This window comes from Typha latifolia, chromosome 14, assembly GCF_019914945.1.
Source record: "Typha latifolia isolate L0001 chromosome 14, TyphaL0001v2, whole genome shotgun sequence".
In the NCBI taxonomy this organism is placed as follows: Eukaryota; Viridiplantae; Streptophyta; class Magnoliopsida; order Poales; family Typhaceae; genus Typha; species Typha latifolia.
The window spans coordinates 7,842,501-7,899,611 of record NC_133099.1 but is presented as its reverse complement, the minus strand read 5'-3'; the positions used below and the strand labels follow the sequence as shown (position 1 = coordinate 7,899,611).

At 36.1% G+C, this 57,111-nt stretch overlaps 3 protein-coding genes across 15 annotated transcripts in view; 2 read left to right on the top strand and 1 right to left on the bottom strand.

The window, feature by feature from the left end:
• Window positions 1-15,644: 15,644 nt before the first annotated feature.
• Window positions 15,645-38,206, top strand: LOC140801399 (uncharacterized). Of its 12 annotated transcripts, none has more exons than XR_012111431.1 (11): window positions 15,645-15,915; window positions 17,151-17,218; window positions 17,342-17,435; window positions 24,862-25,724; window positions 25,895-26,009; window positions 27,716-27,811; window positions 27,897-28,013; window positions 36,300-36,543; window positions 36,754-36,914; window positions 37,414-37,520; window positions 37,759-38,206. XR_012111431.1 is itself a non-coding variant. In XM_073156504.1 (8 exons), exons 2-7 carry the CDS (start codon window positions 17,160-17,162, stop codon window positions 27,978-27,980), a joined length of 1,311 nt encoding a protein of 436 aa, XP_073012605.1. In that variant the 5' UTR covers window positions 15,645-15,915; window positions 17,151-17,159; the 3' UTR covers window positions 27,981-28,013; window positions 30,552-36,293. The 12 variants fall into 12 exon arrangements, 1 of the variants encoding a protein (XP_073012605.1); XR_012111428.1 differs by having other exon boundaries at window positions 36,300-36,675; XR_012111432.1 differs by lacking the exon at window positions 36,300-36,543.
• LOC140801172 (ABC transporter B family member 10-like) lies at window positions 32,274-40,663 on the bottom strand. Its single transcript, XM_073156175.1, has 10 exons — window positions 40,415-40,663; window positions 39,499-39,553; window positions 38,056-38,231; window positions 37,683-37,883; window positions 37,222-37,481; window positions 36,745-37,135; window positions 36,318-36,560; window positions 34,911-35,263; window positions 34,379-34,812; window positions 32,274-33,748 (listed from the first exon to the last, which is right to left on the bottom strand). The coding sequence occupies exons 1-10, from the start codon at window positions 40,661-40,663 to the stop codon at window positions 32,274-32,276; spliced, it is 3,837 nt and encodes a 1,278-aa protein (XP_073012276.1).
• Window positions 40,664-41,864: 1,201 nt separating this feature from the next.
• Window positions 41,865-57,111, top strand: part of LOC140801035 (uncharacterized) — a 39,936-nt gene continuing 24,689 nt past the window's right edge. For both annotated transcript variants that reach the window (XM_073156025.1, XM_073156024.1), the window contains exons 1-10: window positions 41,865-42,124; window positions 42,203-42,295; window positions 42,573-42,745; window positions 43,450-43,723; window positions 43,791-43,858; window positions 43,939-44,008; window positions 44,099-44,449; window positions 51,202-51,281; window positions 51,360-51,411; window positions 51,901-52,054. In XM_073156025.1, the coding sequence (XP_073012126.1) occupies window positions 41,951-42,124; window positions 42,203-42,295; window positions 42,573-42,745; window positions 43,450-43,723; window positions 43,791-43,858; window positions 43,939-44,008; window positions 44,099-44,449; window positions 51,202-51,281; window positions 51,360-51,411; window positions 51,901-52,054 (1,489 nt within the window). In that variant the 5' untranslated portion in view covers window positions 41,865-41,950. The remainder of the gene's footprint in view (window positions 42,125-42,202; window positions 42,296-42,572; window positions 42,746-43,449; window positions 43,724-43,790; window positions 43,859-43,938; window positions 44,009-44,098; window positions 44,450-51,201; window positions 51,282-51,359; window positions 51,412-51,900; window positions 52,055-57,111) is intronic.

Genomic DNA, 57,111 nt, shown 5'->3' with positions numbered 1-57,111 from the left:
TTTCTTTTACAAAGAGTATTTGAAGTAGTTGTTCGAATTCCTTATGATATGTAACTAAAACATCAATTGAAAGTTATTAAGGTTTGTCACCATAATGTCCGTTTGTCAAGTTGGATTTCAACATCTTTTACCATACTTAAGACAGAGCAAGACTTAGAGTTTATAATCTTCACACAACTATCATCTTTTTTTAGTTTAAGGCCAAGCCATTTGGCATCCATAAGCAACATAAAGTTGTGGGTTGCGCCGGTGTCAACCATTGCACGAGTGGCTTCACCGTTTACCTTCATGTCAATATATATAAATTAGGGCGACTATTAATAACTGCATTATTACAATTAAAGGGGATGACAGCAGTAATAAAATGTACAACAAGCCACTATTAAAATCCTAGGGAACAAACTAACAACATAAAGCATATTATGTAAAGTATGTGCACTCATTGGGGACCACAATAATTAGGGGTATCCTTTAAAGTTATATTCATTATGAAATCTATTATTATAATATTGTAGAAAATCCAACTGTGCGCACAAAGATTGGATGTCAAGATGTACAACAGTAGGGACCACACAACTCAAACAAGTATATTTTAGAAGAATCCGTTACGGAGTTAAAATCTGTAATACATATTTTAGGAAAAATACCTATTTTATCAAAGAACTTGAATGCTAAATCTGTAGAGGATGAAATATAAGTAGTAAAAGAGAAAAAAAAAATTGGAAAGAGAACTTTTCACAACCCATGACTTAAAATATAGGGAGAATTTGGTCAATTTAGCATTCTGTCAACGAGAGAGTGAACGGCATTAAATTCAAACAATTGGAGGGCATCGTGAAATTTAGCCTAACAGTAGGGGGTTAAACTGTAATTTCCCCCCCAAATAAATAAGAATATAAATGTATAAATTCGACAATAATTTAAAGGTCCTAAATCGTCCTATGGCAAAGATTTACTTCCCATCCGCGCAACAACCCGACTTCTCCAATCATCAAAGGCGTATTTCAGTTGTATAAACATCCTCAACTATTACGATTATTTATTGTCATAAATTCATGGGCCCACTCTATTTGGGCGCGAATTCACGTAGAACCCGCGCATTTTTCGATTTTCGAAGGCGATCAAATTAAAATCAAAGAATCAAAAATATATGAAGGAAAAGTTTTCGATGCCAAATTAAAGTATCATACTCTTTTAATTTCTTTCTCTCCCAATTCACTTTAACATCAGTCCGTAACAAAAAGTATCATCTTCCAATCCATTCCTCTCCGATCGAGATCTCGCCGGCATCGCAGCCAAGCATCCTCCTCGCCCTGGCGAGCTCCTCCACGAGCGCCTTGACTTGGATCCTGTACTCCCTCGCCTGGACCACCGCCTCCGCCTCGAAATCGCCGAGCTGCGCGGAGAGCCGCTCCTCCGCCTCCTCCACCGCTCGAAGCCTCTCCCTCGTCTTCTCCAACTCCACCCTCGTCGCCTCCTCCCTCGCCGTCGCCTCCCTCACCTCCTTCTCCAACTCCTCGTTCCTCCGCCTCAGCTCCTCCGCCGCTGCCAATGGCCGCCGCTTCCCGGCGACCGGATCGGCGGAGAAGAAGGCGATCGACATGCTCGGAGCCATGGATAAAGATCTCGGATTGGTAAGAATTGCTTTTAAATTATAAATATTTCGTTGCGTTGTGTGGATTGGAGGATCGGCGTAGCTCCGCTTTTTATGGGATTTTGATGGAGTTAAAAAACGATCGTATGCAAGGTCGATTGTCGGAAACTCAGTAAATCGTAGGCTGTAGTAGTAACCGATTGTGTGAAACCTTGGAGGCGATCGGCATTCATTTGGAGAGAGGAGCGACGGAAAGGCGTCTAGGTTCGATGTACCTGAGAGGGTACCCTCAAGAGGTTGAGATCTTGACACGTATGCAGAATGGGTCGTGGCCTGACGCCTGGAATGTACCAAGAGACGTCTACGGCCGTTGGATTAGTGTATTTGTCCCGGAACTTATTATATGGATTGGACGGTGAGATGGTGTTTGGGCATATCCCAGATCTTGTTTTAAGATCCGATGGGGCCCACTTCGTTAATCGTCATTCGTGGATAATTTGAGAGTCACATAATTTGATTCGTAGATTTTGTTTATAGAGAAGTTTGCATTTTAACACCCTATTTAGTGCATTTCCAATGGCTCCAAAGATCCAAATACTGAGCGTATTCCCTTTAAGAGCTTGATGCATTAGTTTTAGAGTGCGATGCAGTTTTTCTATTTTGATTTTTTATTTATTAAATAATATGATATTTTTATACTATATTAAAATAACTAGTAAAAGTTTGTAATATTAATTTATCTTTAATAAAAAATTATATGGTTGGTAACCCGTTTGGTTTGAGTTCAGAGAAGGGTCTCCTAATTTTGTTCAAGGACTAATCTAGTTCAATAACTAAATTTTTTTTTAATACCTGACTAAGTTTACTCTTCTAAAAATTAAGACTAAAATGAGACTAACTAATCAAGTTCGGATCTTAACCTCAAACCAACTAAGCCAAAATAACATTAAGATTAAATAGTTTTAGAATTAAAACTAAAATATATTTATTGCTTAATTTAAAAATTAAAAATTCAATATAACTCTAAAATAATTTAAAATTAGATTAGTTTTAAAGGTCTTGACCAATTAACATTAGTCTTTTTGTTAAAAACTTATTAACGAAGCTAATTAACATTAGATGTTAATTATTAGAAAAATTAGCTGCTAGCCAATTAGAGGGTGTGAAAAAAGAGAAAAATCATAATAACATTTATTCTCTTGGCGCTGAAAGAACGACCATATTTGTGGACTAGATTTGAGGCTCAGCTTTAAGGATGTAACACGAAGTGTACCTTCACCTTGATATATTGTAGAAAAAGCTATAGAAGAAAGTCATACACTATGAGAAAGAGTGGATTTTCTTGAATGTGAGTTGATTGAAATAAAAACATTAATGAAGATGTCCGCTTATATTGACCAAATTGATAATATACTATTTGAATTTGATAATGAGATACATATTTTTACTTTACATATGTTGTTTGCTTCAAAGAGTGAGTTGTAAAATTATGACATATTCTTTTTAAACATAGGATATTTCTCAACACAAATCTTGACGAATCAAATTTGGCTGATGTTGAACATCCTAATCCTGACGAACCAAATGAGGAGGGTGCATATTCTTCCTCGTCTAGTGGTTCAATTCGCTTAATTCAAGTAATATATGATATCTTACATACTTATTTTTAATAAATTATTATATTTTAAAAAAAAAATTGGCTGACAACACATTGTACTATAGTTTTGTCTATATAAATCAAGGAAAGCATGTCATTATGTAAACCTTTTTTTTCTTCTTATGTGTACAACATTTTGCATATATTATTTATGATTTTCATTTTATTCATGAGTGTAGTATATTCCAATATTTTTATAAAGTAGAAAAGAAGTACACTTGTTGCCTATTAGAAAATTTCATCATCTAGTAGAGCTTTTCAAAATAAATTAGCAACTTGAGCTCGGCTCAACTACAACTCGACTCGGGCTTGGCTCGTATATAAATGAGCCGAGCCTAATACACAATTGTTGGCTCAAAATAAATCTCGAGCTGAGCCCAAACACATGCTGGCACTTAGGTTAGGCTCAAAAAGCTCAAAGTTATTAATATATATATATATATATATATATATATATATATTAATTTATAAGAGTTATAGTAGTTGGACTTTGATGACTATAATTTTAGTCAGCTTTATTTTAATAGTTTATGCTTATCTATTTATTTTTATCCCCAACCATTTTAGGTACTTCCTTCTTTTCACAATGAGGCTATGACTTATCCCAAATCTTCTTCTCTCATTCCATCTCATTTTGCTAGCCACTCAAGTATGAAGTACTTATATTTTTCTCTTCTTATTTTATTTATCTTCTCTTTTCCCCCTCTGATAAACTCATAGTATTCTCCTTCCCATCTCGTTTCACTCTTCTTCAACTCAAAATCCAAAATGCAGACCACCATGGCAGCATCGTCGCCGACAGCCACCAAACCCTCCTCTCATCACTATTCCCCTAGTAACTCTTCTCTTTCTCCCTCCCTCTCTCAATTTCTTACCCTCTCATCTCTCCTCATACTCTTGCTTCACTTCTCCTTTCATCTCCCGTCATTCTCCCACCTTCCTTCTCTCTCACTTTGGATTAGGATGATGCCAACGAGAGCAAATAGGCCAACGCTAACCTCTCTCTTCTCTTTTCTCTTTCGTCTCTTCTCTTTTCTTGGCTCGTTTCTAGCTCAAGCTTGGCTTGGGCTCAAATTTATTCGGCTCAAGCTCGGCTTGAGATCAAGTGAGCCAAGTCTAAACAAATAATTTTGACTCGAAATTATTTTCAAGCTGATTTTGTCTAAACTTTTCTTTAATTGGTGAATTATTAATAGTGGTGCATCAAACCACATAATATCATCTCTGGAATTAACATTACATGAAGCTAGAGAATGCTCAATGCCTCCTGTATTGTTACCCAGTAGAGAAAAGGATGATATTATTGCAAAAGGGTCGATACATTTAAATTCCGCCTTCTATTTATATGATGTACTTTGTGTGCCCAAGTTCAAGGTCGATTTGATGTCTGTTAGTCGACTAATAAGAGGACTAAATTGTTGTGTAACTTTTTTCCTTATTGGTGTGTTTTGTAGGATCTGGACACGAAGAAGATTATTGGTTTGGGTAAGGAGCGCAACAGTCTATACTATTTGGTGGTACTAGCAACGAAGAAACTATTAATTAAGTCCACTTCCACCTCTAACAACCAAGTAACTTGTAATCACATCTCTTCTACCACTAACCTTTAGCATAATAGTTCAGGTCATATTTCACCATCTCGTCTTGCCCTCATTGCTAAATTTTTTTTGAATATTTCCGTTAATTTGAGTAAAGATTGTCAAATATGTCTTTTGGCAAAACAAAGCTGTCTACCTTTTGGTATTAATTCACTTTCAACAAAATTTGGTTTTGATCTTATTCATTGTGACATATGAGGTCCTTATAAACAATTTTAATTTTTGGCGATTTTTATTTTCTTGCAGTTGTTGACGACTACACACGCTTTACTTGGGATGAGACAAGAAGGTGAAACTCAATCACTTTTAAAACAATTTTTTAATTTTGTTGTCACACAATTTTGCTCTCACATCAAATAATTTCGTAGTGACAATGGTGTTGAGTTTCTTTCTCTTCAACCCTTTTTTTAAAGAAAAAAGTATTATTTTTCAACATTCTTATGTTTATACGCCCCAACAAAATAGGGCTGCGGAACGAAAACACCATCATATTTTACAAGTTGCATGTGCCTTAATGTTTTATGCTAATCTTCTTACTCATTTTTGGGGCAAATGCGTATTATCTACTGTTTAATCGTCTTCCATCTCCAATTCTTTCCTTCCAAACTCTATTTGAACGCCTTTATAATACATCTCATTTTTTCTCCCATCTTCAAACTATTGATTGTTTGGCATACGCTACGAATCCTCGTATCATACATAAATTCTCTCATCGCGTTATTAAATGTGTTTTTATTGGTTACCCTCTTGGTTAAAATGCCTATAAATTATTTGATCTTGCGAATCAACGATATTTTACTAGGAGAGATGTTGTTTTTTATGAAAATATTTTTCCATATGCTTCTAACAATTCTACTCACTCCATTCCTCCATTGGATCACAATTTTGGCCCAATTCCATTACCAATCTTAGATCCAAGCCAAAGCCCATTATCATCAAACAACCAAAACCTGAACCCTTAACCAACAATCCAAGCCCAAGCCCTATCTCCTCTAACCCTTCTTCTCCACCCTTACGAGTCTATACCCACAACCCCAATCGCTATCTCCATCCCTTAGTCGAAATCCCTATTGCATCTTCACCACCCAACCCTAATTCCTCACCACCAAACTCTGATTCCTTCTTCATCAAGCCTGCCTCGACATCGTCGTCTCCACTGCAGGCACCACTACAGATCGATACTAACACCACCACTCTTCGTCGCTTATCCTGTGTTCGGGCTCCACCACTTCGGCTACAAGACTACCAATGCAATCAGATCTTGCTCTCTCTATCCCAACCATCATTCTTTCTCCATTCAAGTCCGACCAAAGGCACAAGGTATCCTCTTTCAAACCATCTTTCCAACCATAGATATTTACCACACCATCAAGCTTTTATTGCTCAAATTAGTGCCACTATAGAGCCTCGATCCTACATCAAGGCTACGACTTCACCTAAATGGTAGGAAGCAATGCAAAATGAATTATAGACTCTTGAAGAAAATGGCACATGGACTGCACTGCCGGTAAAAAAACCTATTGATTATCGTTGGGTCTACAAAATCAAACACAAGGTTGATGGCCCAAATGACCAATACAAAGCACAACTAGTTATGAAAGGCTTCACACAACAAGAAGGTGTCGACTATCAAGAAACTTTTTCTCCCACTACCATGATAGTCTCTATCAGATGTCTTCTAGCTTTAGTAGTAGCAAGAGGTTGGTCCCTTCACCAACCTGATGTCAAAAATGCCTTTCTCCATGGTACACTTGAAGAAGAGATTTATATGTCTCCTTCGCTGGGCTTTATAGACAAGGGGAGGACAACATGGTATACAATCTACACAAATCACTATATGGTCTAAAACAAGCATCTCGGTAGTGGTTTGCAAGATTTTCAGAAGCTATTCAATTAGCTAGGTATATGTACAATCCAAAGTTGTTTATTCTTTATTTACTAAGAAATATGGTAATTCTTTCACTGCCCTATTGATCTATGTTCATGACATACTAATTATTGAAAATAATCCTCTGAATAATGCTACACTTAAGGAATCTCTTCGTTCTCATTTTCGCATTAAAGACTTGGGAGATTTGAAATATTTTTTGGGTATTGAAGTGTCTACTTCTAGCAATAGTATCTTTATCTGCCAACGCAAGTATACCTTAGGGATTGTTAAGGAAGCAAGATTAATTAGGGTTGCTCTCACTAATATTCCCATGGAAAAATGTCTTAAACTCTCAAATAAAAGTGACGTGTTGAAAGATGCAGCCCGCTATAGAAGATTGGTTGGAAAGTTAATTTATCTCATTGTTTCCAGACCAGATATCACTTATGTAGTTTATATATTGAGCAGGTTTATGCATCAATCCAAAAAGTCACATATAGAGGCGGTCTTACGTATAGTTCAATATATTAAAAATGCTCCCGATCAAGGATTATCTTTTCCTCTAAAAATGATCTCAAATTATGAGCTTTTTGTAATTCTGATTGGGCAGGTTGTCTCGGTCCTTCATTAATTTTATGGAAGTCGAAGCGCTAGAAAATTGTTTCTCTATCATCAACTGAAGCATAATATCGAGCCATGACTAGAACTTGTTGACTTTCTTGGCTTAAGTATCATCTTAAAGATTTGGGATTGCTACATTCAGAACTTGCCCTACTTTATTGTGACAATAAAGCGACGCTACATATTAACAGCTAATCCGGTCTTCCATGAGCGCACTCGGCATATTGAAATTGATTGTCATTATGTAAGGAACAAATACTTGATGGTTCCATCGTCACTAGATTCGTGAACTCTATAAATTAATTGGCAGATATTTTTACCAAAGCTCTTGGAAAAGAAACTTTCATTCTCATGGTTCACAAGTTGGGAGTTAGAGACATTCACTCTCCAACTTGAGGGGGAGTGTTAGGAAAAAAATACTCTATAATTAGAATGAACATTGATTCAAGAAATCAAATCCTCCATGGATAAAATGTCTATAAGCTATATTAGGAAGATGCTAATCATTAGGATTTATTTCACCATGTATAACATAATCAATAGCTATATTATAGATAGTTGTATTATAGGTAGACTTTCCTTATAGAAGAAATTCTTGCGTGTATAAATAGTGGCAATGCTAATATGTAATGCAAGCCTCGTAGCATATACTTCTCTATTCTCCTTCTTGCTTTTTAGTAAACGAGCCAAGCTTGAGCAAGCTTGGAGTTGCTCATGCTTGATAATGTAGATAGCAGATTCTCCTTAGATACAGCCACAGAGACCATGTTAGCTGTAGAGTTTTGATTGGGCTTCATATTGCTCTTAGGCCGAAATTATTTTGGGCGCCCAGGTGGATATCCTATTAATTCAAAACAGGTTTGGGCTCAATGGCCCATTTCTTCATAGTGAGTGCACTCGGGTCTACCTCTCCCAATGCCCAAATAGCACTGCCCTTGGTCACTTTGGGGAAGGGGCGGTCAATCTACCAACTGTGATTAGTTTGCCAACTGTGATCACTTTGAGAGAGAGGCTGATTGGTTCGCCAGCCTCGACATTCACCGCGATTGTTTTGCGAGAGGGATCAATGCTGATCTGCTAGCCACCATAAGAGGAGCGATCGTCGTGCCAACCTAGTTTCCTTTGTTGGAAAGCTAATTTGGTCTTCCCCCATGTCTCACAATCATAGTCGTAGATGAGCTTGATTCTAAGATGTCGTGCGAAGTACTGAGAAGTCGCTGCTTCTCCTCTTGGGCAACTATCGCATAGGCTTAGTGGATGGTAGGAAGTGGATTCATCAGCAAGATTTGCCCACGGATGGCATTATAAGTTTGTCTAATACACTTACTTAGAGTCTTTTCTTATTGCATTAGTGATTTATTTTTCTTAAAATAAATTTTCTATAGATCGCGTTTGAACGCGGCTGGGGGCGAGTTCGAACGCATTTGTGAACGCTTGTATCAGGTTTGCAAAAATAGAGAACGTGAAATATGCGTTCGAACGCCTATATTGCGTTCGCATCGACAGAGAACGCTTTTTGTGCGTTCGAACGCGATCGGCGGGAATTTTCTAGAATTAGGGTTAATTATTATTATTTTGGCTTGTTGGCTAGCCTTTATAAAGGTGTTGATGGCAATCAAAATTATTATGCTATTGGATTATTAGTTTCTTACCTCCCTATCTTCTCTCTACCCTAATCTCCCTCCTCCCTCCTCACCAATCTATCACCTCTACCGTTGGTAAGATCTCTCTTAATTTCTAATCTCCCTCGTCTATCTAGTTCTCCCTCTTCTTTGGGATCTCGATCACTTCTTCCCTTTCATTTTTATCCCTTAAACCACATCGACAATCCACCCTCATCTCCATTAAGAACCATAACCCTAACATCCACTTCACCCGTCACCACCACCATCATCCGTAGTAAATCGTAATTTCATCCCAGGTGCAGTTCGAATCTGCGAAGGGTATAAGTACAAAATCATAGATTAGGGAGTTACAGATTGATTCCACTTAGTTTCATAATTTTTTAACTATGAGAGAATATTTGCTAAATATTTGCCCTCAGTTGTGTGGACTACTTCCTGCAATAAATTCAGATCATAAAGGAATCATTCCATAGCCAATCCGTGTCGTTCAATCCCATCAAGAATTGCATTAATTTTTGTTGATTTGCTTGTGCTCCTTGGATTAAGTCAAAATAGGTAGCTAACTCATCCCATAGACTTTTCGATTTTGTGTAATATGCATAGACAGAGAGCTGTTCTTGTCAAAGATTGGTTATGTCTCGTTGGATCTCAAAGATGCAGGGTGCATTGCTTTGAGAGAATTGCTCATGAAGATCCTCCCATACCTCATGAGCAGTAGAAATAGATGACGCTATCTACAATCTCCAGATTGAGGGTGTTGATGAGCAAGGAATGGACCATGTAGTTGTAGTGTGACCAAGTTGCATATCCTTCAGGGTCAACTTCTTTTGGAGGAGCTTTGATTGATCTGTCGACGAATTTAAGTTTGTTCTTGGAGATCAGAGCTAGAGTCATAGTCCTCTTCCAACCAGAGTAGTTATCTCTGTTCAAGGACTTAGAGACCAAAACTATTCTCAGATGATCCAAGTGATGGGTGAAATAGGGATTTGAGATATCAGATCTTGAAGGATCTAACCAACTAGAAATGGTAGATGATTTGTTGACATTAGCATGTAGTGGATTTTTGATGTGATTCGGACCATCTGAGTCATCACGTGCATGGATACAACCTATGGGCCATATTTCTTATTTTATTTTAGTTATTTTCTTTAGAAAGTTAAAGATTCTGGATGACACATTCGAACACGGTGAGGTTGCGTTCAAACACCCCTTGTGAATGCCTGCATACGTTCGCATCGATAGATAACGTGAATTATGCATTCGAATGCACTCGACCCCCTTCAAACCCGATCGACGAGAATGCAATATTTCTAGGGTTACTACTTGTTAGTTTAGCTTGTTAGATTAGCCTATGAAGATGTGGATGGCAACCTAAGGAATTATGAATGAATATTAAAAAAATTTCCCTTCCTCCTCTACCCTAACTTTTTTTCTTTCCTCATTCAAGCCCTAGCCGTGTGTCATCTCGACGTCGGTTACCTCTAATCTCTCTCGACTGTCGAGTCATTCCTCCTCCTTGGGATCTCGACCAATTTCTCTCTCATCATCCTTATCCTTTCAACACCACATGCCACAAAATCTATCATTATTATTATCACCTTTATTACTATTATCACCATCACTCGTCATCTCCACCATCACCGCAATATTGTATATTTTCTCCCTAAGTGTAGCCAGAATCTTTGAAGGGCGTGAATATCAGAAAAATAGATCAATAAGATATGGAACGTCACCATTGGTTTCATAATTTTCTGACTACGGAGGAATATTTAGAGAATATTCTTCTTTGACTGCGCAGATTGCTTCCCTACATCTGAGCTTGATCGGGAATGGACGACCAATTCATATCAAATATCTTGGTTGCTAGGCATGGAGATTGAATGACTGGGAAGATGCTACATGAGAGCTTAGAGTGTAGCAATAGGCTGGATTTAACCTTGCTTTGATACCATTGAAAGCAGCAAGAAGAAGAATGGAGAAGTATATGTCAAGAGGCTTGGATTACACATCGGCATTGCCACTATTTATACACGCAGGAATTTCTTCTATAAGGAAAATCTACCTATGATACAACTATCTATAATACAACTATAGATGGAGGATTTTATTTCTTGATTATTAGCATCTTCCCAATATAGTTGATAGACATTCTATCCTCGGAGGATTTGATTTCCTGAATCAATGTTCATTCCAATTGTAGAGTATTTCTTTCCCAACATTTACATCCCTTATCATCTAGTAGAAAAATGATTTTTATTTAGCACGAACCAGATACGATTATAGGTGGAAGGTTAGGATAATAATTTTGAGAGATTTATATTGAAGTGAAAATCATGGTTAATAAAAATTTAATTTGCACTATGGGTGATGTTGCAGGACAAATAAATGCTTGGCCATTATATTTAGTATATGTAGTTACTTGTTTTATCTATTCTTTAATATTATAAGTTCTTTTATTTATAAATTTGCAATTGATTATATGTCATATTTTTGCCTGTAGATTAAACAAGCGGGTCAATAAAGTAAAGTAATGTGTGGATCTCAAGCTTTTAGCTTTCTATTATAATTGGATATATATGTTTTCTTTGTGAAGACAATTTTGTTATATTATCTATTTATATATGAAATATTAACTGTTTAAGGGGATACATTTTTTCAATATTGAACATATATATTTTCTTTTGAAAACAAACTTTGTTGTGATTTGTTGAATTGTGGAAATTATAATGAAAAGATTTACTAGTTATTTGTCATTCTTTTATATATTTTGTTGATCTAGCAAGTTACTTGAAGTATAAGTTCCGATGTCTTTATTTTTATAATGTAAAAAAGTTTCACATGGCATTCATTTATATGCTAGTAAAACTTTTACCTGGTATTAAACAGTTTGTTCGAGTGCATAAAAACACTAGCAAAAATCTATTTTGCCGTAGTGTTGTCATATGCCACGCCAATAGTCATTGACAAATCCATATTTCTCTACTCATATGTTTGCTCTCTAAAATTTCTTTCGTCGTCTAAAGATGAGCTATCATTATAAAAACTGGCTTATGATATACTATCATCTCTTATATTAGAGGAAGAATATGAGTGAGTAACTAGCAAAAAAATTCATATCATCACCAAACATATCATGTACATATGTCTCAATTGGTGGATTATCATCTTGATCATAAAAAGTTTGTACTTCACATTTATCACCGTACTCATTATTGCAGCAATTCTCACATATATCAGCATACATATCAGAGTACACTAATAAAAGATTATTATTATTATTATTCAAAGTGATAAAGGACTGATACAATATAGGTGACTTATAGTATAGATGGTTAATCACATGTTCCTCAATGTTTAGCTTTGATTATTATATAATGGAAGAGTTTAGTAAATTCACATAATCTCGGTTTATCGTAAATATATGTTGACTTCCTCCATTATATTCTCTAAGTAGATTTGTCTCATTTACTTTCCATATGCCTCCACAATTTAATTTGATTTTCACTATGAACTTCCTCCATCAAAATGCATATGCAATAACATTATACATATCGTGCTAAATGGTAATAGAGTTAATAAATATAATAACAAGAATTTAATGAGGTATAGTAAATAACAAGCTCAATAGCTTGTAAATATATAAGCAATTGAGTGATGTACAATTTTCTTAAGTATGCAACTCTTATTCGCTTAATAATTAGATAAGCAAGCAAGGAATAAGAGTTCAATTAATTCTGGCATTCATATGACATATTTGTAACTATATACATAACAATATATGACCTCAATATATAAAACATTCTTCTTAGAATTAATTTGTTTCCTTAACCAATCATGCACTGTTAAGAAAATTATATGCAAGCATGCTTGGAGAAAACAACTTTATTTGTAATATTTCTACAAATATATGACATGCACATAACAAGACTATAAATGTGTGATATATTAACCAACCATTTAAGTCTACTCCCGGTATATTACTACATTCTTCATTCTAATTATTATTATCTGTTGTAAAGTACAAAGCAGAGACTCATAATAGATCCCATCGCAAAACAAAATATCCTTTCTTTTTTAATTTTTCAAGATATTTAAATAAAAAATATCAAAAAAATAAAAACCAACACACTCTTGAAAATCAATGATGATTAATCAATTATAAAGAGATTTTAAGTAAAATCAATACAAGATATATATACAAATATATACATATGCTGAGGCATATAAGTAAACAAGTAAGCCCCTAGAGCAAAAATATCCTAATAAGGCATTATTTAGTAACATCACTCTTCGTGTCAATCAATCTTTTTTTCTAACTCAAACTTGTCTAATTTTAACTTCATACAATATAGCATGTTTAGGTTTTTGTAATAAATCATAATGATGCCTAATATGTCCCAATAAACCATAGTGAAAGCAAATAGGCACTAGAAGAATCTCAAAAGGAAACATAGTCTGAATATATTTCTGAACTTTTCTTCTTAGTTTTGGTTGAGCGGTTCAAATTGATCCATGTTCGGTTCGCATCGAACTTATATCCCTTAAGTGAACTAGGATAATTTCTTTGCATGAGTTTGAATCAAACATGATTCAAATCGAGATCTAAATAATGCTAAAACATTTCTTTCTTTCTTTCTTTCAATCATGCTAGAATTATTAGTATTTCTACGGTGTTATTTTAAAATAAATAATTTTGTGAGTAGATATTTAGATTAGACACATTTTCATGATTACAACTATTTGTTAGTTATTTAATTAGCATTTTTTTTATCTTTTAATTACCATAACTACTTTTTAGTTATGTAACTACTTTTTAGTTATATAATTAATTTTTAGTTATTCAACTACTAGCACCTTTTAGTTGGTGTTCTTTTATTTTTTATAAATAGAAGACGTTGCTATCGTTTTGAATCATTTAAATACATTAGTGTTTGCTGTTACAATTAACTCTTGTTCAGATTAAGGTTCAATTTTATAAGTTACACCTTCATTCGTGGCGATCTTGTATTCCGAGAACATATTACCTTTAAAATTTTTAATCGCAACAAATAGACGACAAATTTGTTCAAGAGATTAATTTATCTTACTATTGCAAGAATCTAGTAATTTGATTTCATTCATCTCCACTTTTCAATTTTTTTTCCAACAAATCAAACTTGGATTCTTTCGCACATATCAATCTTCTACAAAAAGTGTGAGTTGATTATATATATTTTTTAGATTGTACATCACATTTTATAAGTGCATTGTGTCTACGAATTTAACTTTACATAAAATTGCACTTACAAATACATAATATACTATTAAAAAAATTCAATAAGTACTAACAACGAGTTCCATAAATATTAATATTAGAATCCGTAAATACTTACTCTTGAGTCTAGGAATGTTAATCTAAAATTCTATATATGAACCGATCAAATTCTATAACTCAAAATTACATGGATAAACTTATAGAACCATAGATAAATCGACAAAAACATATACAATTCTATATATCCCAATAATATTATAGATATTAATACAAGATTCAATAAGTACTAACAACATATTACATAAATACTAATATCAGAATTCATTAATACTAATATTATATTTCAGGGATAATAATATAAGATTCTATACATAAACTTATCAAAATCTATATAATTCTATAAGTCACAATTAATAATACAATCCATATATAAACTTGCAAAAGTCGACAAAAGTCTATAGACCACAATTACATGGATAAGTTTTTATAAAATATATAGATAAACGGATAGACATCATATATATATATATATATGAGCTAATTACATAATTCATAGATAAACTGATAAAATTAAATAGTAAGTTACATAAATTATCTTATTACTCTTAGTGGGGTTGAAAGATTTGAGGATGAAGAAAAAGACGGGCACAGAGAATTCAACTTAGGATCCGATAATCTTAGACTACTTTAAAAAAAATTGACATGATCAATTTGGTTGCAAGTAGATATGCATATTCTTCTCGAAAAGTCATAGTAACACGATAGTTGCGATGTGGTGCGATTAGTGGAACTAGGCCTTCGGATTAGGTCTAAACATACAATATTGGTGTGCAAGCTCTTCACTTATACTCTATGAAGCAAGTGTCTTGATTTAGGACGAGGGTGTGTGGTATTAATACACAGGCTCATATGAGGGGGTTCGCGGTAACTCCTGATAAGCGATTAATGATATTGAAGAGCTAGACTCTCTTTGGTGGGTGATTGAAAGAGAAATTGGCCACAAAGCTTAATAATGAGTAGTAGGTTGGACAAAGTGAGAGGAATTAATCTTGACTACGTCTGAAGGGTGATATATATATATATATATTGGAGAAATGTGTGAAAAATGAATATTGTTGAATATCAAAACGAGAGTTTAGTCTCGTATAAGAAAGAAACTGAAAGAAAATAAAAATAAAATACTTTATATAAACTATTGGACTCTCACCTAAGAACTCAAGCTTTTAGGTGAGTTAAATTTCAAGATTCATGTCAAACTTTGTTTCACTTGGGTTATGACTCTCCTCCCTCTCCTCAAATGAGTTAAAACTTGATTCATGAGTTTAGGTTTGAAATTGATTTCTCTCTCTCTCTCTCTCTCTCTCTCTTTTCAAAAAAAGTCCTCAGACCCATTCATTTAATCAGAGAACATCTTACAGTGAATTCACGGAGGGGATTGATGTAAACTATTAGCAAACATTTAGACATAAAATCTCATTTGGGCTCCACTAAAGATTATGTTTGTTGAGCGGAGCTTGCCTGCAAGGCTTAAGCTCGAATTGAAACAATACGAGCAATTAGTGCCCGACTTCCAATCTTCTAATATATTCTAGCCTGTTAGACCGATTCCAATTTCTTGATTCATTTTGCGCCAAGCCCCACCTCTCCTCCCGCCTCCAATTTCTTCATTCATCCCACCGGGCTTTGACCATCAAAGGTAACTTCTCTCCTCCTTTCTTCCTCCTCTTTTTGGCTTCTTTTTTTGCTCTTTGTCGAGTGTTTCCTGCGCTCCGAAGTATTCAATGGTCAATAGGGCCTTCATGGTGATGAATTCCACCAACATAGAGCAGCGCAACCCTTACTTTCTAAACCAAACACAAGCACCTCAAATCCGAGGAAAAGCTCGTAGTTTTAGTTGCCATGAAAACTCACATTCAAATGCTTTTGTTGGAGAAGGGTAGAAACAAATAGATGTTCCCTAGGTCATGTATGGAAAAATATACTTGATATTTGAGGTAAAATTTGGGAAACAATAATTATTCAAAGTTTCCCTAAGAAAACTAAGAATTTGAAATAGTTCTTGCTAGGTAAGCGAAGTTTGCAGCCCTTTTGTTTTTCATCATCGAAGCCAGTATGTCAACCCTCTGCAAAAGCTTGCAGGCCCACTAGAGAACATACCATTACATCTCCATAAGGAGGCAACACTAGGGATCAGTGACCTAGCATATACATCGCTTACACAATACCACTGTGGTATGACGCCAGCCACAAATTGTCAGTCGTTGAATGCTAGAATGCCTTGAGCTATCCTTTAGTGGGTCATTTAGTTCATACAAAATGCCTTACTTTAGTGCTTCATCTTAATCTCTCATAAAACTCTTGTTAATTTAGATGTAGAATTTGGTTAAAGTTGGGAGAAAAATGAAATTTTCCCTATGGCTACGATACCAACCTAAATATTGTTGTAAGTCAGATGAAAAAATTAGCAAGAATGTTAAGTGATAGTTCCTTTATTTCTAAATGCATTTTGAGTTTGTGTCATAATTTGTACCAGAAAGAGCATTATAAATGTCAAATTATGCTAGTCAAGGCTGTCACTACAGAACCAGAAAACATTCAATAATATCAATGGATAGCATAAAATTATGGTAAATGAGTACTCTTTTTGGTTTCACAGTACAAATTATAAAGTATTGCATCATGGGACAATGCTCCCATATTCTATTGTATTTGTTGACCGGTAGCCAACAGTGTGAAAATACAGCATAGAGATTGCTGAAATCACTGCAATATTCCTCACCCTCATATATCTCTAATTGAGTTTTAGACTTTTCATTGTGCACATTATCGATTTTCTTTTATAAATTCCTTCAGTATTCTAGATAATTGTGTTTGAAAGAAAATATGTTTACTTTAAATTATTACATAAACCTTGTCTTGTTGTTTTTGCAGAAATTGACTATGATGTTTTCCTCTTGCCCATTTTGTCATGCCAGCGTTCTCTCTAGTGAGTTGGAATGGTAATTCTCATATTTTTTCTTTGCCTTTTGCATTTAACATGCATTAGTTGTTCTTATGCATTTTTTTAATATAATTAATAGACTAGCTTCACATTTATATATTAATTTGTTTTACATGTTCAGGCATGCAAACAATCATTTTGCGGAGGATGAACTTGAAAAAGATATGGAATTTGCACAACAAATTGCATTGGCTCCACCTAGCCCTAGAAATATGGTATGTAGACACTTGTTGAGTTTTTGTAGTGCTGGACAGCATGAATAGATATGTATTGTGCTAGTGAATTATCAACATTGATACAGGGGAATATTGCGATATTCTGTCATAGCCAATGATGCTGATATGTCCACTAAGAATTTAGCATATTTTACTTTGAATAAATCTAATTTGGGGTATCTTTCTCAACTTTTTAGTATCCTGTGCCTTTTGGTGCTTAATCTATATAAATTATATGTCAAATTTTAGAAATTAAAGGGAATTTCAGTTTTCCTCAAGTTGTTTGCTCCGACTTAGAAAATCAAAGGAAAATCATGATTTTAGAAATAGGGGTGCTAAAAATAAAACTTGTGGGTCTGAAACTCATCCATGTCCAACCTAATAAAATTGAGCCAATATACAACTTGGGACCGCTTTGGGCCTGACCTAACCTGACCTAACATGATGTGACGTGAAAATCTATTGGATTTGCTTGGATTAAAAGGGGTCTAAGGCCCTACTTGGCCCATCCATTAGAGTCCATTGATAAGGACCCATCCATTGAGGCTTAGTTTGTCTGCCCGCAATTAGCCCGACCCATGTCTATTAGATTTAAACTCCTTAAATCTCGTTTGAACTTAATTTCCTTAGTCCTAACTTCCTTAATTTCCTTAAATCTCTGTTAGAGGCTGTCAATAAGGAAAACAAACAACGATATACATTTTTAATTAGAAAGTGTGATTGATTCATTTATGCAAAAAAAGAAAGAATTATACAAAGGGTTGAGGGCTCAATAAGGAAAGCAATCCTCCTCTTCTTTTCTTTTCTTTTCTTTATGAAATGGGATGCCTAACCCGACCATAAAGTCTATTGGACTCGCTCGGGCTAAAGGGGTCTAAAGCCCACAACCCATCTATTAGAGCCCGTACATAATGGCTTGTCCATTAACACTTGACTCGTCTGCCTACAATTAGCCCGACCCATGTTTTTTAAATTTAATTCCTTAACTCATCTTTGAATTCTCTTAGATCTCTATTAAAAGTCCTCAACCAAGAAACCAAACAATGGTGAAAAATTTAAATTGGTAAGTGTGGTTCGTCATGTTAGAGGGGCTCAATAAGGAAAGTAATCCTTCTTTTCCTTTTTTATAAAATAGGACCTAATGGGTTTTGCGCTGGTGGCCTAACCTACCAGCCTGCTCCATAGCATAGACATGGATTTGGATTGGGTCAAAAAGTTTAAACCAAAACTAATTTGGGAATGGATTGGCTCAAACCTTGTCCAAGCCCAAGCCCAATTTTATTTTGGTTTAGCCAAGCTCGGTCATATAGTTTTAACGGAATTTAATTTAGCGCATAAAATCTATTTTAAGGCTCTAAAATTTAAAAAAAAATGGCATGTCAAGGCCATTGGGTGTGTCGTTGGCACATTTGCTTGACATGGCACGTGCCAACGATACTTACCAGCCAAGGTCTATAAGCACCATGCTTTTGGCATGACAATAGTCTATAATTGTAGGTAGCATAATATTTGTTCCTTCAGTTCTGTTGCAATATTGTACCTTTTGTATTTAGTTATCTAAAATGATTATAAAGGACATAATAGAAGGCATTTTTATGTTCTTGCATGTTGATTTTGAGAATAATGAAATTTGAAAACTGAATTTTAATTGCATGCAATTTCTCTACCACCAAGATATATATTTTTCATGCATGTTTTCTTTGTGCTAAAGAAATACAATCTCAATTATTAGGGGTGTCAAAATAAACAAGCGGCTTGAGTTTGGCTCGACTGAAGCTCAGGCTCGACTCGGCTCGGTTTGAGCTGAGCCGAGCCTAAGCCTAAACTCAAGACTCAATTTAAATTTCGAGCCGAGCCTAAGCCGAAGCCGACTTGCTCAGGCTCGGTATATAAACTCATCAAACTGTAAATCTTAAAAATTCCTAAAGCTCAACAATCCTAACAGCCTCCATCTCTCATATCCTAAATTTTTAAAGCCACCAAAACAAATCCTCCTCCTTCCCTACCGTCGACCCAAATCCTTCTCCTTTGCCACCGTCGACACTCCTCCTGCCCCTCGTCCTCCTTCACCATTCGGTGCCCCGATCTCTAGCATCACGAGGTCAAGGAAGCTGAGGTCTTGGAGAGTGGAATGGGCGATAGCGGCAAGACGGGGAGCCTCCTAACCGCAGAGATGGGTGCAAAACTCCTCACGCTCTAACGGCCTTCTCGGTTCGAACTTGGGCAACTCCCACGTCCACCGGTTCTTCTGCTCTGCCATTGCTGGCTGTGGGTTGGGTAGTAACCTGAGTTGCGAGAAGCGAGAGAGGGAGGAGAGACGGAGGCTTGATACTAGGCTCGAGCTCGGCTGGAGTTGAGCTAAGCCGAGCTTGAGCAGGATTATAAGGCTCAAAAGTCATTTATAGCCGAGCTTGAGTCAGAGCCGGCTCGCTCAGGCTCGACTCGTTTACACCCCTATCAATTATTCAAAATGGTGGCTTCGGCAAGAAGTGGCATTTTGAAGAGTGAACAATCATAATTATTAGTATTATCACTGTGTTTGATGTCAATCCAATTTGATGTACATTGTCATACTCATAAGCCAAAGGTTGTGTGAGAGTATTATCATTGACCAATACGAAAGTCTTGCCATAGGGAATGCGTTTGTATCTGTCACGCAATATATGTCACTGATCTATATCTTGTTTGGATTGAATTAGGCAAATACTATTAGTTTCAGGCCCCTAGATCCTTTTGGAGAATTAACTCAGTTTTGAGGTCAGACATGAAACTAGAGCTCATATTTTTTTACTTTTTCATGTTTAAAGTCTCATTTATTTTTTGTGGGCTTCAGTTTTTTTTTTTTAGCTGCCTTACTGCCTTTAGTCTTTCAGCTGAGACTATAGAATGCTTTGAAAAGTTTAGAAGATGTTATTTCAAGTATAGAAAATAAATTTATCTCTTTTTTTATGAATCTTTATTTTTTGGTGCTGGTTCTTAAGTCAATTTTATGTATTTTCCTAAATTTGATATTTAGTCTGGCCTAGGCTTGATTTTAAGCATTTTGTGACAACCTGTATGCAATTAGTTATGTTTATTGTATCTATGACTGTGGATAATATCAACGATGGCCGTGCCACAAGCACAGACCGTGCCGAGGCACTTGCCGGCCGTGCCATAAGAGGAGAAGAAAAAAAAAACAAGCAACTCACCTTCGTCGTCGCCGACTGCCGCTTGCCGCTCACTTGCCTTCGCCATCGCTCGGGCAAGGGCACCGATGCGCTCGGGTGATGGCGACGGCGAGCGGCGAGCGGTGACGGCGATCAGCAACTGGTAGCTCGACGGCGAGCGGCGGAACTATTAGGAGGGGTGCCGTGCGGCACCCCTCGTGCTATGTGCCGGTACGCTGCCGGCACAGGACATGCCGGTCGGCACGGCCATCCATGGATAATATCTCTTTTGGCCTATTAAACTGATAGAACTGATGATTTGAGATTATTATGGAATTCCCATCAACTTTCATAATAGAATGTATGATGACTTCTATTAACAATGTTTTTGCTGATTAGCGAATAAGGCATACTTTCTTCTTTTCTTTCTCAATATCCTAGTCACAACTCTCTTCGTCTGATCAAAGCAACATTATTAATAACTTAATATCTAAATTTAAGATCAGGTCTGATCTTATCAAGTCATGCCACCCATCCTTTTCTTTGTCTTCTTTTTGAGCCAGTTGTTGTCTACTTGTCTTTACTACAGTAACAGCAGATAGAACCCTGTCATAACTTCTTTTGAAGTGGTTCTTGCAACCAAAACTTCATTTACCACCAAAGCATAGGCTATCTACTACTCTATGCGCTGAAACATCACTAATCTATAAAATAATTATTATTTTGTTTCTTATTTGCTTTCTTTGCTGTCTCTAAATATCAAAGGTGAAGAAGATCTGATATAGCTTATGATTGGAACATCTACTTCATGAGAATCTTGCTTTTATGGCTGGAAGTCAGGTTAGATCTAACTATCTAAGGAGAAAATTAGGAGAGGTTGCAAACTTAATTTTTGTTGTCTTTTAACCTAGAAAGCAGAATACTCCAAAATAGGTGGAGAATCCGTATCCAATACATATCGGATATGGATATGGGGATACACCTAGATACTTATCTAATATATATCGAAAATATTTGGATTAAAATAAATATTTTTAATTGCTAAATATGGCTTGGATACGCTTGGATACGCAATATATATGGTTTGTATTTTGTTATTGGTTATATCGGGTGAGAAGAAGCTATTGACCTGTAAAACTATTGATCCGTTAAGCTTTAGCGAGAGGAAAGAGCTATCAAACCCTACTGTCCTCATTCCTTACTTGACAATACGCCTTAGTGTTGCACCGGCCTTCCTCTGTCGACGACGGAACATGCTCTCTTCTCTCTGGTATAACAATGTCGCGTCGGTCTTCTTGTGTTGACAGCAATGCCCTTTTTCGACATCTGGTGTCTTCCTCTCTCCATTGATGATAGCATCGACGATGACACCACTCTTTCCTCTCTCTAACGATGTTGACGGGTGACAACAACCCTTGTTTCCTTCTCGAGGAAAGAAATATGTTTTCCATTCTTCTTTTTTGCTTTCACTTTGGCAGACATAAAAGCTTTTGTTTCTTTTCTTCTTTTTTTCCTTGAAGGCTGTTATAAGAGAAATATGTTAGATAGGCTAGGGTTTCTATAAAATGTTTTGATGTTAGGAATATGTTATTATAAGCCATAGAGTTGGTATAAAATGTTTTGATGTTAGAAGTATATTATTATAGGATAGTAGGAGAATTATTTTAGTCTACAGTGCTTTGATATTGTCATATCGGTATCCTTTTTTTTTTTAAGAATTTGCCATATTTGTGTACCTGTATCATCGTATTCCATATCCATGATTCATAGTTCCAGCTCTTTATAAATTGAGTTTGCATACATATAAGTTCTATTTCAAATTTGTCTCAGGTTATGTTTGGTATTAGGTAAGGGGTGTAAATTAGTCGAGCTTGAGTGGACCTGGACTAGCTAGGCTTGGCTCAAAATTAAATTCGAGCTTGAACTATTGTACAAGCTCCACTCATTTACTCTCAAGCTCAAGCTGTAAACAAGCTTGTCGGTGATAAAGAGTGAGAGAGAAGAGAGGAGAGGAAAGAGGAACAAAAGGAGAGAGAGGGAGGTGGCGGCCGGTTTGATTGTTTTGACAACCTTACGCACTAGTTCAAATGAACACACTAACACAGTACTAGGAATAAGATCTCCCATAGTTGCAATTCACACAAGCACCATCAGCTTGCCAAATTCTTTAATCAAGAATTTGAAGATTGGCCACCTCCTTGCCACCATCCCTCCATAACCCTAAGAAAAGGAACTGAAAAGAGAAAAAAACAATTTTCTCATCTCCCATCTACTCTCTATTGTCTCTCTCATGGCATTGCTCTACACTACCCCAACTACTTTCACAGTATCCTTCCTCGAGACCAACTCCTACCTATAGTCAGTTGCAATCTCTACAATAGTCTTAAAAACAAGAGCCTTTTTAGTAAAAATAGGAAACAGAGGAGGAGATGGGCCGTCGCTTTTGCCCCCGATCAACATTCTTAAGTGATTCTTCTCCAAAGATGGAGTCCACCATGGCTAAAAAGCCTAAGCTTTGGATTCTCATCGTAAGTTCTATACTACTATCATAGTATTAGAGCATCTCCAACCGGGCTCCAAAACTCCAAATTTGGAGCCTGGTAGAGCTCCAACCGGGCTCCAAATGGAGCTCCAAATTTGGATCCAACTACAATGGAGCTCCAAATTTAGAGCCCTATCTAAAAATTTTGAGCTCAGCTCCAATACTATTTAACTTTTAAAAATGCCAATTTTGCCCTATTAAATTTGAAAATTTAAATTATGTCTGTATCCTTTATTAAATAATAAACTGAATATATAATTAGTTTTGTCAATCAATTTTTAACAAAAATAGTACTATTAGAATGCTCTCATCGAGATTTTTAAAATGAGTCTAATATTAAATTATTGAAGTTATTTTAAATATTTTATTTTTATTTTGTGTAATATAATTTTGATACTTTTAATTAAAAAAATAGTAATTTAAAATTATTTCTGAAACTATTGAATATTAGTCTTATTATAAAGATATCGATTAGAGTTTTCTAACCATATAATTTTTATTAAAAAGTAATAACATTAAGAGGACTTATTAAGTGATTTAAATATAATATATAAATATATATATTATATTAATTAAATAATAAATATAGAGCCCGATGCACTCTAATGCACCGGGCTATCTATATTTGGGCTTTAAATATAGAGCCCTCCCTTGGAGATGTTCTAAGGGGGAAGAACAGTACAGTGGACCAGTCCAGATACAGAGAGGGAGGGAGAGATCAAGAACAAACTTTGCATTTAATGTGGTAGGACACGTGTAGAGAAGTGGATGTGAGTTTGCAATTGCATTTGATGTGGTGGATCCTATTTAAAGATTTGCATTTAAGGCGGTCGATGGGTGGGGAGAGAGACAAGCTCTTAAATCAAATTTAAGAATTATAAACTACACATTCGAGCTTATCAAATTGAGCCTGAGCGAGCCGACGCTGACTCAATCTCGGCTCATAATTAACTTTGTGCCTTATTTTTTGTCCAAGTAGGCTCGCTTAGACTCGGCTCAAAATTAATTTCATGTCTTATTTTTTTTGGATATGGCTTTAGTCAACTCAATTCAAGCTGAGCTTGAGCCAAATCATACCTGAGCTGAGCCTAAGTTGCTCATTTATTTTGATAGCTCTAGTATTAGGTTAATTTAGGAATAGTTGGATGTAATAAGATTGCCTTTTGGTGCTATTTTTGTGGTAAATATATAACAGTGGAAATTTGAAAACTTTAGTTTGGAATTTATTCAGTAAAAGTGCTCTCTTTTAGAGTCTATCCTCACTCTCTCTACATCCTGATTCAACAAGATTTGCTCCATTAAATGCTTCCATGGAATGGATAGAGATAGGTCAAAACCTGTCACAAGACGTTGTAATGGGCATCATCTTGAACATTAATAAAAATATCTAAGAGTTCTGACTTTTGACAAATAAAAAGAACATGATGAATCATAGTTAAATGCTTGTACCATGTAAGGAAAATGTCTGCATCATTGACCGTTGGTCTGATGGAACACTCGACTGGATACATAGACCATACATGTTTTGTTTGTTTGATATTCTCGTGTATGACTGGCAAAATGTCATGTGCTTACTGGTCTTGATTTGCTTTCATTGGACAAACTACATCTTGTAAGTCATGTTATTATGTTACTACTGCTGTCAGTATTGAATTTCTCTTTATGCTTGCATTTCAAATTACCCATGTAGTGCAAAAATATCACTCTTATTTTTTCTTGGTATGCTCATTTGTAGGATATATCCAAGGATTATGGGGAACCAGTAAATGCTGGATGGACTCTGGAAGCCTCTAATTCAAGCACCAATAAAGGTTTGCCTAGTTATCGACTGATCTTGGATCAAGAAGTATCCTGTTTAGTTGGATTACAAATTAGAAGCACCTTCCACAAAGTAGAAGGTGGTCTTATGACCTTGTTGAGGAGCTGCTTGAATGTAGAAGGTGAATACTCGAGAAGTATAATATCACGCCATGTTGATCATTATCAGAGTATTGAATCAGAAGATTCTGGCTGGGGCTGTGGATGGAGAAACATTCAGATGTTGAGTTCTTATTTATTGAGTGAAAGAGAAGAAGCAAGACATGTTATGTTTGGCGGATCAGGATTTGTTCCTGATATTCCTTCACTTCAGAGGTGGCTTGAGATTGCTTGGAGAAAAGGTTTTGATATTATCGGCTCGAATTCATTTCATCATAAAATTTATGGCTGCAAGAAATGGATTGGGACCACTGAATGTGCTTCACTTTTTCGTTCTTTTGGGCTTCGAGCAAGGATTGTAGATTTTGATAGTACAGGATTGTCAGAGGGATCAAAAATAGGGAAGAGTAGAGGAAAAGGAATAACTAAACAGCTCTATGGGCCATTGGATAAGTTTTTGCAGCATTATGATGATCTTCAAGTCGGTCCTTCATCACATGATGTACTTTGTTCCAAGGATCATGATTCATCTTGTTTTTCCAAGTGTACAATGACAAGCAGTGACAATTCTAATAGTGCAAGTGGTCACCAGGTCCTTATTGATTGGATCTGGAACTACTTTATGAATAAATCTTCTGGTAGACAGGGTAGTTCTCAGCGTGTTATTATAAGTGAGAAGATGTGAGTTCACTTTGTTCATCTATGATCTCTTATGATTTAACCTGTGCTAATCATGTGAATTTTTTTTTTTTCTGATGTAGACTGGTTTAAGTATTGAATATCTTAACAATCCCTTCAAAGTTTATTTTACTTTAATGATGTAAGACTTCGTTATTCTTCTCCATATATAGGCCTTTATATTTTCAACATGATGGTCATTCAAGAACCATTGTGGGAATTCAGATGCAAAAGGGACAGCCAGGATCACTGGAGCGATACTTTCTTCTGGTTTTAGACCCTGCTCATGTAAGCTACAATTAACCTTTCTTATTTGAGTTGCATTTCATGGTATTCATACTTATATATTGGCGGTTTCCCTCCCTTTGGTTGTATGAAGCTTAATATGCTATTCAAACCACTGCAACTTATTTTTATATTTGAAGGTTTCTGTGGTTAAAAGATGTGTCTGTCTACTGTGCAAAATCAGGACCAAACCAGGGTAGTCAAATACCAGGTATTATTATGGTTCAACAGTGCAACTGAAACCGTTAACCTAACACTACTAGAGTTTACACATAATACTATCCATTTCAAGCTAAAAGCTTCATTCTGTAAGATGTGAAGCTGTGATCTATCAACCATTTCCCATCTTGTTTCTTAGACCAGTTTATACTAAAGGTCAGATTGCCCTTCAAGGTTATTGATTCCACCAGGTCAATTTCCAATTTACCAAAATGTACCTCCCTCTTGCATACACAGATAAATTGAACTATTTGTTTGTGTCAGTATGTAGGACATTGACTAAGTGGAAATAGAGAATTTGAAGGTATGGTAAATAATGAGAAAGAACAAAATATAATTAGCATATAGTGAGAAAAGATATGGTCACCCTCTTATTGTTGAATGATATTACTTAATATAGCTAATCAGAGAAAAAGGGTTTCAAGTACTACCCCAGTGAAATAGGACTTTTCTTATTGTTGCTATGACACTTTTTGTTAAGTAAGCTACATGAATTGTCTTGCTCCATTCTGCTTTATATTGCGAAATTCTCTCTTAAGAAAAAGGCTGTTAATTCTATTTCTAGCCAACTCTTTTTTGGTATTCTGCCTCTCACTTGAACTTAGTGGCTTCCTTACTAGGACATTATATGGTCTGAAGGATTTTTCTGAATCATCTTATCGTCAATGTCACAAGTATAACCACTTGTCCTATCTTTCTTAGTGAAACGACTTATCCTTTTCAATATTCTCCTCTCTTCTACATTTACTTCATGCATATGACTGCTATCTGAAGGTGTTGCAAGAACTGAATACTGCAACATGTCACACCAAGGTGAGAAGCAGGATTCTGAATCATTTGACTTTATCCTTATAATTAGATTCATATGTCGTAAAAGTATAACACCAGAATTTAGAGCATTTATCTCCATTGTAAGAAGCTGAATCAAAGATTTTCTTGCCCATGACACCACATTGCACATGCTCCTGAGGCATCCGAGAAGTGTGCCACAGCCCCTGAAGGCTGCCTGTCATAAAGCAATGAGTGTATCATGAGGTTAAGTCACAATCTAGTTGAAGTGGATTGTGACTTGAGCAGTAAACTATGAATCAAACATGTAATAGAGTGAAATCCCTTTCATTAGTATGTGCAAAGATGTCCATGGATTTGTGAATAATTGCATGAAAGCCATGAATATAAAGCTTGGAAGATGAATTACATTTTCTGTTGAATATAGCTGTATTCATTCTATCCAGTTCACCAGAGACATGTCATTCAGTCCTCAGTGCATTTTCGTTCTCTATAGCTCTTTTGTCATGGTAAATGATCTGTTACTTCCAAACTCAGAAGAACTCTTCGCCATCTTATGATAGGAACTGAAAAGAAAGAATCTGTTAATGATAGATTTTAAGTTCTACATTTTGTGGGATAACACAGTGAACACTGGTTATTTCTTCGTCTGTGACTGTTGCTTCTACTTACAGTTACTATGATTTCTTCCATGTGTACAGAGAACAACAGCTTTGGAAAGGTCCCTTGGGGACAACAAAGGATGGCAGAAGATGATAAAAAGAGGTGTTCACACACTGAAAAAGCCCCAATATCAGGTCACATTGATGTTGCTCTGCAGCATTCTAGCAAGAAAAGTTATCTTATTTTATACAGTATCTGACATATTCTTTTTGGTTCTAGTTATGTTATGTGGATCCTGGGATTGCAGATGCAGAAGAGATGGAGCAGCTCAAGACTATTGATAGTATACTAGTGAAGTTCTAAGTCTTCTAAAAGAGTAGATGAAATTCATATGAGGTTTGCAAAGTTCTCTGAGCTGAAATAATACATTTGTCATTATGAGGATTAACTCTTTTTTTCTACTATGATTTAGAACTATTTGATAGTTACTTCTAGTATCTGACCAAGTAAAATTACACTAGAAATACACTTTGTCCATGTACATGATCCTTCAGTATTTTCCATATGTCAGGAGAATAAAGTAAAAATAGAAAAGTAAAGTTCATGAAATTGCAATACATACCTCATTTTCTGGAAAAAGGACTGGTGCTAAACTTTAGAATCAGGAGGCATTCTAAATATATAAGTATATATACTTTAGTAAATCATGCATTGCAAATGCATTTGCAAAAGAAAACTTTACATACTGTGACGAATGGAGAAAACTCTGATCTTTTCTCATTGAGAATAAGTATAAATACATGTATGGTTAGGGTAGGTTATCCCTCAGGTACAACATAAGAGTATATATTGCTCAATAGATTTATCAGATTGCCTCTTGATTTTGTAAACCTATTTATAGCCGATAGGTCCAATGCCACTTGGTAGAGGAACAATATCCCATCTCTGAGTGCATGCAAAAGCTTACAACTCTTTATTCATTGCATGTTGCTACTCAGGATGGACAACAATCTCCTTGCAAGAACTAGGCTCATGATCTACGGGGAGAGCTATCAGAAATGTGTGAAACTCAAAAGAATAGTATCCGACATTAATAAACTCGTATCACTGAGGAGAACCAATACTCACACTGAGATAGATAAGGACCCATAGGACTTGCAAGAGGAGGTGCAGGAGGTGGCTCTGAAGATGAAACAAGAGGATTAGGAGGAGAAGAAGATGAAGGAGGTATATGAATAACCCGTTGAGAGTACACTTGAGTGATAGGACAACAAATGAGAGAATCAGTAGGACATCTAACAAGAGGATCCTCAAGAAAATATGAAGTGGGCACCGTATTAAGAGGTTTTCGAGGAAAGGATGTAGAAGATGGAAGCTCAAGAAAAGTGAGGTCATTATACTCATGAGTAATAATGAATATCCTTTAGAAAAGAGACATGACGAATAATCCACATTCGATGAGTCAAAGGATCATAGCATCAATAACCTATGTTTAGAACTATAAAAACTATAACCAAGAAGAACACATCACACATATCAAGCTCACAACTTGTCATACACTTGAGCAGGTAGCACAACAAAGCAAATACATCCAAAAACACAACCAAAAGAAAAAAAAAACTATAATATGGTTTAACGGAAAAAAGAATATCATGAGGAGAACAATCTCGTAGGAGAGAAGGCATGAGATGATATTGTTAATAAGGCATGAGATCGATAAGATTAACAAAAGTCAAAAGCTTCTGCCCAGAATGAGATCACACGTAGTCTCTAAGATATGAAGATATTTTCATTTTGCTACATTATTTTGCTCGTGAGTGTAGGGACAAGACTATTGAAAAATGGTGCTGTGAGAATGGAGAACGGAAAGCATAGCAATTGAGGTGTACTCTTGAACACAATCAAATATGAAACCTTAATATGTTTGTGAAACTGAGTGTGAATCAAAAGTTTAAAAATTTGATAAACTTGAGGAAATTTCATTGCGATGACGAATGAGATAAACCCAAGTATATCTAAAGAAGTCATGAATGAAACTTGCATAATACAAATATATACATCTGGAAGATAAAGGTGTGGAACCCCATATATCAAAATGAACAAAATCAAAAGATAAACTGCTTTTAATCTTTTACTATTACTTGAAGAAAAAGGAAGAGCTGATGGTTTGGCTAACTTATAACTTACATAATCAGCATAGAACTAAAACCAAAAGAATCTTGTCCTAAGGCTCTAGAATGGAAAAGACCTTTAAGACAAGATCCTAACCTACGATGCCACAAATCAGTAGGAGAGAGAGTATTACCAACAATATAGGAAATAAGTGAGATAGGTAGATGAAGAACAGAGATATGATAAAGGCTACCAGCTCTACAACCAATTCCAATCTCCTAGCTAGTACTAGATCATGTATCACACAAAAGGTCGCTGTAAATAAGACATGATAACCAAAATCACAAATGCTACTAATCGAGAGAAGATTCATGCTTAGATCAAACATGCAAGACATGAGGTAAAGTAGACGACCAAAATGCTTAAGGTAGTGGTAAAAGATCCAGACTGACAAATGGGAAGAAGAGATCCATTTGCAGTCTGAAGAGGTAGCAAATGTGACATGAACGAGCAAATTTTCCACACTGTTCACAATAGTTTTCTTATCCAAAAATATTGACATATCAAAATGAAATTAATTGTTTTAACAATATTGCAAAAAATGCTCTTTTGTTTATATTAGGATTATTGATCACTTGAGGGATATGGCTTAGTTTTTATCTGCTAATTTGATAGGGTTATGGCTTAGTTTCTTTTCTGGTTTGTTGGGTAAATATGACAATGTTATCTTTTATATGCTCTGTACCTCAGCTAGTTATCTTTGGTTTTGTAATGGGAGCTTAGGGTTATAGCTAATATGGTGATTTTGTATGAACATTCTAGGTAATCTCTTCAGTGAGTGTTTGTTAGCGTTTTTAATGGCGGATGTGGCGGGGTGGCGCATCAGCCACCTTGCTAAGTAAATTGCCTCCGGCAAAAGGGGGCCGGAGCTTTGGATGGGACGTGGATGACGACAAACCCTAAAGTGGATTGGGATGAGGACAACGGGGTGGAGGGGGAGGAATAGGAGATCGAACTTGATGGGGGAGCGAAAACGAGACAAACGGCATGGAGGAAAGCATGGAGTTTTGGGGGAGAAATTGGAGGAGAAGGAAGAATGGAGAGGAGAATCCTGACTAGGATCGTGTGAAGATGGAAGGGAAAACAAGGGGTAACTAGGGTAATATAGAGGTTAAGGGTTGACAAAGCGAGCTTGGATTAGAGGACGTGTTAGTGGGGAGGTGATTTTACTGCCCCAAGTACAAGGGCTGTCCACATGCCAAATGTTCTCTACTTGTCATTGTCTTTTCTTTCTCCATTTTCTCCTTTCTTACATATGAATTTACTAAGAAGCCCCTCAATATTTGCTCATACAATTAGATGAGTGTGGTGCACTATTGAATCTTTTGTATATACGATATTAATTATAACTAAATGTTAAATATATTTTTCTCCCCTATATTTGTGCCCAAAATTATTTCTCTCATGTGCTTCAAAAAATTTTAAACCAGTCCCTATACTTACGATTAAAGTGAAATCATCAATTTTTCTGTCAAAGTTAATAGGGTGCGCCCAAATGACCAAAATGCCCCTTCGTGTTTATTAGGCAAAATAGATAGGTTTTTTATCTGATTTTTTTCTAATCCATATTTGTCTTATTTATAACTATTAAACTTCATAAAAACCCAGGTTTAATAAAATTTACTATATATTTGGTATGATCTAGAAAGTAAGAGAAAAAGTATGTGGGTATTTTTGAAGAGAAAGAAATGCTTATATATGAGAAGAGCATTTTTGTCTATAGAAAATTAAAAATGGAAGGAATTCAGCCCTCCATTCAATTTTTAAAATTTTTTGGGCGTGCTACATTAATTTGGATGAAAAATCAACAGTCTAACTATAGTTGTAAGTACAAAGACTTGTATGAGACTTTTTAAAGTACGGGGGTAAAGTGATTTTGAGCATAAGTACAAAGGGGTAAAATATATTTAACTATATAACTAAATATAAATGTATATTATATAATATATATATTTGTATTTTATTTATTTATTATTTTTTAATATTAAAATGTTAGACAGCCTTGTCACTCACCTTCTACCTAGGTACTAAGCTGTGGGGTGACCGCATGTTAGCCGAGGCCGCCTTTCAAAATATTGGTGTTTGTATGGTTTTTTGTTTGTTTTATAACGTTAGAGTCTCACTAGTTAAACAGAAAGGAAAAAAGAATATATTATGAAAATAGATGCATTGTGAAAGTGAAATACTTTTATAACACTTTGACATTGATGTTGGGCAGTTAGATTGTGGCGCATGCAATTAATATTGTTGACCATTATATATATCCAATAAGAAGGTATTCATGTTAGGAACAACCAAGCTAGGAACATTAAGCAATTTGCCATAAATATTTGGATAGAAATTGTGTATATGTAGTAAATTTTGCAAAAAAAAAAAGAAAAGTTACTTAATACACTTATACTCTTGTGTAATTTATGATACTTCTAATCAGATAGCGAGATATTTTCTCCTATTTTCTAAATACAGTGTGACTTTGTGCATCAGTTAATCTTTCATCTTGGTTTGACTATGGAACAATTTGGAGTAAGCACCTTCATTTTCCTTAATTAAGGTTGCATGGATACCCATCTCAACCACCTTACCTTTGTCCATAACCACAATCATATCTGAATTGGCAACTGTAGAAAGCCTATGGGCAACTATAATTTTGGTGGTTTTGCTCAATGGCCCACCTTGCCTCCATTCATTAGACCCCAAAGTATTCATGACCACTCTTTCAGATTCCCCATCCAGTGCACTAGTTGCTTCATCTAGAAGCAAAATTACAGGCCTCTTCAGTAAAGTCCTTGCAATGGCTATTCTCTGCTTTTGTCCTCCAGAAAGTTGGCATCCCTTCTCGCCCACCATAGTGTCATAACCTTTTGGTAAGTTGCTGATGAATTCATGGATGTTTGCTTTCATCGAGGCTTCGACTATTTCTGTTTCTGATGCTCTCTCTTTGCCATAGCAGATATTGTCTCTAATCGAGGAAGTAAAAAGGATCGGTTCTTGCTGGACCAATCCTATCTGCTTTCTTAACCATCTAAGATTGTATTCCCTTATGTTTTTCCCGTCAATTAAGATCCTTCCTTTATATGGATCATAAAACCTTAACAGAAGCGCCAAAATAGAGGATTTCCCTGCACCACTAGGGCCAACAAGTGCCACCCTTTGTCCATCTTCAATAGATAAATTCAAACTTTCCAATATAGTCACTTGTGGCCTTGATGGATAGTTGAAACTGACTTCTTCGAATTCAATTCTTCCTGAAATTCTGTCTAGCATCATAGATTCTGGTACATCTGGCACAATTAGTGTTTCCCTATCTAGTATCTGGAAGGCTGGGGTCAGTATGCTGATGGCAGAAATAACTGTTGGAATCAAAGTCCATAATTCTGTAATTGAGGGAACAGTGAGTGAGAATATCTGATATGATCGTATTCCGTTCTCAAAGGTTGCTTGATTCTTATCAACCAAAACAGTAGTGTACCACAATGCGACAGCATGTGCAATATTCCACAAGCAAAGAGATACCCCTTGAATCATTCCATATTTGATACTCTCCGTCCTGCTAATCCTCATCGGTGCTCTTAAGGATAGCTTGGCTTTGTTGAGTAACTGCTCTTCGTAAACGAAAGAATGCACAGTTCTGATATTACTTGATGCTTCTGATGCAAGCGAAACAAGTTCTTGGTGAGCAACAGTAGAGTCACGTGAGAATCCTTTGGCTGATTTGGCTTGTATTAGACCGCCAATGAAGTGGCATGGCATAACTGCCCATGCTACTAGACCCATTCTCCAGTTAACAATCATACTCACAGTGGTTGCTATTAGAATGGAAGAAACACACTGGACGATAACAGACATTCTATCAGATATAATTATCTTGACCATTGAAGTATCACCGACTATATGTGACGTAAGGAAGCCCACGCCATTCTTAGGTTTTTCAAACCAACCAACTTCATTTTGAAGAACCACTGAAATTTGACAAGTAAAATTATTCTAGTCATGCACATTTTTTTGGTAGCGGATTTTTTCTATATAAATGTCTTGTAGCATGCTTGTTTTCTTGTTCCATAGGATAATAAATAATAAAATCTCAGAAATGCTAGTGAAAGGAAATAGAGATGAGAATAATGAGATGCCTGACGGTAATTTAAATGAAGAGCTATTTTTTCAGCATAATATATGAAAATATTGTCAAGTTTCCCTTACAGCAGCAGCTCAATGATCGCCCTTAAAAATAATTATTAATTTCTCAATTTTCAAGGGGAGCTATCTGCTATTTTGACACCTTGGAAAGAATGCAAAAATTGACTTTAGCATGATACCTAGGCTGTTAGCCTGCTTAAGCTAACTAGCCACACTTTGTGTGAGACTGTGAGGCACCAGGTACTTACTGGTGGATGAGGAATAATTGTGAATCATATCAATGAAAGCCAGATCAATAAGCAACTAATTTTCTAAAACTCGGTAAAGCAGGCATACAATTTGTTTTAGTTAGGTTAAATCTTATATAGTTGTGTCATAAAGGTTTATTTAGATTGGCTGCTAGAAGTTATTGCGAACAGTCAAAGAAGTGACATTTATTGAAGGTCAGATATTACCTGAAAAGAGAGCCTCCCGTAGGCTTTTCATGGCCATTTCACCGACCAGACCATAGAGATAATGTTGCAAGGTGTGACTGACTAACATAATCAGTCCAACTAGGCAAAAGATCATAGAATACCTCCCTACTCTGCTCCTTGCATCTTGCCTGTAGTATGATACTCCAATAGTCATGATGAAGAAACCAAATAGGGGCTTTGAAATGCCAGATACAGCAGCTGCAACAGAGCCCACAGCAGTCTTTGCAACCTCGAGGTTGTGCAATTTGAACCAGATTCTGAAGAAAGGAATTGTTTTTCTTTGGACTTCTCTTCCATGAGTCGGAACTTTTGTCGGTTCTTCATCTGGTTTCTTGCAATGTTCATGGATCTTGAAAGCTTGCATTTGAGACCTTTCAATGGTTTGTTCTGCTTCTTTTGAATGATCTCTAGCTCTGTTTAAAATTAAAACAGAAGATAAGATTTCAATTGTTGAGAAAGTTTTTCCAGAACTGTAGAATTTGTGTAGCAAGAGGCCTAGATGCCTGCCTACCTTGTTTCTGTCTGTCCAGCTTCTATCTCTACATTTTGCATGTTAAATACATTGCTATAGTATTTGCTGGTCTCCAACAGTTCCTTGTGTGTTCCACTCTGTGCTACTCGTCCATTCTCCACCACAACAATGATATCTGAATTTACGACTGTTGACATTCTGTGAGCTATAAGGATAACAGTTCTTCCCTGCATGGCTTTCTCAAGAGCATCTTGGACCAGTTTTTCAGACTCTGAGTCGAGTGCACTTGTTGCCTCATCAAGAAGCAGAATTGGTGGGTCCTTCAGCACCGCCCTTGCAATAGCTACTCTCTGTTTCTGCCCACCTGATAATTGCATGCCCCTCTCACCTAGCTGGGCCAATTATATCAACCATGAGGAAAATAAGTGAATGAAATAGAGTAAGAAAAGAGAACTACATCTACATAATGTAGTCTCTCAAGAGTAGCTGGTGTATATTCAAGTGAAAGGCACTTTCTGAACAAATGACAATTAAAATTACCAAAATAATACAAGTGGTATCAGCTATGAGGCATTGTTTGGCTAGTTCAATAAAAGGAAATTTACTACTTTGGTGACTACTAACAGAGATTTCTAACATCAAACACTTTACGGAGTTTTTGATTACTGTTCAATTTAACTATTTGATACAGGCTTCACTATCTGTCGCATAACATACATCTGAATTTCTTTTTATCTATCTTATTTATTTTTATACTAGACATTTCTGTTAAAAATTATGAATGATCATGTTTTTATTTGAAGTTAAAGCCTAAAGTAATGATGAAAAATAACTAAATGAATCAGATGAATAAGTTGATTCCAGCCGTCTGTCATTTTACACTTTTCTAAATCATTAGACCTCAAGCCAAGACTCCTCGAGTGTTGCTATCTTTAGATTGTCTTTCTACTAATGTGTATTCATTCGATCACTATTAATTATTACTCAAATCAGTCATGTAGGCAAACTGTAAGTTTGTAGTATTTTCCATTCAAATTCCATATTTAATCTCAGAAACACTTTATCAAGTGACTTTCGGCCAAAGGATTTGTTTGGCCTTTTATCCCCCATAATATGATCCATCCAACTTCCATCCGGTTCCCCCATGTAAAAGGCATGCCCACCTTGACAACCCTGACAGAGCATGGTTAAACCATCTCATTTCAAGCAGCTTATTAGTTATCACAGATGTAATCATAATTCAAATATTTAATAACTATGTCGTAATTTGTGATTCTCAACAAACAGGTGCATGTTGCCAAATGCCAATTCTGTACATATTTTGGTGTGTGCAATTTTCAGAAGCTTTAGATTAGATCTCTAGGGTATGTGATACTTCAGTCAATATAAGAGACAGTCTTGGTCATTATAATTATTCTTTGGTTGCAGCGCCACCTGGAATCTTACCTCAGTTGAGTATTCATATGGAAGTTGGGATATGAACGAATGTGCATTGGCTGCTGAAGCTGCGTTAACTATGTCTTCATCACTTGCTTCCATTTTACCAATCTTCAGATTATCCTTAATATTGCCTGCAAAGAGTGATGGCTCCTGTGAAACTGCAGCAATATTTCTCCGTAGGAACTTCAGATCCAGATCCTTAACGTTGTAGCCGTCAACAAATATGCCACCTGTAATCTTAGACCTAACCTATTAGTAATACAGAATGCATACTTCTGCAGATTTGTCATTCAGGCATATGCATCTGTATAGTCAAGGCACATTTCTTATCAGCTAGTATCACTTATTTTAACTTTAATATAAGGTATCAGAATTCTGTTTCGCGCTTTCCGAAATTTAGTTTATGTGAGCATAAAGCTTAAAATTAGACTACTTGTGTCAGATTGGTTAAAGTAATAGGCAATTGAGGACTACACTTCAGAACACATGAAGAGGGAGGCATGATGGAACCTGAGGTTGGATTGTAGAACCTCTGAACTAAGGAGATGACTGTGCTCTTCCCACATCCACTACTACCCACAAGAGCAACTATTTTGCCTGCTGGTACGAACAATGAGAAGTTTTGGAGAATAGGCTTATTCTGACGTGATGGATAAGCAAAATGCACCTCTTTAATGTCTATCTCTCCAGCAACCTTTTCTAAGATCTCTCCTTTTGTTTCATAATTTATACCTGGTTTTTGTTTTATCACCTTGAAAACTTCACTTCCTGCAGCTTTTGCCTGATTAAATATCTGAAAATCAGGTGCAGCATATGTAATTGATCTGCAATTTATGAAGAAAAATGAATTATTTATACTTCAGAAACTTAATTTATGTCAAAAACTGAAAGTCTCTTTTCGGATAATTACATTGCTCCAAATAGGATACTCATTACAGCAGCTATTACATCACCTCCCTTGGCTCTATTTGCAGTAACTACTACTGCTCCCACCCAAACAATTAAAGCCCATGAACAGAATGTTACTGCTTGAAATGAGCCCAATCCCAGCCCTTTTATCACTGCCTCTTTCTTACTCATTACATACTGCTTCTCCATGCAGGAAGAGAAGTACTTAACAGACGAGCTCTCTCCAACAAAGGAAAAAACAGTCTTGATATGGGATAATGTCTGCGGATATACATTGTCAGTATTTTGTCAAATAACAAGGTTAGTAGTGGTTGTTTCTAAATTCTCATAACAGTTTAAAGTTCTAGTTTAGCAAATTTATAGAACTAGATATGTAAAAATGGCCCTTGAAACATTTCCGTTCTTTTTTATGTCTGAAAGTTTTCATAACTCTTTCCTTCTGCATTATACTAAATTTGGTACCTGTTCTACTATAGCTGTTGCTTCAGATGTATAGGTCATCCTCAAGGATGATAGAGTATTCATCTTCTTAGTGTAGGTTGCTCCAATAGCAAGAATCAAAGGGACAACGAGCAGAGCAAGCAAAGCCACTTCCCAGCAGCAAAAGAAAGCAATGAGGATACCAACTAAGAAAGTGGAGAAGCTTGATATGGAACGCCCCAACTGCAGAGGAGTTAGAATATCAATGAGAATTATATTGCATGAAGGAGATGGTCAAGTGATAACTACCAGAACTCTTACTGCATATAATTTAACTTTCTTTATAATGCTCCATTTATATTTCTTACAATGTGTTATTGTAATGGATAATTTGTAAGTCTTTTTTATCCCATACCTTCTCACCAATTGCATCTTGTATGACACTCATATGGGTCGTCATTCCAGAGATGACCTGAGCTGTAGTTAAATCAGTGTCAAAAGCTTCAATATCTTGATTGAGAACTGCTTTCAGAAATGCCAGTCGCAAGTGCGCTAGTTGTCTCTCACTTGAATACATCCAGCATGAGATTTCTGTAGCTCATTTGCAATCAGTGGAATAGAGAACAGAGCATCTTGAGATAGATGTGCAGCAAAATAGAAATTTTCCTACTGAATTTGAGAGGAAAGCTGTGGAAATCTAATTTGCGTCTAGGATTTTCTATTGATTTGTTAATTCCTTTGAGGTAATTACTTAAATGTTTCAGAGAATGGTACAAGTATGGTTGTTTGGCCCTTTAAGCTGGAATGATAATTTCCTAGAAGTAAGAACTAAACTCTACGGACAGGAAAAAAGAAAAAGGAAAATTTGTATACTTGCATGATGTGTTAGTTTTGTATTGATTGTAACAACTGCCTACTAGTTTTTCAAAAGTTACAATAGAATAAGTATGAAATCTGAAACTAAACTATGGTTAGTTCCAAATTCTAAATGGAATTCAATTGATTTCATTTGAAAATGAATTCCGTTGTTCAGAAGTAATGAAATAAAATTAAAAGATAGGAAACAGATTTTGTTGGTTGGAACGAGATAAGAGTTCATTTAATTTGCTTACCTTGTGTTTGATCTCTTAATTAAATTGCTTGTCTTCTATGGTTTTACTCTTTTGTTCTAAGGTCCATTTTAGAGAGTTTGACCAAATTAGCCCTCCCAAGATTCTTTTTCATACATCTAATACACTTTAAAAATTAAATATAAAATTATGTGAGTTGAGAAATCATTGACTTTGATAACAATTTTTAAATATAAATTGTTGATTGATATAATTTGATAAGTGTGATAAAAAGCATTTTCATATAAATTATTTTCTAATTTAATAACTTCTAAATATAAATCGCTGAGCGTTTTAGATGAAAACTTTTTCTCTAATATTTAGCAATTCTTTTAGCTATTTCACTCTAATCTAATCAGAGACTTATATTTAGAAATCGTCGCCTCAAACCGACTTTCCAACTTAACTAGTCATATATTAAAATTTCAAGATGAATTAGACATGTGAAAAGAAAAAATATTTTGATAGACTTCAAAAAGTCAAAAACTCTATTTTAGGGACCAAAACATGTCATAGTATCTAATCAGATACTATATATCTCATGTATAAATCAGTCCTCATTTCCATACTACTATGCTCCAATTATTTTGGATCTGCATCGGATCATGTATATTATATATTCTACACAATTAAAGACCACTAGGGGATAACAAAAGTATAAGAGAGAACTGAAACATAAAGCTTTACATGATGTTGCAAATGAAACAATGCACTACTGTTAGCACTTATAAGAAGATCACTTCACTCACCCAGCATTCCAGCAGGGAGAGTAGCAATTGCCATGTACCACACAAACGGAACCACCTACAATCCACACCCAGAAAGAAACCAAAAGAAAAAAAAAAAATATATATATATATCAATCAAAATACACTAATCACAAAATTATAATGGCTTGAGGAATTTTTGGCCAATCTGCTACACCAAGCAAAACTTATTACCGTTCTAGAATAATTTTCAAACTAGTTAATTATTAAACTTTTTGTCAACTAGACTATAGTAACTCGCTGTCTTCAAATTTGACTTTTTTAATGCTAAATTACTATGTAAAATTTTGTCTCAGAATCAGCTATTTACATGGACTTCAATTTATTGGCATAATGTTACATGACAATACTAGAATATTTTTCATGACATTCCCTCCGCTACTAAAATTAAAATCACTGCAATATTCTAAAGAGATTAAATAGGAATTATTATTATCAAAATAAGAGATTTCTTTTATAAATAATTACTTGTATTCTAAAATAAATATGTAATAGTTATGTTTGATGTGATATAAAGTGAATGTAAGAATTTTTTTTTACTAAAATACTCTTTAATTGGATGTAAATTTGATTAATAGTATTTATATTTTATAATAGATTATTTTTTTATCTATTATTCTAGAATAAGAGATTGTATTCTGAAATTTAAGATTATGTGAATGCTTCTTGATTAATTTTAGATCTTCTGGGACCATTTTACTCTTAATTTAGAGAAGAAAATGACAGAAAAGTTAAAGGTAATATAGCTTTAAATATTTTCTGTTAACATTGTTGTGGGGTTAAGAGGATTTCATAGTTAAGAGTACTTAACGTAATTATCCCTAGTTTTGAAGCAAATTGGCCAAAAAGCTACTACTAACAAAGCCTTGAATATAGTATGATAATCCAAAGTACGTACCTTATAGAGCGCCCTAACCATGGCTCTTTCATCGCTTATGTTGTTCCCGAACGCGTCCAGGGCTCGGCCGAGGAGGAGATATCCGACGGGCTGCGCCATGCCGTGCACCACCGACCCCAAGGTTCCCAACCCCATCAAGACCCAATCGGCGGCGTCGGCGTAGCTAAGCAGCCTCATAAACGGCAGCGGCTTTGCGTCGCCGCCGACTACGGATCCCACCGCCGGCTCGTCATAGGGAACGGATGCCATGGTTACAGTGGCTTGAGGTTGATGCATGAAGCTAGAGAAGATGGTGGATTCATATACGTACAACGGTCAATTTTTTTTAAAATTTTTTGTCTGCTGAAGTACGCTTACTATGGGTTACGAGAACGAGGGAGGGGTGGAATATTAGGAAGAGGATATGCTTGGCGTCAATTTTTGCTTACGATATTTGGAGTTTTGGATTGCAGGCCGCGAATAAACGACGCAGGAGAAGGAACATTGAGGTTAGATCACGTCGGTCCAAGAAGGACAGAGGATGGAATTATGCTCTCAGTTTCTTCATAATCTTATTCAAGAACTGAGTTGAAACTTAGATTCCTGTGAAACAAGGATTATACTGAACAATATCAACAAGAGCAAGCTTACTTATAAGGCAGTAGCTGACGACCGATAATGTTTAGAAGAGACCAAGGATGGTGTATGTAGGCACAGGAGCTTATTAAGGCGTAGTTTGCTTTAGGAACAAACGCCATTTTAGAATAAGTATATATTTTATTATTCTCAACATGTTGCCTTTATTATAGGAATAATATATATTCTTTTGTATTTTAAAATAAGGATGTAATAATTTATTTTGGTATGATATAAAGTAAAAAAATAATAAGAAAAATTATTTTATTTTTAGATATATGCTGCACTTTCTCCCCATTTTATATTTTGCTTGCAAATTTTTTATATTTTACACCTTATTTTTTAAAAGTTTCAATTCTACCTTTTATTTAATGAAGTACAATAAAATAATGTAATATGTTCTTAATTCATATGTAAAATATAGATTAATTTATTAGATGATACTGAGTGTGAGAAAAGAGCTACGAACATCTTTTAAACTCATTCTCCTCCTCGTTATTTTAAAAACTTTTTTGAAGTGCTTCAAAGTCTTCGTTCATTTCTTTACTACGGTAGCGCTAAGATCTTTTTAACATGAACTCCGATCAATATATTATTTTACATGCATTGGAAAGCTTATATAATTATTTAAATAATTATTTTGCGAAAGCCGAATACTTCTATAATAGCGTATGATAAATTGATAATTGAGTTTGGGTGGTATGAGGCATAATTTTTGATAAAAAATAATTATTATTCTAAAATAAAAAATTATAGTTTGAAATTAAAAAAAAGATATTTTGAAAGTAATATAAAGGAAACCAAACGGCCACTTTATCAATTGGGCCAGCATTAGAGTTGGGTCCAAATCCACAACGTTTATTAGTAGTCTCTCCTCCAAAAGCATCTCTTGCAGCGCTGGAACAGCCCACTTCGGCGTCGATGGCGTCGTCCTCACCCGGCGTCAGATCATGGCGGACGGCGTTCCTCACCCTGAGAGACGAAACCCTAGCATGTCCTTCTCCCCCAACTCTCCTCTCTCTCCTCCGCGACCTCGTCCTCTCCCACCCCTCCGATGCCCTCGCTGCCGCCGCAGCTCACCTCCCTCCCCACGAGGTACTTCGCCAATCCGAGTCCCTTCTTCCCGTACCGTATTCTCGTATGAGATGGGGAATCTTCTGCTTTTGGTCTCAGGTCACTTCGGATGTGATGCTTCTCGCGGAGTTGGCGGTGGCTGTTTCGAAGTGCCCAGATGTGGACGATGCATTGGTTCGCATATGCCATTTGGTAATAATTTTGATCTCCTTGGTCAATATTTCCTCACTGGATACGTATGATTGGAACACATGATTGCTCAGAATTTTCCAAATTGGCAAATGAACTCATAACAAGCAACATTTCTGATTTCCCGTCATCTCGCATTTATACTTAAGTTGGCAGCCTCACTCATAGTAACTAAAATTTATCTTTTTTCTCCTCTTTGAGCTGCTCATAACATTGAAGTGTCGATTTCATGCAATGTACTGATATATTTTTCTGGTGCATTTGGGCCGTTCCTGTACAGATTTATGATGTTTGCTGTAGAGTGCACCTGGAGATAAATTCTTCTTCGTGGGTCATTTTGCTGAACTTTCTTCAAGAGATTCTGGAGTGCTTACCTGAAAAAGCCTGTAGTAACAACTTAACTTCTCAGACTGCTGTAGTGAATGCGACAACTGAATGTTTGGAGATTCTCAGGTTAAATGCTATACTTTCATCGCATTGTATCAACATGAATTCTTTGTTGACTTGAGGAACGGAAGCATACATAGGAATTGTATTTGAGGTTGGAACTGATGCATAAATAAATAACATAAATAGAAAATAGGTAAGAGATAATAGTTTTGGAGATGTCCGTCCATGTCATTGTACAGAGAACCTCATTTGGAGGAGGGATTATTTTGAACTCGATACAATTGCATATATGAAGTTGTTTCATTATATGATATTAATTCTCTTCTTCTGTTAACTTATAATAATGAGCCGCTCCAATTCCTTCATGAAAATGGAGTTAAGAAACTTGAATTTGACTAAACAAGTAACACACACTATGTATAATCTGTGGTATCGCTTCAACCTCTTCAATTCCTATGTACTTATGTTCCCTTGAAATTTCTCTATGAGTTCAAGTGGACTTTTTTAGATTTTATGGGAAGATATTTAGAAAGTAGCTGTACTTAGAGCTTCTCGACCTGGATCTATTTGGCACTACTGATAGATATTTCCTCTTGATACTTTCAATTCATTTTGTGGCATCTATGAGAGGCATATAATTTTAGGATAGGAAAGTAAAATAATTCTGTATAGATTTCATCCTCTCTCTTTGTTAGTACTTACGAGTTACCACTTCTTATTTATCATTATGATCTCTGATCCTTAATTGTATTTACAATTCTTCTCAGGTTTATGGTCAAGGCTTATCGAAGAAGTAATTCATTGTCAGAGAGTGTGCAGTTAGTCCGAGTTCTCCTTTCTGTTGTTTCATGCTTGCATGCTGAACTTCTTTACTTACACCAGTCCAATGGATCTGATATTTCTGGTCATAGTACTGGAATTAGAAATATGAAGTATTCGAACCTCTGGGATATGCAGACCTTCGCATTTACTCTGATAGGAGATGTCTTATCCAGGACTGGGTCTTCCATCCCAGGAGATTTGTGGCAGTCGATTACTGATGTGAGAATATTTCTCAAATGCAGTTATTTTCTTATGAGTAGTTTCCATAATACCTTTTTCATTTTAGGTTCTGCGGAAAGTAATGGACTTTTTGTCATCAAAGAACCTTTTTATAGAGAATAATGTTATGTCAAGGTACTAATTTAATTTGTTGTCCTTTAGAATTCCTGAATGGATACTCTCAAGAATTTAAGATTTCTCCTAATTGTTCCCAGGTTCTATACCAAACTTCTTCATTGTCTCCATTTGGTTCTTTCAGATCCTAAGGGTTCTCTTTCTGGGCATGTAAGTTATGGAGTTTGGTAGTTGAACCTACTGTATCAGCATACTTTGCTGTTTTCCTTTTGACTGTTAACATTGTCTTTAAAATATAAGGTGGCAGGTTTTGTAGCAACTCTGCAAATGTTTTTTATGTTTGGGCTTCCAAGTAGGTCTTCTTTACCACCTGCAACCGGTAACTCAAAGGAGAAGGCATTTCGTTCTTTAGAACTGAATTCTGGTCTGACTACAAAAAGTGATCGTGGTCCATATAGACCCCCACACTTACGGAAAAGGGAAGGAAATAAGAGTAATCTATTGGATGCCCAGGTGTCTTCAGATTGTGAATCTTCAAGATATGATTTTACATCGTCTGATTCAGATCATAGTGATAGTGATGGATATGCAAATATTGAAGATCCTTTTCGAAGCTCAAAGGCTAGATTAGCTGCGGTTGCTTGCATACAGGTATCCATTATGCATCAACCTTATTTTATATGTATTTTTGTGTTGCGGTTTTCCACTTTGACTCGGTCCTTCGCTTTGGCTTATCATTTTCCCTTTTGATTCCAAACTTAGATCAACAGGCCTTCTTTACTTTGTGGCATGAATTATCGTGTCGGCATTGTGCCAATTGGTGGCACCTAGGGTGTCTGGACGCCCCCCTTTGCTTCCTAGCTAATGAATCTCCTTTGAGAGACGATTCATAGTTATAGTATAAACAAAATATGGAGACATATTGCTTTTGAGGGGTGAAAGGATTATTTTGAGATGAAAATTGCATTTGGATATTCTGATTGAATTTCTAAAATAATTTTGGGGAGCTTTTCTTCCTTTTGATTTGCTTGACAGTCATAAGTGGTAATGTAATAAAATTTAAATGATATAGCATTCTCCTAAATGGGGATTACAAGCTTTAATTGTATGTTGTTTTTTTTCCATACTTAACCGTCAATTTGGAAAGGTGGTATGTTTTTTTTTTTAATTCTTGGAAATACCCACGTATGCGTGTTTATGGAATATATGAGGGTTCAAGTATCAATATTAGTTGCTAGAAAACCTATATGCATCAGTTATATTGGCTATCTCGTTGTATCAACAGTTCAGTTTTAGACTATCTCTTTTAATAGTTTAAATTCTAAAAACTATATAAATGTAGGAAAGAAACTCAAAATTTTAATAAAATGGCATGGAAACAAGAAAATTTAGATAACTCAGTTAAGATAATAGCAACATAATTAAAATAGTCAAAGCCATGCCAACTCTATGATAAATTCAAAAATGCCCTTAGTCATCATTGCCATCACTTTTGTGATAGAGGTGTATAATAGCCACCTCCGCTAGAGGAGGCTGATGACCATATCTGCAACAAAAACTGTCAGAAGGAGAGAGAATATTGGGGATTACTTCACTGGGCAGTGGGCACCACCTCGTGGAGCATCAACATGCTGAATCTGCCTGGATTAGTTGGATCTATCTTGAATGGTTGAAGGAGATGCACAGAGGGAGAACAAAAAGAAAGAAAACACAAATGGAGGTGCCTTGGAGATCACTAATTGTGTTGTCCTGAGTTAAAACTCTTGTGAGTTTATTTTTTATCATCATTTTAGGTATCTTAAATGGGTTTAGAAAAATTAGATGTTTGGTTGTAACTAGGTTTACTGGTGTCATTATTACTTTTGATTCGTCATGAAATTAAAAATAAGGTGTTCCTTATCTTAGTTTAAGTAGTAGAGATTGAGGATATCTCGTGTATGATGACCAAATATCATTTAACGCTGATAGATGTCTTATATCGAAATAATATTATTAACATTAGCCTTTACAAAATTGTCTCAGAAGATGTGTCCATTTTATGAGCTTTGTTATGTAATGAGGCTTCTATGTAAGCGATACCTGCTTACTGGTAAGCAATCCGTGCTTGTATGTATGCAGTGTCCATTTGCATGCATTGCAGCTTTGTAAGTAGGGAATTCGTTCTTGTATGTACGCAGTGCTTGCTTGTAGGTACACAATGCATGCCTGCAAGTATGCAGTCTAGGCTTTTAGGTACGACAAATTTCTAGGTATGAAATGGAGGTTTCTAGGCATGAAATGCAGGTTTCTAGGAATGAATTAACAGGCTTTGCCATTTGGTCCTGTCAAGGGTAAAATGGTAAATTCACTTTGGTATTAAATTCATTTTAAATGGGGAGGAAAACCAAGCCAGCTCACATTTCTGCTCAATTTTTAATATTCCTGCTCAATTTCAATTATGTTTTCGGAAAAACTGGTGTTTGGTTACAAAATCAGGTTAGTGTCTACTAACCTAGTTTAAGGAACTCCCTATTCTTATTCCAAACAAAGCTTTATTTTCTCTAGTTGTCAAATCCGAAACCAAAACTCCAAACCATGGCCAAAGTGGCCCTGTGTTTGATGAAATGGCCTTGTATTAGCTGAGACGCCTATTTATTGACCAACTATTGGTATCAACCTACAATTCAAACTTCAAATTGAGATGTCCCTAATGACTAGCGAGAGCTAACAAATTGCAATGTAGACTTTGTGTAGAAATATAACAAACACTTGACGTGCAACTGTGCAAGCAAAACTAGAGATCTGTCATACAAGGCATGACCTAAAGTAAGTAATAAAGAAACTAGATCATGCTCAATCAATTATAACAACATGTCAATTTTTGCATGGAAAACATTGAAAAGACGATCCGATCAACTCAGACCAATCTGTTGCAAAGTAAAATCATATCTATGAGACAACACGTACAAACCCCACTGCTATGGCTATTGGTTGAAGGCACTCTTGCCTGCTAGTCACCATGGTAACCTACTCCATCTTACAATAGATTGCCCTTCAATTGATGTTCTTCGACAAAAGTCACATCTCCAATATGGTGAAGATGAACATGGTGTAGCTGCATTGAGGTCTCTTAAGAAAGCTCTAATGAATAAATGAGCTTGGTTGTGAAATGGATCTCTCTGATATCTTTGGCTCCTATGGTTTTCTTTGTGAAGAAAAGCTCAACAATATCATCCAAGAAGACCCCTTTTATAGTTGGAGAAGATCCACAAAGAAATGGGTGGCCGAATAGACAATAAAGCTGATATGACTTGATCTTGGAGGATAGGTTGGATGGGATTACAGGAATGTAGTCTGCGTAGTTTATGGAGAATATTTGCCAAATATTTATCCGATGCCAAAAAATTATGAAACTAGATGAGTTCATTCTGTAACCTCCCGATCTAAGTTTTATATTCATGTCCTCAGATTCGGAACTTACCTGGATCTAATATCGATGAAATTCTGATGGTGGTGTTGGTGGCGTGTGAAGATGATTTCGTGTTAGAAGACAACAATGGTGGATTGACTTGTAGATGGTGATGATGGCGTGGATGGAGATAGTGGTAGGGTTAGATATGATATTTAGAGAGGAAGAGCAAGAGAGAGAAGGTGGTCGGTCCTAAAAAGGGAGGGAGATCGACGAATGAGGAGGGAGGAGATTGACTCAACTAAAATTGAAACAACTTAAGTGACAATAAGTTGAAATAGATATTGACTCAACTAAAATTGATATTGCTAAGCTAAGATAATTTTCTTAACTAGACTAGTCCAATGCCATATGATATGATTCGATCTGACCCGGTTCACATCAATCCACTACGCTTCCACTGACTTGTCCTTAAAGTGATGGCTTAGGTGGGTTTTAGTAGATTGGATGGAAATCGTCTCTGTTGAAAAATGTGGCTCGATCCTCCTTTTTGGACTTGAGTTGACTATCTCTGGATCCTCCAAGCAAGCTTCTCATAGTTCTGAATTGGAAGGAAAGAGATAACTGAAACCAAAACCTAAAAATAGACCAAGTCAATCGAGTAGGTTTGATGCGAAATCAACTTGGACTAATCTTAGGTCAGCTGAATGTGTGCGCACCAGGAGCCCTATGAAGGGTCTGGCGAAGGCTCGGATCAGTTGTGGATTTAGGCAAGGTTCGAACGTATGGATGACTCGATGGGTTGATAGGTGTGTGTGCAGCCTTGGCTGGACCAATTATATTAGAGGCGTGTCCAAAGCTTGGAGAAGCACATCTGAGGTGAGTATATAGTTGATCTAGGTGAGTGATAACTTAAAAAGGATTGGACCAAGTTCCGGCTTTAGTCTCAACTCTCAAGCTCACCAAGGCCCCGTTGCAAGAAAACTGGCTTGGTTGGTTGGAGCTCATGCATGAAGATCTTGACATGGATCTCTTTCTTGGTCTCTTTCATAATTTCATCCATTTCACCCTTTGGTAATCCTCCAGGCCCTATAGCCTCAGCTCACTCATGTTCTTCCATAAGAGTCACGGTAGCTAGCTTCACGTATTCTTGCACCGAGACATTTTTTTCATCACTATAGATGCTCAGCCCCTTGTCTCTTTTTCCCGCAACATAGCTGTTGTGAGGCCTTGAACCCTTTTGTCTTGATGATCTTCTTGCCTCTGGTCTGCTTGAGCATGGTGAGGGGTAGCCACAACCCTAGGGTAGGGCTGCAAGGCATTAGATCCTCAAACAGTCAAACTATTACATACGTTGTTGTCGTCGATTGCCGCCTCGAGTTGCCATGCCTCTAGGGTGGGCAACAGTGGGCTTCCCAGATGAGTTCCCACATATCCTTCATGTTCTTTTTCAAACTCTACATGAGGTGGCGGTGGACTCGCTGTATGGACTGAGACAACAACACCCTCACGATAGAACTATTCGGACCTATTATGAGCTCTTGGATCGAAACCCCTAACCGAAGATGATCTTCCCTTTGGATCCTTATGGTGCATGTGTGAGAGGGCCTCTCTTATGTCTAGCAGGGCCTTTCTTTTGTGGAAAGCATGGTGACCATGTTTCCAATGTTAGGTTGGCTTGATGGTACCGGTGGAGTTTGCTGTGGCTATGAGGTTGGGGATGATGGCGTCCTTGTCTCTATTGCTTCTATGAGATCCACAGCTTGGTAAGACTCTCCTTGGCCTCTTGCTGCCATGGCTCTGGTCACGATTATGGTATCAGAAGAATGGTGGCTCTGATACCACTTGATATGACCCGATCTCGGAGGGTAGGTCGAATAGAGTTGCAGAAATACAGTTTGCATAACCTGTCGAGAATATTCTCTAAATAATCATCTAATGTCGCAAAATTACGAAACTAACTTGGTTCGTTATGTAATCTTCTGATCTACGTTTTTAATATTGACATTCTTCTCGTTTTATCTTGATCTAATATTGAGGAAGTTTTGTCGATTGTGTTGGTGGCAGTTGGAGATGATTTGTTAGAGGGCAACAATGGTGGATCAGATTGTAGATAGTGATGATGACAGATGGAGATGGTGGTAACAATAGATCTGATACTTTGAGGGGAAGAGGAAGGGAGAGAAGGTGGTCGACTCTAAAAAAGGAGGGGGATTGATGGATGAGGTGGGAGGAGGACCGGTGGCCAAGGTGACGGCGGCGGCTTGAGTTTGAGAAGAGGCTAGGGTTAAAGGAGAAGAACTAGAGGGAGAGAGAAGTAGGAGGTGAACTCAATCGATTAATTTTTTGATTCATCTTAACTTGGATACACTCCATAATATTTAAAGGAGGCTAACTGACTTGACCCAACAAGCTAATTAAATAAGACTCAACCAACTACTTAAACAACTTAAGTCATAATAAGTTGAAATAAATTCAACTAAAATAGAAATAGACCAAGCTAACATAATTGACTTGATTAGGTAAGTCTAATGCCGCCTGATATGATCTTATTTGACTCAGTTCACGTTAAAAGTCTAGAAGCCATCTTAGAATTATGCCGGTGTTTGAACCCACATTGTTGTCCAAAGTGCAAACCAAGGATGCTAGTATTGGTCGATCTAAACACCACCAATCGTAGCCTATTAGTTAGTTTTGAGGTCGCATCTCCTGATGTTGTACCATAGTGGACCCGTTTCTATCAGATTGGCTAAAACCATCCTATATGGGCTATTGTAATGAGTCATAGATGACATACCTTCTTCCATCTCCCTCGACATAGATGATGAGCTCCTTCGGTGGATCTAGCCATACCTCTCTCTCCCCTTTTCGCTGTCACTCTCTGCTATAGCAACAAAGAATGAGAGAGGAGGGAGTGGGAAGGTGCAAGGAAGAGAGAGAGGGAGGGAGTGGGAGAGTGTGAGGGAGAGAGAAAAAAAGGAAGGCATCGAGAGAGAGAGATAAAGAGAGAGATAGAGAGAGAACGAGTTTTAGTGAGAGATGGCAAGGAGTGAGAGAGAGTTAGTAGGAGGGAGAATGAGTTGGGGGGGGAGAGTTGGTGGGAAGAGAGGAAAATGATATTTTTTATTTGTGTGAGAAAGAGGAAGAGAGAAATAGGGATGTAGTATATTTTTTTTAGGTTTTAAATTTTATGAGGGAGTAATTTATAATTTATATCCTTTAGGATTTTTTTTGTATTTTAAAAATAATTTCTAAAATTCCACGTAATTAAAAAATAATTCGATACAGATAGTCTATAAGGACAGTTGATACTACTGTTATGCATTCTGGACGTTTGATCTAGATCCTGATATTCAGAATCTTAGTTTAAACACCTTTGAAGGATTCCTTAGGGTTTATGTTCTGGCATTTAAATGCTCTTCGAATGATGCCACAGCTCCATCTGACATTCGATTGTCATTCATATGCTCATTGAATAATAGTCATGAACTTAATTAGGGGGCAGGGGGCGTTCAAACATACCAGGGACAGTTCGAGTGGTTTCTGGTATAATAGCTGGGTTGAACCTAGAATGAAATCTGCTTCAAATTTAATCTTAAGTTATATGTGCCTTGTAATATCAGCATAAAGTATAAGGTTTGTACATTATCAATGAATGCATTTTCACAAATTTGCGATCCAACAAAAATAACACTAACGCAAACATGGAATGTGTATCTTATGCATCTGCAATTCTAGGTAGGTTTAGTGGTAGCTTGATTTCAGGAGATTATCTTGATTTTTGCTTAGATTGTAATAACTTGCATTATTTTTTTTCAATATTTAGTGAGTTTTCTTGCTTGTTTTGTGCAATTACTTTGTCTTTCGTGATGTAGTGAAGAGTTAAAAATTTAAAACCCATTCATCTTTAAGGTATCTTTATGAGTAAATATGCGTAGCTACGACTTCTCCAATAGTCTGATGTTCTGAAAGCCTTTTTGAGCTTTGACTAACTTGTCTACTTTCTACTTTTAAGGATCTTTGTCATGCTGATCCTAAGTTGCTCACTTCGCTTTGGCCACTACTTTTACCTGAGAATGATGTACTACAGTTGAGGTAAAGTTATTCCATTTTCTTCCTGCTGCAATATGTTTGCCATTTTGCTTCTAATTTGCATGATGCATGTTTCCACAGGAAGTATCAGGCAAATCTAATGACATCTCTTATCTTTGATCCTGTAATCAAGGTAAAACTCTTAAGATGTTGCAAATCTTGAATTTGTTCTTCTGTTTTTCCTGAGCAAGTATGCTTGGTCATGTTATTTTTCCCTTATATGTCTTCTGGTGTTGAGTATTCTAGAAGCTGAAACAAGTCTATTACTCAAAAACTCACTTTGCATATGAACAGTAAGGATTAAAGAGTTCCTATGAAGCGTTCTGCCATTCTTTATCTATCACATTTATTAAGTTGCAATGATTTTTGTTTCCGCTCCAGAATCTAGGACACTTATTTTTTTGACAAACCAGGCTGCAGCTCCTGTTTCATTAGAAACAGAATCTAGGACACTTATGATGGGCATTTCCCTTTTTATATGAAACCTCCACATTCTGTTCTTCCACTGATTTCATGATATGCTGCAAATATGTTCTCTATGAATAGATTCTCATTTTCTCATTTCGAACCTTTGTTTCCAGACTGTTTTAACATCCTGTAATTTTCTCTTTTTTGTTTTCAGATACGAATGGAGGCTGCTTCTGCTATTGCTGCCATGTTGGATGGGCATGCATTAGTTTTATCACAAGTAGCTGAATTCAAAGAATCTTCTAAATGCGGATCTTTTACTACACTATCATGTTCCCTTGGTCAAATTCTAATGCAGTTGCATACAGGTATTATCAAGTGCCAGGTTTATCTGTGCTGCAATCATTTTTGTAAATTTTTATTGTTGATCATTATTTATTTCAGATTATTTCTAGAAGCTGATACACCACTTTTACACTTGTCACCCTTTGATCATTCAACATTTTATTGGTGTGTGGATCTCAATTCTAATTGATAGTAATTAAATCAGCATATGGATTCATAAGAATTTTCAAATTAAATGACAATTCTCTTGTAGACTGCCTTTGCATTATTTTTTGAACTCTTTGTGTCCGTACTTTAGATAAATGAGGAAGAATCGCACACTCAACAATTTTTTGCCTGCTATATAGATATATTTGATATACTTCTGATTGGACAATTTAAAAATCTCCATGTTACATCTACCATCTATCATCTACCATCTACAGGCGATTTCATACCTTATGATGCCTCAGTTTGAGCTCACATTTGATTGTTTGAAGGAAGGAGTACAGGATCCCGAGGCCAGGTTCATTCCTGAAGGCCAAGATGAAAAGATAAGAAAGAAGAAGCATGTTGTTTGTGCAGTGGAATATAGAATAAATAACAGATTTTGAAAGGACAAGAAAGGGAAAAGGCATAGAAGAACCTCATGTAAAGATGGTAGTAACTAGTAAGGCAAATGCAGATGACAATGTCCGTGTGATGCCCTCCCATCTCCGTGTGATGCCCTCTTCATACTATCTCTTCCATTTTGCCATTTTTAGTCTCGCTGCAAATCTAGGCTTGTGAGGTACACCGAAGCCTTTTTTCTTTTGTTAATAAGCAACTTAAAAGTCTATTGAGTCGAGTAATAGGTTAGCGGATCTCCCTGCCACAGCATGCAATATAGTGGGTCCATGGCTGATGTGGTGCCTGCCTCAAGCCCCAAATGCCATTCCATGCCAGTACAGGAAAACTGTGGTGGATGGAGGGGCAGCATGCTATGCCTTCTGCCGCAACTGCTTTTTATATACAGATATTTCTAGAAAAACAATTTATCTATCTTTTAACTAGGAAAGATATTACCCAAAAATTAAATTTGTGAGCAGTAAGCATGACATATATGAAAAATACTACAGAATAATTTCCATCATGCTTCTCACATGAAGTCGATTAGGAGATAGTGTGTAGAGATTGGTGTTGTCATCTTCTAATTAAGAGAGGAGAGGTAGAGTGGCGCATCAGTGGAGATTGACTGCCGTCCTTTCCCGTAATCTAACCAATCACTTGAGTGGAGAGCTAGCTAGTGTGAGATAGTGTGAAGCATGGTGTACCTTCATGAGAAACTTATCAATCAAGAGATGACGAATGAGGCTAGGGGTATACAGTGTGATAAACCTATATAAAGAGAGCATGGTTCGAAGTATTGATCAGTATCAATATGTATAGGCCGATATGTATAGGAATCAGTCATTGCCAATCTGAAACAAGAGAAGAAACTAGTGTTTTTCTTGGTTTCAGCCTAGTATTGGTTGTATTGATCGAATATTGTCCATATCAGTTGTATCGATCCATATTGTCCGAATCGGCTATTTTATTTATTGTATCGACTAAAGAGTTAATTTGAATTCTTTCCAATGCTAAATATATTCAGCTCGGGGCATAAATTGAATCCAAATCAAGACGTGTTATTGATGTCTTGTTGTTTCGATTGTTCCTTTTGTTGCATTTTTTCTCTTCTCACTCTGCTTGTTTTTCTTTTAACCAAGGTTCTTAAAATCGGTATCGAGATTAGGATTGGCCGTTTCGAAAAACGATATGTATCGGCCGTATCGGCTATTTGTATTAGATCGAACTATTTTAATTAAATATTAAATATTATTTAAAAATATTGAGAAATTTTTAAAAATTTACAAAAAACTATAATAAAATAAGAAATAATAATTACTCACATATAAAGCCTAAAAAGTAAAAATCTCTCTTCCTCCCTCTCTTCTTTTCTATTCCTTTAACTGTTAGTCTGAATTATCCATTCTCTCCCACTTTTTTCTTTATCTTTCCCTCTCTCTCTCTCCCCCTCACTCTTTTTTTTTTATCTTTCTCTCTCCCTCACTTTCTTCCTCTTTCCCTCTCTTTCCCTCTCTCTCTCTCTATAGCTGTTGGCTGTTGCTGTCAGCAGCAGCTGACAGCTGCAGCTAGCAGCATCAGCAGGCAGTTGTCTACTGTTGTCAGCAGTATTAGACGGCTGCAGCTACCAACATCAGCAGTAGCAGGCAGCTGTCTGTTGTTGTTGTAAGGCCGAAACCAGCCAACTGACTGGTTTTGGCTATAGCCGATCCTGAACCGTTTCAGCCGATCCCACTCGGGATCGGTCGAAACTGGAAACTATGCTTTTAACACCCTCTACACTTATCTCTGTTGCAAATGTTGTTGTTAGCAAGGTTTGTCGGATTGGTCGATCCTGATCTAGATCGGGATCGGTCAGACCCGATCCCGATCCATGGTCGATTCCAGTCAAATGACTAGAATTGGTTAGGATCAGAATCGGCCGGTTTTGATCAAATTGGGCCAGATGCATTATGGATTTGATTCGGATCTAGCCCGAAGACATCAATTATTGATGTCCCCAAGCTCTTTCCCTTTTTCTTTTTACTCTTTTTTTCGCACTCTCTTTTTCACTCCTTTCTCCTTTTATTTTCACTCTCACTTTCTAAAGGAGGGATCTAGCTCTAACAAACTCTGGCAACGCAAATCTCACTCTAGTGAACTTCAATGAACTATGGTTCATCAAGTATTCATTGTTTGAAACAATCACATGATTCATATGCTAATTATTATTCTCCTTAATATCCTCCTTATACTCAGACACAAGATTCATATATTAATTATTATCTTTCTTAGATTCAATAAGATCAATTTGATATGAATGATATGATGCAATCACTTTTTGGAGCATTAGACCCTAGACATTATTAGTTTCAAACTTAAGGTGATTATGATGACGACCACAGGGATTTACGAGAGCCAACTCGGTATTCATTGGATTTTTAGTACTTTTGTTCAAAGTTCGAAAAAATCGGGATCGGCCTTCTGAAAAAAATGATACATATCGGCTATATCGGTCGCTTGGATCAGATCGGACTTTTTAATTACATAAATTCTAAATATTATTTTAAAATACAGGAAAACTTTTAAAAATTTAGGAAAAAGCTTATCAAAAATAAGAAAAGAAAAAAGAAAAACTATGGTGCAATAAAAATTGAAAAAAAGAAGAGATTTGAAAGAGCGTGAGTGGAAGAAAAACATATATGTATTTGATATAACTATTTGTATTGATTATTAAGAAAAACATATATGTATTTGATAGTTTCAGCCATACGATCGTTTTGGCCAGTATATATATTGTTTTGCATCTGGAATGCTTTTTTAATTACTTAAATTCCGAAAAATGATATAAAACATAGCAAAATGTTACATGTTTAGAAAAAAGGGAGAAAATAGGAGTTTAGAGTTTAGATTATTCACAGAAGATAGTCACAACATAATACAAAGACTGAAAATGCCCAAAACAAATATCAAATTCCTATTAAATTTAGTAAATACACTTACTTATTGCCATCATTTTCTCTCTAGCAAATGTGGCTAAAAGCAACCTACAAATGAGGCTAACAACCAAGGTTCGAAAAATCAGAATCAGAATCGGTCTTTCGAAAAAACGATACGTATTAGCCGGATCAGCTGTATTAGTCGCTTGGATCAAATCGAATTTTTTTGAATTACATAAAATTCTAAATATTATTTAGAAATATAGAAAAGTTTCTTAAAATTTAGAAAATATGATAAAAAAATAAGAAAATAATTATTATTCACATATGAGCCTTACAAATTAAACAAAAGCATGGTTCGCCGTATCGGCTAATATCGATACGGATCGACTGATCTGGATCGGGATCAGTTGAACCCGGCCAATCCAGGCTCTATTCGAACTCTTTCTCTTTTTCATTCTTTCTTTTCACTCTCTCTTACTCTTTTTCTTTCTTTTCACTCTCTCATACTCTTTTTCTTTCTTTTACTCTTTCTTTCTTTTTTTTTTCTCTTACATATAATCATTATTTTTCTTACGGAGAGATCTTGCTCCGGTGAACTCCAACGAACTCCAGTGAACTCCGACAAACTCCAGTATATAATTTTTTAATTAATTTTCTTATTTCTCTCTCATTTTTTTCATTTCTTCCGGTCTCTCCCTTTTTCTTCTCTTTTCTTTTTCTTTTTCTTCTTCTTCTTTACTGCATCATGGTTTTTTTTTTGTTTGATTTTTTTGCACTCACTCTTTCTAATCTCTTCTTTTTGTCAACTTTTATTGCACCATAGTTTTTCTTTTTTCTATTCTTATTTTTGGTAAGCTTTTTCCTAAATTTTTAAAAGTTTTCTTGCATTTTTAAATAATATTTAGAATTTTATGTAATTAAAAAGTCCGATTAATCCAAGCGATCGATACGGCCGATATGGCCGATACGGTTGATATGTATCGTTTTTTCGGAAGGCCAATCCCGATTTTTCGAGCCTTATTTAGAACCTTGAGGGAGACGAGGAATATGATAGAGATGGTATTTTCTTTTTCCTTTTGTTACTAGGACTGCCGGCAGTCGGCCAACAAATTGCATATAACACTGAAATATGTAAGAGGGCTGCCATTTTGGCTGCCTACCACCATGCGGGGGCATCATCCACCAACATGGCCTACCAAGATGGCCTTTATGTTGCCAAGCTGCAAAATGGCTCCACATGTCGTCTTGCGATGCAATCAAGTAGCGCTACCGCTTACTCGTCTGCCTAAGTGCCTGCATTAAACACTTCTAGAACACATACCTTTTATATTTCGCTTTCTATTGTTCGTGAAACTGAAGAATTTTCCTTGCTTTAACCCATGCACTTAGCCATCAAATTGATAGCTTTGTGGTTAGTATTTCTACAGTATCATCTTGCAATATTTCGACATTTTCTTCCTGCACTTTCTGATAGAGGCAATAGCTTATTCCATTTTAATGTAATTCCATCTTCATCTTCAATGCAAACAGTGGAGTCCGATTTTTTTGCTATGATTACCAAATTGCTACTACTT

Excerpts from the sequence above, each read along its gene's own strand:
- LOC140801399 (XM_073156504.1), top strand. The coding sequence starts at position 17,160 with ATGATGTTTTCCTCTTGCCCATTTTGTCATGCCAGCGTTCTCTCTAGT. Across the intron at positions 25,725-25,894 it reads GTTATTATAAGTGAGAAGAT|GCCTTTATATTTTCAACATG; the intron begins GTGAGTTCACTT and ends CTCCATATATAG. Across the intron at positions 27,812-27,896 it reads TGAAAAAGCCCCAATATCAG|TTATGTTATGTGGATCCTGG; the intron begins GTCACATTGATG and ends TTTTGGTTCTAG.
- LOC140801172 (XM_073156175.1), bottom strand. The coding sequence starts at position 40,663 with ATGGCATCCGTTCCCTATGACGAGCCGGCGGTGGGATCCGTAGTCGGC. Across the intron at positions 37,884-38,055 it reads AAGATGCAATTGGTGAGAAG|TTGGGGCGTTCCATATCAAG; the intron begins GTATGGGATAAA and ends ACTCCTCTGCAG. Across the intron at positions 36,561-36,744 it reads CTTTAACCAATCTGACACAA|GTTAGGTCTAAGATTACAGG; the intron begins GTAGTCTAATTT and ends TATTACTAATAG.